Here is a 72,089-nt window from a genome sequence, read left to right as displayed (position 1 = left end):
ACAGTAGCAACCCTAAAGGGCTCCGTGGACCCGAAATCAACTCGAGATGAGAGCTTAGTCCCTGGCTTCGACTCAAGAGGAATACCAACTTTCCACAAGCAACTCAAGAGGAGGCTTTTCTCAGCTACAGGTATGGGAGAGGGACCCTGAGTTTGTGGCCTCAAGTGGAATGGACACCGAGATGCTCTGACTCAAAGTAAGGCCGGATATACCTGCAGTGAATTGAATGCAGGATCGTCTTGCATCTCCCAAGACTAAGGGATGTCTGAATCCCCTGTGTAGACCACAGAGAAAGACCTAATTCTCCGCCTCATCGCGACCGGAGGCCTCACTTCCTTTGAAAACTCGAGAGGACCGCGGAGATCCCTGCTTCCAAAGGAGACGATGCCTGACTCCTGTTGAAAATGGATATGAATACCAGGATCCCTGTGGCACGTGGAAAGGGACACTTGGTCTCCCGCCTCACGTGGAGACGCGTCCCAATTGCCATGCCAAGGCTCGAGGAGAATCCGGAGGTGTCCCTCGCACCTAAGCAGGAGTCCTGATGTCGCTGAACATACACGTGTCTGGAAGGGCCCTCCCCGTCGTAACTCGGGAATATACCACAGGTTCCGGTCGCAACTCGAGAAAAACCATGAGACTTCCCCCTCGCAGCGAGATGAGGCCCGATTCCCCCGAACTGCGTGCAGAGCAATTCCGTGTTCCACATCAAACGTGAAAGGAGCCTTGATTTCCTTGATGGCACTCCAGAGAAAACCCAAGATCACTGGCTCAAGTCTAGAGGGATCCTGAGGTCACTGTAGCAACACGAAAGGGCTCCGTGGACCCCAAATCAACTCGAGATGAGAGCTTAGTCCCTGGCTTCGAATAAAGAGGAATAACAACTTTTCGCAAGCACCTCAAGAGGAGGCTTCTCTCAGCTACAGGTATGTGAGAGGGACCCTGAGTTTGTGGCCTCAAGTGGAATGGACACCGAGATGCTCTGACTCGAAGTAAGGCCGGATATCCCTGCAGTGAATTGAATGCAGGCTCGTCTTGCATCTCCCAAGACGAAGGGATGTCTGAATCCCCTGTGGAGACCACAGAGAAAGACCTAGTTCTCCGCCTCATCGCGACCGGAAGCCTCACATACTTTGAAAACTCGAGAGGTCCGCGGAGATCAATGCTTCCAAAGGAGACGATTCCTGACTCCTCTTGAAAATGGATAGGAGTCCCAGGAACCCTGTGGCACGTGGAATAGGACCCTGGGTCTCCCGCCTCACATGGAAACAGGTCACAATTGCCATGCCAAGACTCGAGGAGAATCCCGAGGTGTCCCTCAAACCTAGGCAGGAGTCCTGACGTCGCTGAACAAACACGTGTCTGGAAGGGCCCTCCGCGTCGTAACTCGAGAATATACCCCAGGTTCCAGCAGCAACTCGAGAAAAACCATGAGACTTCCCCCACGCCGCGAGATGAGGCCCTATTCCCCTGCACTGCGTGCAGAGCAATTCCGTGTTCCACATATAAAGTGAAAGGAGCCTTGATTTCCTTGATGGCACTCCAGAGAAAACCCAAGATCACTGTCTCAAGTCTAGAGGGACCCTGAGGTCACTATATTGTCACGAAAGGGCTCCGTGGACCCCAAATCAACTCGAGATGAGAGCTTAGTCCCTGGCTTCGACTCAAGAGGAATACCAACTTTCCACAAGCACCTCAAGAGGAGGCTTCTCCCAGCTACAGGTATGTGAGAGGGACCCTGATTTTGTGGCATCAAGTGGAATGGACACCGAGATGCTCTGACTCGAATTCAGGCTGGATAGCCCTGCAGTGAATTGAATGCAGGCTCGTCTTGCATCTCCCAAGAAGAAGGGATGTCTGAATCCGCTGTGGTGACCACAGAGAAAGACCTAGTTCTCCGCCTCATCGCGACCGGAGGCCTCACATCCTTTGAAAACTCGAGAGGTCGGCGGAGATCAATGCTTCCAAAGAAGACGATGCCTGACTCCTCCTGAAAATGAATAAGAGTCCCAGGATCACTGTGGCACGCGGAAAGGGACCCTGGGTCTCCCCCCTCACGTGGAGACGCGTTCCAATTGCCATGCCAAGATTGGAGGAGAATCCCGATGTGTCCCTCGCACCTAGGCAGGAGTCCTGACTTCGCTGAACAAACACGTGTCTGTAAGGGCCCTCCCGGTTGTATCTCGAGAATATACCCCAGGTTCCGGCCGCAACTCGAGAAAAACCATGAGACTTCCCCCTCGCTGTGAGATGAGGCCCGATTGCGTGTTCGACATCAAACGTGAAAGGAGCCTTGATTTCCTTGATGGCACTCCAGAAAAAACCCAAGATCACTGTCTCAAATCTAGAGGGATCCTAAGGTCACTGTAGCAACACGAAAGGGCTCTGTGGACCCCAAATCAACTCGAGATGAGAGCTTAGTCCCTGGCTTCGACTCAAGAGGAATACCAACTTTCCACAAGCACCTCAAGAGGAGGCTTCTCTCAGCTACAGGTATGTGAGAGGGACCCTGAGTATGTGGCCTCAAGTGGAATGGACACCGAGATGCTCTGACTCGAATTAAGGCTGGGTAGCCCTGCAGTGAATTGAATGCAGGCTCGTCTTCCATCTCCCAAGACGAAGGGATGTCTGAATCCGCTGTGGAGACAACAGAGAAAGACCTAGTTCTCCGCCTCATCGCGACCGGAGGCCTCACATCCTTTGAAAACTCGAGAGGTCCGCGGAGATCAATGCTTAAAAGGAGACGATGCCTGACTCCTCTTGAAAATGGATAGGAGTCCCAGGATCCCTGTGGCACGTGGAAAGGGACCCTGGGTCTCCTGCCTCACGTGGAGACGCGTCCCAATTGCAATGCCAAGACTCGAGGAGAATTCCGAGGTGTCCCTCGCACCTAGGCAGGAGTCCGGACGTCGCTGAACAAACACGTGTCTGGAAGGGCCCTCCCCATCGTAACTCGAGAATATACCCCAGGTTCCGGCCGCAAATCGAGAAAAACCATGAGACTTCCCTCTCGCCGCGAGATGAGGCCCAATTCCCCTGCACTGGGTGCAGAGCAATTCCGTGTTCCACATCAAGCTTGAAAGGAGCCTTGGTTTCCTTGATGGCACTCCAGAGAAAACCCAAGATCAGTGTCTCAAGTCTAGAGGGATCCTGAGGTCACTGTAGCAACACGAAAGGGTTCTGTGGACCCCAAATCAACTCGAGATGAGAGCTTAATCCCTGGCTTCGACTCAAGAGGAATACCAACTTTCCACAACCACCTCAAGAGGAGGCTTCTCTCAGCTACAGGTATGTGAGAGGGACCCTGATTTTGTGGCATCAAGTGGAATGGACACCGAGATGCTCTGACTCGAATTCAGGCTGGATAGCCCTGCAGTGAATTGAATGCAGGCTCGTCTTGCATCTCCCAAGAAGAAGGGATGTCTGAATCCGCTGTGGTGACCACAGAGAAAGACCTAGTTCTCCGCCTCATCGCGACCGGAGGCCTCACATCCTTTGAAAACTCGAGAGGTCGGCGGAGATCAATGCTTCCAAAGAGGCGATGCCTGACTCCTCTTGAAAATGAATAGGAGTCCCAGGATCACTGTGGCCCGCGAAAAGGGACCCTGGGTCTCCCGCCTCACGTGGAGACGCGTTCCAATTGCCATGCCAAGATTGGAGGAGAATCCCGATGTGTCCCTCGCACCTAGGCAGGAGTCCTGACGACGCACAACAAACACGTGTCTGGAAGGGCCCTCCCCGTCGTAACTCGAGAATATACCCCAGGTTCCGGCCGCAACTCGAGAAAAACCATGAGACTTCCCCCTCGCCGCGAGACGAGGCCCGATTCCCCTGCATTGCGTGCAGAGCAATTCCGTGTTCCACATTAAACTTGACAGGAGCCTTGATTTCCTTGATGGCACTCCAGAGAAAACCCAAGATCACTGTCTCAAGTCTAGAGGGATCCTGAGGTCACTGTAGCAACATGAAAGGGCTCCGTGGAACCGACATCAACTCGAGATGAGAGCTTAGTCCCTGGCGTCGACTCAAGAGGAATACGAACTTTCCACAAGCACCTCAAGAGGAGGCTTCTCTCAGCTACAGATATGTGAGAGGGACCCTGAGTTTTTGGCCTCTAGTGGAATGGACACCGAGATGCTCTGACTCGAAGTAAGGCCGGATATCCCTGCAGTGAATTGAATGCAGGCTCGTCTTGCATCTCCCAAGCGAAGGGATGTCTGAATGCCCTGTGGGGACCACAGAGAAAGACTTAGTTCTCCGCCTCATCGCAACCGGAGGCCTCACATCCTTTGAAAACTCGAGAAGTCTGCGGAGATCAATGCTTCCAAAGGAGACGATGCCTGACTCCTCTTGAAAATGGATAGGAGACCCAGGATCCTTGTGGCACGTGGAAAGGGACCCTGCTTCTCCTCCCTCACGTGGAGACGCGTCCCAATCGCCATGCCAAGATTCTAGGAAAATCCCAAGGGGTCCCTCACACCTAGGCAGGAGTCCTAACGTTGCTGAACAAACACGTGTCTGGAAGGGCCCTCCCCTTCGTAACTCGAGAATATACCCCAGGTTCCGGCCGTAACTCGAGAAAAACCATGAGAATTCCCCCTCGCCGCGAGATGAGGCCCAATTCCCCTGCACTGGGTGCAGAGCAAATCCGTGTTCCACATCAAACTTGAAAGGAGCCTTGGTTTCTTGATGGCACTCCAGAGAAAACCCAAGATCACTGTCTCAAGTCTAGAGGGATCCTGAGGTCACTGTAGCAACACGAAAGGGCTCTGTGGACCCCAAATCAACTCGAGATGAGAGCTTAGTCCCTGGCTTTGACTCAAGAGGAATACCAACTTTCCACAACCACCTCAAGAGGAGGCTTTTTTCAGCTACAGGTATGTGAGAGGGACCCTGAGATTGTGGCCTCAAGTGGAATGGACACCGAGATGCTCTGACTCGAAGTAAGGCCGGATATCCCTGCAGTGAATTGAATGCAGGCTCGTCTTGCATCTCCCAAGACGAAGGGATGTCTGAATCCCCTGTGTAGACCACAAAGACCTAGTTCTCCGCCTCATCGCGAACGGAGTCCTCACTTCCTTTGAAAACTCGAGAGGTCCGCGGAGATCAATGCTTCCAAAGGAGAAGATGCCTGACTCCTCTTGAAAATGGATAGGAGTCCCAGGATCCCTGTGGCACGTGGAAAGGGACCCTGGGTCTCCCGCCTCACGTGGAGACGCGTCCCCATTGCCATGCCAAGACTCGAGGAGAATCCAGAGGTGTCCCTCGCACCTAGGCAGGAGTCCTGAGGACGCTGAACAAACACGTGTCTGGAAGGGCCCTCCCCATCGTAACTTGAGAATATACCACAGGTTCCGGCCGCAACGCGAGAAAAACCATGAGACTTCCCCCTCGCCGCGAGATGAGGCCCGATTCCTCTGCACTGCGAGCGGAGGAATTCCGTGTTCCACATCAAACGTGAAAAGAGCCTTGATTTCCTTGATGGCACTCCAGAGAAAACCCAAGATCACTGTCTCAAGTCTAGAGGGATCCTGAGGTCACTGTAGCAACACGAAAGGGCTCTGTGGACCCCAAATCAACTCGACATGAGAGCTTAGTCCCTGGCTTAGACTAAAGAGGAATACCAACTTTCCACAAGCACCTCAAGAAGAGCCTTCTCTCAGCTACCGGTATGTGAGAAGGACCCTGAGTTTGTGGCCTCAAGTGGAATGGACACCGAGATGCTCTGACTCGAAGTAAGGCCGGATATCCCTGCAGTGAATTGAATGCAGGCTTGTATTGCATCTCCCAAGACGAAGGGATGTCTGAATTCCCTGTGGAGACCACAGAGAAAGACCTAGTTCTCCCCCTCATCGCGACCTGAGGTCTCACATCCTTTGAAAACTCAGGAGGTCCGCGGAGATCAATGCTTCCAAAGGAGACGATGCCTGACTCCTCTTGAAAATGGATAGGAGTCCCAGGATCCCTGTGGCACGTGGAAAGGGACCCTGGGTCTCCCCCCTCACGTGGAGACGCGTCCCAATTGCCATGCAAAGACTCGAGGAGAATCCCGAGGTGTCCCTCGCACCTAGGTAGGAGTCCTGACGTCTCAGAACAAACACGTGTCTGGAAGGTCCCTCCCCATCGTAACTCGAGAATATACCCCAGGTTCCGGCGCAGCTCGAGAAAAACCATGAGACTTCCTCCTCGCCGCGAGATGAGGCCCGATTCCCCTGCACTGGGAGCGGAGGAATTCCGTGTTCCACATCAAACGTGAAAGGAGCCTTGATTTCCTTGATGGCACTCCAGAGAAAACCCAAGATCACTGTCTCAATTCTAGAGGGATCCTGAGGTCACTGAAGCAACAAGAAAGGGCTCCGTGGACCGCAAATCAACTCGAGATGAGAGCTCAGTCCCTGGCTTAGACTAAAGAGGAATACCAATTTTTCACAAGCACCTCAAGAGGAGGCTTCTCTCAGCTACAGGTATGTGAGAGGGACCCTGAGTTTGTGGCCTCAAGTGGAATGGACACCGAGATGCTCTGACTCGAAGTAAGGCCGGATATCCCTGCAGTGAATTGAATGCAGGCTCGTCTTGCCTCTCCCAAGACGAAGGGATGTCTGAATCCCCTGTGGAGACCACAGAGAAAGACCTAGTCCTCCGCCTCATCGCGACCGGAGGCCTCACTTCCTTTGAAAACTCGAAAGGTCCGCGGAGATCAATGCTTCCAAAGGAGACGATGCCTGACTCCTCTTGAAAATGGATAAGAGTCCCAGGATCCCTTTGGCACGTGGAAAGGGACCCTGGGTCTCCCGCCTCACGTGGAGATAAGTCCCAATTGCCATGCCAAGACTCGAGGAGAATCCCGAGTTGTCCCTCGCACGTAGGCAGGAGTCCTGACGCCGCTGAACAAACACGTGTCTGGAAGGGCCCTCCCCGTCGTAACTCGAGAATATACCACAGATTCCGGCCGCAACTCGAGAAAAACCATGAGACTTCCCCCTCGCCGCGAGATTAGGCCCGATTCCCCTGCACTGCGAGCGGAGGAATTCCGTGTTCCACATCAAACGTGAAAGGAGCCTTGATTTCCTTGATGGCACTCCAGAGAAAACCCAAGATCACTGTCTCAAGTCTAGAGGGATCCTGAGGTCACTGTAGCAACACGAAAGGGCTCCGTGGACCCCAAAGCAACTCGACATGAGAGCTTAGTCCCTGGCTTCGACTCAAGAGGAATACCAACTTTCCACAAGCACCTCAAGAGGAGGCTTCTCTCAGCTACAGGTATTTGAGTGGGACCCTGAGTTTGTGGCCTCAAGTGGAATGGACACCGAGATGCTCTGACTCGAAGTAAGGCCGGATAGCCCTGCAGTGAATTGAATGCAGGCTCGTATTGCATCTCCCAAGAGGAAGGGATGTCTGAATCCCCTGTGGAGACCACAGAGAAAGACCTAGTTCTCCGCCTCATCGCGACCGGAGGCCTCATTTCCTTTGAAAACTTGAGAGGTCCGCTGAGATCAATGCTTCCAAAGGAGACGATGCATGACTCCTCTTGAAAATGGATAGGAGTCCCAGGATCCCTGTTGCACGCAGGTAGGGACACTGGGTCTTCCGCTTCACGTGGAGACGCGTCCCAATTGCCATGCCAAGATTCGAGGAGAATCCCGAGGTGTCCCTCGCATCTAGGTAGGAGTCCTGACATCCCTGAACAAACACGTGTCTGGAAGGGCCCTCCATGTCGTAACTCGAGAATATACCCCAGGTTCTGGCCGCAACTCGAGAAAAACCATGAGACTTCCCCCTCGGCACGAGATGAGGCCCGATTCCCCTGCACTGCGAGCGGAGGAATTCCGTGTTCCACATCAAACGTGAAAGGAGCCTTGATTTCCTTGATGGCACTCCAGAGAAAACCCAAGATCACTGTCTCAAGTCTAGAGGGATCCTGAGGTCACTGAAGCAACAAGAAAGGGCTCCGTGGACCCCAAATCAACTCGAGATGAGAGATTAGTCCCTGCCTTAGACTAAAGAGGAATACCAATTTTTCACAAGCACCTCAAGAGGAGGCTTCTCTCAGGTACAGGTATGTGAGAGGGACCCTGAGTTTGTGGCCTCAAGTGGAATGGACACCGAGATGCTCTGACTCGAAGTAAGGCCGGATATCCCTGCAGTGAATTGAATGCAGGCTCGTCTTGCGTCTCCCAAGGTGAAGGGATGTCTGAATCCCCTGTGGAGACCACAGAGAAAGACCTAGTTCTCTGCCTCATCGCGACTGGAGGCCTCACATCCTTTGAAAACTCGAGAGGTCCGTGGAGATCAATGCTTCCAAAGGAGACGAGGCCTGAATCCTCTTGAAAATGGATAGCAGTCCCACGATCCCTGTGGCACGAGGAAAGGGACCCTGGGTCTCCCGCCTCTCGTGGAGACGCATCCCAATTGCCATGCCAAGACTCGAGAAGAATCCTGAGGTGTCCCTCGCACCTAGGCAGGAGTCCTGACGTCGCTGAACAAACACGTGTCTGGAAGGGCCCTCCCCGTCGTAACTCGAGAATATACCCTACGTTCCGGACACAACTCGAGAAAAACCATGAGACTTCCCCCTCGCCGCGAGATGAGGCCCGACTCCCCTGCACTGCATGCAGAGCAATTCCGTGCTCCACATCAAACGTGAAAGGAGCCTTGATTTCCTTGATGGCACTCCAGAGATAAAAGAAGATCACTGTCTCAAGTCTAGAGGGATCCTGAGGTCACTGGAGCAACAAGAAAGTGCTCCGTGGACCCCAAATTAACTTGAGATGAGAGCTTTGTCCCTGGCTTCGACTCAAGAGGAATACCAACTTTCCACAAGCACCTCAAGAGGAGGCTTCTCTCAGCTACAGGTATGTCAGAGGGACCCTGAGTTTGTGGCCTCAGGTGGAATGGACAACGAGATGGTCTGACTCGAAGTAAGGCCGGATATCCCTGCAGTGAATTGAATGCAGGCTCGTCTTGCATCTCCCAAGACGAAGGAATGTCTGAATCCCCTGTGGAGACCACAGAGAAAGACCTAGTCTTCCGCCTCATCGCGACCTAAGGAATCACATCCTTTGAAAACTCGAGAGGTCCGCGGAGATCAATGCTTCCGAAGGAGATGATGCCTGACTCCTGTTGAAAATGGATAGGAGTCCCAGGATCCCTGTGGTACGTGGAAAGGGACCCTGGGTCTCCCGCGTCACGTGGAGACGCATCCCAATTGCCAGGCCAAGACGCGAGGAGAATCCCGAGGTGTCCCTCGCACCTAGGCAGGAGTCCTGACGTCGCTGAACAAATACGTGTCTGGAAGGCCCCTCCCTGTCGTAACTCGAGAATATACCCCACGTTCCGGACACAACTCGAGAAAAACCATGAAACTTCCCCCTCGCCGCGAGATGAGGCCCGATTCATCTGCACTGCATGCAGAGCAATTCCGTGTTCCACATCAAACGTGAAAGGAGCCTTAATTTCCTTGATGGCACTCCAGGGAAAACACAAGATCACTGTCTCAAGTCTAGAGGGATCCTGAGGTAACTGGAGCAACACGAAAGTTCTCCGTGGACCCCAAATCAATTCGAGATGAAAGCTTAGTCCTTGGATTCGACTCAACAGGAATACCAACTTTCCACAAGCACCTCAAGAGGAGGCTTCTCTCAGCTACAGGTATGTGAGAGGAACCCTGAGTTTGTGGCCTCAAGTGGAATGGATACCGAGATGCTCTGCCTCGAAGTAAGGCCGGATATCCCTGCAGTGAATTGTATGGAGGCTCGTCTTGCATCTCCCAAGACCAAGGGATTTCTGAGTCCCCTGTGCAGACCACAGAGAAAGACCTTGTTCTCCGCCTCATCGCGACCGGTGGCCTCACATCCTTTGAAAACTCGAGAGGTCCGCGGAGATCAATGCTTCCAAAGGAGACGATTCCTGACTCCTCTTGAAAATGGATAGGAGTCCCAGGATCCCTGTGGCATGTGGAAAGGGAACCTGGGTCTCCCGCCTCACGTGGAGACGCGTCCCAATTGCCATGACAAGACTCGAGGAGAATCCCGAGGTGTCCCTCGCACCTAGGCAGGAGTCCTGACGTCGTTGAACAAACACGTGTCTGGAAGGGCCCTCCCCGTCGTAACTCGAGAATATACCCCTGATTCCGGCCACAACTTTAGAAAAACCATGAGACTTCCCCCTCGCCGCGAGATGAGGCCTGATTCCCCTGCAATGCGTGCAGAGCAATTCCGTGTTTCACATCAAACGTGAAAAGAGCCTTGATTTCATTGATGGCACTCCAGAGAAAACCCAAGATCACTTTCTCAAGTCTAGAGGGATCCTAAGGTCACTGTAACAACACGAAAGGGCTCTGTGGACCGCAAATCAACTCGAGATGAGAGCTTAGTCCCTGGCTTCGACTCAAGAGGAATACCAACTTTCCACAAGCACCTCAAAAGGAAGCTTCTCTCAGCTACAGGTATGTGAGAGGGACCTTGAGTTTGTGGCATCAAGTGGAATGCACACCGAGATGCCCTGACTCGAAGTAAGGCCGTAGATCCCTGCAGTCAATTGAATGCAGGCTCGTCTTTCATCTCTCAAGACGAAGGGATGTCTGAATCCCCTGTGGAGACCACAGAGAAAGACCTAGTTCTCCGCCTCATCGCGACCGGAGGCCTCACATCCTTTGAAAACTCGAGAGGACTGCGGATCTCAATGCTTCCAAAGGAGACGATGCCTGACTCCTCTTGAAAATGGATAGGAGTCCCAGGATCCCTGTGGCACGTGGAAAGGGAACCTGGGTCTCCCGCCTCAAGTGGTGACGCGACCCAATTGCCATGCCAAGACTCGAGGAGAATCCCGAGGTGTCCCTCGCACCTAGGCAGGAGTCCAGACCTCGCTGAACTAACACGCGTCTGGAAGGGCCCTCCCCGTCGTAACTCGAGAATATACCCCTGGTTCCGGCCGCAACTCGAGAAACACCATGAGAATTCCCCCTCCCCGCGAGATGAGGCTCGATTCCCCGGCACTGCATTCAGAGCAATTCCGTGTTTCACATCAAACGAGAAAGGAGCCTTGATTTCCTTGATGGCACTCCAGAGAAAACCCAATATCACTGTCTCAAGTCTAGAGGGATCCTCAGGTCACTGCAGCAACACGAAAGGGCTCCTTGCACCCCAAATCAACTCGAGATGAGAACTTAGTCCCTGGATTCGACTCAAGAGGAATACCAAATTTCCACAAGCACCTCAAGAGGAGGCTTCTCTCAGCTACAGGTATGTGAGAGGGACCCTGAGTTTGTGGCCTCAAGTGGAATGGACACCGAGAGGCTCTGACTCGAAGTAAGGCCGGATATCCCTGCAGTGAATTGAATGCAGGCTCTCCTTGCATCTCCCAAGACGAAGGGTTGTCTGAATCCCCTGTGGAGACCACAGAGAAAGACCTAGTTCTCCGCCTCATCGCGACCTGAGGAATCACATCATTTGAAAACTCGAGAGGTCCGCGGAGATCAATGCTTCCAAAGGAGACGATGCCTGACTCCTCTTGAAAATAGTTAGGAGTCCCAGGATCCCTGTGGTACGTGGAAAGGGACCCTGGGTCTCCCGCCTCACGTGGAGACGCATCCCAATTGCCATGCCAAGACGCGAGGAGAATCCCGAGGTGTCCCTCGCACCTAGGCAGGAGTCCTGACGTCGCTGAACAAACACGTGTCTGGTAGGGCCCTCCCCGTCGTAACTCGAGAATATACCCCAGGTTCCGGCCGCAACTCGAGAAAAACCATGAGACATCCCCCTCGCTGCGAGATGATGCCCGATTCCCCTGCGCTGTGTGCAGAGCAATTCCGTGTTCCACATCAATTGTGAAAGGAGACTTGATTTCCTTGATGGCACTCCAGAGAAAACCCAAGATGACTGTCTCAAGTCTAGAGGGATCCTGAAGTAACTGGAGCAACACGAAAGTGCTCCGTGGACCCCAAATCTACTCGAGATGAGAGCTTAGTCCCTGGCTTCCACTCAAGAGGAATACCAACTTTCCAAAAGCACCTCAAGAGGAGGCTTCTCTCAGCTACAGGTATGTGAGAGGGACCCTGAGTTTGTGGCCTCAAGTGGAATGGACACCGAGAGGCTCTGACTCGAAGTAAGGCCGGATATCCCTGCAGTGAACTGAATGCAGGCTCGTCTTGCATCTCCCAAGATGAAGGGATGTCTGAATCCCCTGTGGAGACCACAGAGAAAGACCTAGTTTTCCGCCTCATCGCCACCTGAGGAATCACATCCTTTGAAAACTCGAGAGGTCCGCGGAGATCAATGCTTCCAAAGGAGATGATGCCTGACTCCTGTTGAAAATGGATAGGAGTCCCAGGATCCCTGTGGTACGTGGAAAGGGACCCTGGGTCTCCCGCGTAACGTGGAGACGCGTCCCAATTTCCATGCCAAGACTCGAGGAGAATCCCGAGGTGTCCCTCGCACCTAGGCAGGAGTCCTGAGATCGCTGAACAAACACGTGTCTGGAAGGGCCCTCCCCGTTGTAACTCGAAAATATACCCCACGTTCCGGAGACAACTCGAGAAAAACCATGAGACTTCCCCCTCGCCGCGAGATGAGGCCCGATTCCCCTGCACTGCGTGCAGAGCAATTCCGTGTTCCACATCAAACGTGAAAGCAGCCTTGATTTCCTTGATGGCACTCCAGAGAAAACACAAGATCACTGTCTCAAGTCTAGAGGGATCCTGAGGTCACTGGAGCAACACGAAAGTGCTCCGTGGACCCGAAATTAACTTGAGATCAGAGCTTTGTCCCTGGCTTCGACTCAAGAGGAATACCAACTTTCCACAGGCACCTCAAGAGGAGGCTTCTCTCAGCTACAGGTATGTCAGAGGGACCCTGAGTTTGTGGCCTCAAGTGGAATGGACACCGAGATGCTCTGACTCGAAGTAAGGCCAGATATCCATGCAGTGAATTGAATGCAGGCTCGTCTTGCATCTCCCAAGATGAAGGGATGTCTGAATCGCCTGTGGAGACCACAGGGAAAGACCTAGTTCTCCTCCTCATCGCCACCTGAGGAATCACATCCTTTGAAAACTCGAGAGGTCCGCGGAGATCAATGCTTCCAAAGGAGACGAGGCCTGACTCCTGTTGAAAATGGATAGGAGTCCCAGGATCCCTGTGGTACTTGGAAAGGGACCCTGGGTCTCCCGCCTCACGTGGAGACGAGTCCCAATTGCCATGCCAAGATGCGAGGAGAATACCGAGGTGTCCCTCGCACCTAGGCAGGAGTCCTGACTTCGCTGAACAAACACGTGTCTGGAAGGGCCTCCCCCGTCGTAACTCGAGAATATACCCCAGGTTCCGGCCAGAAGTGGAGAAAAACCATGAGACTTCCCCCTCGCCGCGAGATGAGGCCCGATTCCCCTGCACTGCGTGCAGAGCAATTCCGTGTTCCACATCAAACATGAAAGGAGACATGATTTCCTGGATGACACTCCAGAAAAAACCCAAGATCACTGTTTCAAGTCTAGAGTGATCCTGAGGTGACAGTAACAACACGAAAAGTCTCCGTGGACCCCAAATAAACTCGAGATGAGAGCTTAGTCCTTGGATTCGACTCAACAGGAATACCCACTTTCCACAAGCACCTCAAGAGGAGGCTTCTCTCAGCTACAGGTATGTGAGAGGGACCCTGAGTTTGTGGCCTCAAGTGGAATGGACACCGAGAGGCTCTGACTCGAAGTAAGGCCGGATATCCCTGCAGTGAATTGAATGCAGGCTCGCCTTGCATCTCCAAAGACGAAGGGATGTCTGAATCCCCTGTGGAGACCACAGAGAAAGACCTAGTTCTCCGCCTCATCGCGACCGGAGGCCTCACATCCTTTGAAAACTCGAGAGGTCTGCGGAGATCAATGCTTCCAAAGGAGACGATGCCTGACTCCTCTTGAAAATGGATATCAGTCCCAGGATCCCTGTGGCACTTGGAAAGGGACACTGGGTCTCCCGCCTCACGGGGAGACGCGTCCCAATTGCCAGGCCAAGACGCGAGGAGAATCCCGAGGTGTCCCTCGCACCTAGGCAGGAGTCCTGACGTCGCTCAACAAATACGTGTCTGGAAGGGCCCTCCCCGTCGTAACTCGAGAATATACCCTACGTTCCGGACACAACTCGAGAAAAACCATGAGACTTCCCCCTCGCCGCGAGATGAGGCCCGATTCCCCTGCACTGCGTGCAGAGCAATTCCGTGTTCCACATCAAACGTGAAAGGAGCCTTGATTTCCTTGATGGCACTCCAGAGAAAAAACAAGATCACTGTCTCAAGTCTAGAGGGATCCTGAGGTCACTGGAGCAAAAAGAAAGTGCTCCGTGGACCCCAAATTAACTTGAGATGAGAGCTTTGTCCCTGGCTTCGACTCAAGAGGAATACCAACTTTCCACAAGCCCCTCAAGAGGAGGCTTCTCTCAGCTACAGGTATGTCAGAGGGACCCTGAGTTTGTGGCCTCAGGTGGAATGGACAACGAGATGCTCTGACTCGAAGTAAGGCCGGATATCCCTGCAGTGAATTGAATGCAGGCTCGTCTTGCATCTCCCAAGACGAAGGGATGTCTGAATCCCCTGTGGAGACCACAGAGAAAGACCTAGTCTTCCGCCTCATCGCGACCTAAGGAATCACATCCTTTGAAACCTCGAGAGGTCCGCGGAGATCAATGCTTCCGAAGGAGATGATGCCTGACTCCTGTTGAAAATGGATAGGAGTCCCAGGATCCCTGTGGTACGTGGAAAGGGACCCTGGGTCTCCCGCGTCACGTGGAGACGCATCCCAATTGCCAGGCCAAGACGCGAGGAGAATCCCGAGGTGTCCCTCGCACCTAGGCAGGAGTCCTGACGTCGCTGAACAAACACGTGTCTGGAAGGGCCCTCCCCGTCGTAACTCGAGAATATTTCCCACGTTCCGGACACAACTCGAGAAAAACCATGAGACTTCCCCCTCGCCACGAGATGAGGCCCGATTCCCCTGCACTGCATGCAGAGCAATTCCGTGTTCCACATCAAACGTGAAAGGAGCCCTAATTTCCTTGATGGCACTCCAGAGAAAACACAAGATCACTGTCTCAAGTCTAGAGGGATCCTGAGGTAACTGGAGCAACACGAAAGTTATCCGTGGACCCCAAATCAATTCGAGATGAAAGCTTAGTCCTTGGATTCGACTCAACAGGAATACCAACTTTCCACAAGCACCTCAAGAGGAGGCATCTCTCAGCTACAGGTATGTGAGAGGGACCCTGAGTTTGTGGCCTTAAGTGGAATGGATACCAAGATGCTCTGACTCGAAGTAAGGCCGGATATCCCTGCAGTGAATTGTATGGAGGCTCGTCTTGCATCTCCCAAGACCAAGGGATGTCTGAGTCCCCTGTGCATACCACAGAGAAAGACCTAGTTCTCCGCCTCATCGCGACCGGTGGCCTCACATCCTTTGAAACTCGAGAGGTCCGCGGAGATCAATGCTTCCAAAGGAGACGATGCCTGACTCCTCTTGAAAATGGATAGGAGTCCCAGGATCCCTGTGGCACGTGGAAAGGGACCCTGGGTCTCCCGCCTCTCGTGGAAACGCGTCCCAATTGCCATGACAAGACTCGAGGAGAATCCCGAGGTGTCCCTCGCACCTAGGCAGGAGTCCTGACGTCGTTGAACAAACACGTGTCTGGAAGGGCCCTCCCCGTCGTAACTCGAGAATATACCCCTGATTCCGGCCACAACTTTAGAAAAACCATGAGACTTCCCCCTCGCCGCGAGATGAGGCCTGATTCCCCTGCAATGCGTGCAGAGCAATTCCGTGTTTCACATCAAACGTGAAAAGAGCCTTGATTTCATTGATGGCACTCCAGAGAAAACCCAAGATCACTTTCTCAAGTCTAGAGGGATCCTAAGGTCACTGTAACAACACGAAAGGGCTCTGTGGACCCCAAATCAACTCGAGATGAGAGCTTAGTCCCTGGCTTCGACTCAAGAGGAATACCAACTTTCCACAAGCACCTCAAAAGGAAGCTTCTCTCAGCTACAGGTATGTGAGAGGGACCTTGAGTTTGTGGCATCAAGTGGAATGCACACCGAGATGCCCTGACTAGAAGTAAGGCCGTAGATCCCTGCAGTCAATTGAATGCAGGCTCGTCTTTCATCTCTCAAGACGAAGGGATGTCTGAATCCCCTGTGGAGACCACAGAGAAAGACCTAGTTCTCCGCCTCATCGCGACCGGAGGCCTCACATCCTTTGAAAACTCGAGAGGACTGCGGATCTCAATGCTTCCAAAGGAGACGATGCCTGAGTCCTCTTGAAAATGGATAGGAGGCCCAGGATCCCTGTGGCACGTGGAAAGGGAACCTGGGTCTCCCGCCTCAAGTGGTGACGCGACCCAATTGCCATGCCAAGACTCGAGGAGAATCCCGAGGTGTCCCTCGCACCTAGGCAGGAGTCCAGACCTCGCTGAACCAACACGCGTCTGGAAGGGCCCTCCCCGTCGTAACTCGAGAATATACCCCTGGTTCCGGCCGCAACTCGAGAAAAACCATGAGAATTCCCCCTCCCCGCGAGATGAGGCCCGATTCCCCGGCACTGCATTCAGAGCAATTCCGTGTTTCACATCAAACGTGAAAGGAGCCTTGATTTCATTGATGGCACTCCAGAGAAAACCCAATATCACTGTCTCAAGTCTAGAGGGATCCTCAGGTCACTGCAGCAACACGAAAGGGCTCCTTGCACCCCAAGTCAACTCGAGATGAGAACTTAGTCCCTGGATTCGACTCAAGAGGAATACCAACTTTCCACAAGCACCTCAAGAGGAGGCTTCTCTCAGCTACAGGTATGTGAGAGGGACCCTGAGTTTGTGGCCTCAAGTGGAATGGACACCGAGAGGCTCTGACTCGAAGTAAGGCCGGATATCCCTGCAGTGAATTGAATGCAGGCTCTCCTTGCATCTCCCAAGACGAAGGGTTGTCTGAATCCCCTGTGGAGACCACAGAGAAAGACCTAGTTCTCCGCCTCATCGCGACCTGAGGAATCACATCATTTGAAAACTCGAGAGGTCCGCGGAGATCAATGCTTCCAAAGGAGACGATGCCTGACTCCTCTTGAAAATAGTTAGGAGTCCCAGGATCCCTGTGGTACGTGGAAAGGGACCCTGGGTCTCCCGCCTCACGTGGAGACGCATCCCAATTGCCATGCCAAGACGCGAGGAGAATCCCGAGGTGTCCCTTGCACCTAGGCAGGAGTCCTGACGTCGCTGAACAAACACGTGTCTGGTAGGGCCCTCCCCGTCGTAACTCGAGAATATACCCCAGGTTCCGGCCGCAACTCGAGAAAAACCATGAGACATCCCCCTCGCCGCGAGATGATGCCCGATTCCCCTGCGCTGGTGCAGAGCAATTCCGTGTTTCACATCAATTGTGAAAGGAGACTTGATTTCCTTGATGGCACTCCAGAGAAAACCCAAGATGACTGTCTCAAGTCTAGAGGGATCCTGAAGTAACTGGAGCAACACGAAAGTGCTCCGTGGACCCCAAATCTACTCGAGATGAGAGCTTAGTCCCTGGCTTCCACTCAAGAGGAATACCAACTTTCCAAAAGCACCTCAAGAGGAGGATTCTCTCAGCTACACGTATGTGAGAGGGACCCTGAGTTTGTGGCCTCAAGTGGAATGGACACCGAGAGGCTCTGACTCGAAGTAAGGCCGGATATCCCTGCAGTGAACTGAATGCAGGCTCGTCTTGCATCTGCCAAGATGAAGGGATGTCTGAATCCCCTGTGGAGACCACAGAGAAAGACCTAGTTTTCCGCCTCATCGCCACCTGAGGAATCACATCCTTTGAAAACTCGAGAGGTCTGCGGAGATCAATGCTTCCAAAGGAGATGATGCCTGACTCCTGTTGAAAATGGATAGGAGTCCCAGGATCCCTGTGGCACGTGGAAAGGGACACTGGGTCTCCCGCGTAACGTGGAGACGCGTCCCAATTTCCATGCCAAGACTCGAGGAGAATCCCGAGGTGTCCCTCGCACCTAGGCAGGAGTCCTGAGATCGCTGAACAAACACGTGTCTGGAAGGGCCCTCCCCGTTGTAACTCGAAAATATACCCCACGTTCCGGACACAACTCGAGAAAAACCATGAGACTTCCCCCTCGCCGCGAGATGAGGCCCGATTCCCCTACACTGCGTGCAGAGCAATTCCGTGTTCCACATCAAATGTGAAAGGAGCCTTGATTTCCTTGATGGCACTCCAGAGAAAACACAAGATCACTGTCTCAAGTCTAGAGGGATCCTGAGGTCACTGGAGCAACACGAAAGTGCTCCGTGGACCCCAAATTAACTTGAGATCAGAGCTTTGTCCCTGGCTTCGACTCAAGAGGAATACCAACTTTCCACAAGCACCTCAAGAGGAGGCTTCTCTCAGCTACAGGTATGTCAGAGGGACCCTGAGTTTGTGGCCTCAAGTGGAATGGACACCGAGATGCTCTGACTCGAAGTAAGGCCGGATATCCATGCAGTGAATTGAATGCAGGCTCGTCTTGCATCTCCCAAGATGAAGGGATGTCTGAATCGCCTGTGGAGACCACAGGGAAAGACCTAGTTCTCCTCTTCATCGCCACCTGAGGAATCACATCCTTTGAAAACTCGAGAGGTCCGCGGAGATCAATGCTTCCAAAGGAGACGAGGCCTGACTCCTGTTGAAAATGGATAGGAGTCCCAGGATCCCTGTGGTACTTGGAAAGGGACCCTGGGTCTCCCGCCTCACGTGGAGACGAGTCCCAATTGCCATGCCAAGACGCGAGGAGAATCCCGAGGTGTCCCTCGCACCTAGGCAGGAGTCCTGACTTCGCTGAACAAACACGTGTCTGGAAGGGCCTCCCCCGTCGTAACTCGAGAATATACCCCACGTTCCGGCCAGAAGTGCAGAAAAACCATGAGACTTCCCCCTCGCCGCGAGATGAGGCCCGATTCCCCTGCACTGCGTGCAGAGCAATTCCGTGTTCCACATCAAACGTGAAAGGAGCCTTGATTTCCTTGATGGCACTCCAGAGAAAACCCAAGATCACTGTCTCAAGTCTAGAGGGATCCTCTGGTCACTGTAGCAACACAAAAGGGTTCCGTGGACCCCAAATCTACTCGAGATGAGAGCTTAGTTCCTGGCTTCGACTCAAGAGGAATACCAACTTTCCACAAGCACCTCAAGAGGAGGCTTCTCCCAGCTACAGGTATGTGAGAGGGACCCTGAGTGTGTGGCCTCAAGTGGAATGGACACCGAGAGGTTCTGACTCGAAGTAAGGCCGGATATCCCTGCAGTGAATTGAATGCAGGCTCATCTTGCATCTCCCAAGACGAAGGGATGTCTGAATCCCCTGTGGAGACCACAGAGAAAGACCTAATTTTCCGCCTCATCGCGACCGGAGGCCTCACATCCTTTGAAAATTCGAGAGGTCCACGGAGATCAATGCTTCCAAAGAAGACGATGCCTGACTCCTCTTGAAAATGGATAGGAGTCCCAGGATCCCTGTGGCACGTGGAAAGGGAACCTGGGTCTCCCGCCTCACCTTGAGACGCGTCCCAATTGCCATGCCAAGACTCGAGGAGAATCCCGAGGCGTCCCTCGCACCTAGTCAGGCGTCCTGACGTCGCTGAACAAACACGTGTCTGGAAGGGCCCTCCCCGTCGTAACTGGAGAATATACCCCTGATTCCGGCCACAACTTTAGAAAAACCATGAGACTTCCCCCTCGCCGCGAGATGAGGCCTGATTCCCCTGCAATGCGTGCAGAGCAATTCCGTGTTTCACATCAAACGTGAAAAGAGCCTTGATTTCATTGATGGCACTCCAGAGAAAACCCAAGATCACTTTCTCAAGTCTAGAGGGATCGTAAGGTCACTGTAACAACACGAAAGGGCTCTGTGGACCCCAAATCAACTCGAGATGAGAGCTTAGTCCCTGGCTTCGACTCAAGAGGAATACCAACTTTCCACAAGCACCTCAAAAGGAAGCTTCTCTCAGCTACAGGTATGTGAGAGGGACCTTGAGTTTGTGGCATCAAGTGGAATGCACATCGAGATGCCCTGACTCGAAGTAAGGCCGTAGATCCCTGCAGTCAATTGAATGCAGGCTCGTCTTTCATCTCTCAAGACGAAGGGATGTCTGAATCCCCTGTGGAGACCACAGAGAAAGACCTAGTTCTCCGCCTCATCGCGACCGGAGGCCTCACATCCTTTGAAAACTCGAGAGGACTGCGGATCTCAATGCTTCCAAAGGAGACGATGCCTGACTCCTCTTGAAAATGGATAGGAGGCCCAGGATCCCTGTGGCACGTGGAAAGGGAACCTGGGTCTCCCGCCTCAAGTGGTGACGCGACCCAATTGCCATGCCAAGACTCGAGGAGAATCCCGAGGTGTCCCTCGCACCTAGGCAGGAGTCCAGACCTCGTTGAACCAACACGCGCCTGGAAGGGCCCTCCCCGTCGTAACTCGAGAATATACCCCTGGTTCCGGCCGCAACTCGAGAAAAACCATGAGAATTCCCCCTCCCCGCGAGATGAGGCCCGATTCCCCGGCACTGCATTCAGAGCAATTCCGTGTTTCACATCAAACGTGAAAGGAGCCTTGATTTCATTGATGGCACTCCAGAGAAAACCCCATATCACTGTCTCAAGTCTAGAGGGATCCTCAGGTCACTGCAGCAACACGAAAGGGCTCCTTGCACCCCAAGTCAACTCGAGATGAGAACTTAGTCCCTGGATTCGACTCAAGAGGAATACCAACTTTCCACAAGCACCTCAAGAGGAGGCTTCTCTCAGCTACAGGTATGTGAGAGGGACCCTGAGTTTGTGGCCTCAAGTGGAATGGACACCGAGAGGCTCTGACTCGAAGTAAGGCCGGATATCCCTGCAGTGAATTGAATGCAGGCTCTCCTTGCATCTCCCAAGACGAAGGGTTGTCTGAATCCCCTGTGGAGACCACAGAGAAAGACCTAGTTCTCCGCCTCATCGCGACCTGAGGAATCACATCATTTGAAAACTCGAGAGGTCCGCGGAGATCAATGCTTCCAAAGGAGACGATGCCTGACTCCTCTTGAAAATAGTTAGGAGTCCCAGGATCCCTGTGGTACGTGGAAAGGGACCCTGGGTCTCCCGCCTCACGTGGAGACGCATCCCAATTGCCATGCCAAGACGCGAGGAGAATCCCGAGGTGTCCCTCGCACCTAGGCAGGAGTCCTGACGTCGCTGAACAAACACGTGTCTGGTAGGGCCCTCCCCGTCGTAACTCGAGAATATACCCCAGGTTCCGGCCGCAACTCGAGGAAAACCATGAGACATCCCCCTCGCCGCGAGATGATGCCCGATTCCCCTGCGCTGGTGCAGAGCAATTCCGTGTTTCACATAAATTGTGAAAGGAGACTTGATTTCCTTGATGGCACTCCAGAGAAAACCCAAGATGACTGTCTCAAGTCTAGAGGGATCCTGAAGTAACTGGAGCAACACGAAAGTGCTCCGTGGACCCCAAATCTACTCGAGATGAGAGCTTAGTCCCTGGCTTCCACTCAAGAGGAATACCAACTTTCCAAAAGCACCTCAAGAGGAGGATTCTCTCAGCTACACGTATGTGAGAGGGACCCTGAGTTTGTGGCCTCAAGTGGAATGGACACCGAGAGGCTCTGACTCGAAGTAAGGCCGGATATCCCTGCAGTGAACTGAATGCAGGCTCGTCTTGCATCTCCCAAGATGAAGGGATGTCTGAATCCCCTGTGGAGACCACAGAGAAAGACCTAGTTTTCCGCCTCATCGCCACCTGAGGAATCACATCCTTTGAAAACTCGAGAGGTCTGCGGAGATCAATGCTTCCAAAGGAGATGATGCCTGACTCCTGTTGAAAATGGATAGGAGTCCCAGGATCCCTGTGGCACGTGGAAAGGGACCCTGGGTCTCCCGCGTAACGTGGAGACGCGTCCCAATTTCCATGCCAAGACTCGAGGAGAATCCCGAGGTGTCCCTCGCACCTAGGCAGGAGTCCTGAGATCGCTGAACAAACACGTGTCTGGAAGGGCCCTCCCCGTTGTAACTCGAAAATATACCCCACGTTCCGGACACAACTCGAGAAAAACCATGAGACTTCCCCCTCGCCGCGAGATGAGGCCCAATTCCCCTGCACTGCGTGCAGAGCAATTCCGTGTTCCACATCAAATGTGAAAGGAGCCTTGATTTCCTTGATGGCACTCCAGAGAAAACACAAGATCACTGTCTCAAGTCTAGAGGGATCCTGAGGTCACTGGAGCAACACGAAAGTGCTCCGTGGACCCCAAATTAACTTGAGATCAGAGCTTTGTCCCTGGCTTCGACTCAAGAGGAATACCAACTTTCCACAAGCACCTCAAGAGGAGGCTTCTCTCAGCTACAGGTATGTCAGAGGGACCCTGAGTTTGTGGCCTCAAGTGGAATGGACACCGAGATGCTCTGACTCGAAGTAAGGCCGGATATCCATGCAGTGAATTGAATGCAGGCTCGTCTTGCATCTCCCAAGATGAAGGGATGTCTGAATCGCCTGTGGAGACCACAGGGAAAGACCTAGTTCTCCTCCTCATCGCCACCTGAGGAATCACATCCTTTGAAAACTCGAGAGGTCCGCGGAGATCAATGCTTCCAAAGGAGACGAGGCCTGACTCCTGTTGAAAATGGATAGGAGTCCCAGGATCCCTGTGGTACTTGGAAAGGGACCCTGGGTCTCCCGCCTCACGTGGAGACGAGTCCCAATTGCCATGCCAAGACGCGAGGAGAATCCCGAGGTGTCCCTCGCACCTAGGCAGGAGTCCTGACTTCGCTGAACAAACACGTGTCTGGAAGGGCCTCCCCCGTCGTAACTCGAGAATATACCCCAGGTTCCGGCCAGAAGTGGAGAAAAACCATGAGACTTCCCCCTCGCCGCGAGATGAGGCCCGATTCCCCTGCACTGCGTGCAGAGCAATTCCGTGTTCCACATCAAACATGAAAGGAGACATGATTTCCTGGATGACACTCCAGAAAAAACCCAAGATCACTGTTTCAAGTCTAGAGTGATCCTGAGGTGACAGTAACAACACGAAAAGTCTCCGTGGACCCCAAATAAACTCGAGATGAGAGCTTAGTCCTTGGATTCGACTCAACAGGAATACCCACTTTCCACAAGCACCTCAAGAGGAGGCTTCTCTCAGCTACAGGTATGTGAGAGGGACCCTGAGTTTGTGGCCTCAAGTGGAATAGACACCGAGAGGCTCTGACTCGAAGTAAGGCCGGATATCCCTGCAGTGAATTGAATGCAGGCTCGCCTTGCATCTCCAAAGACGAAGGGATGTCTGAATCCCCTGTGGAGACCACAGAGAAAGACCTAGTTCTCCGCCTCATCGCGACCGGAGGCCTCACATCCTTTGAAAACTCGAGAGGTCCACGGAGATCAGTGCTTCCAAAGGAGACGATGCCTGACTCCTCTTGAAAATGGATATCAGTCCCAGGATCCCTGTGGCACTTGGAAAGGGACACTGGGTCTCCCGCCTCACGTGGAGACGCGTCCCAATTGCCAGGCCAAGACGCGAGGAGAATCCCGAGGTGTCCCTCGCACCTAGGCAGGAGTCCTGACGTCGCTGAACAAATACGTGTCTGGAAGGGCCCTCCCCGTCGTAACTCGAGAATATACCCTACGTTCCGGACACAACTCGAGAAAAACCATGAGACTTCCCCCTCGCCGCGAGATGAGGCCCGATTCCCCTGCACTGCATGCAGAGCAATTCCGTGTTCCACATCAAACGTGAAAGGAGCCTTGATTTCCTTGATGGCACTCCAGAGAAAAAACAAGATCACTGTCTCAAGTCTAGAGGGATCCTGAGGTCACTGGAGCAACAAGAAAGTGCTCCGTGGACCCCAAATTAACTTGAGATGAGAGCTTTGTCCCTGGCTTCGACTCAAGAGGAATACCAACTTTCCACAAGCCCCTCAAGAGGAGGCTTCTCTCAGGTACAGGTATGTCAGAGGGACCCTGAGTTTGTGGCCTCAGGTGGAATGGACAACGAGATGCTCTGACTCGAAGTAAGGCCGGATATCCCTGCAGTGAATTGAATGCAGGCTCGTCTTGCATCTCCCAAGACGAAGGAATGTCTGAATCCCCTGTGGAGACCACAGAGAAAGACCTAGTCTTCCGCCTCATCGCGACCTAAGGAATCACATCCTTTGAAAACTCGAGAGGTCCGCGGAGATCAATGCTTCCGAAGGAGATGATGCCTGACTCCTGTTGAAAATGGATAGGAGTCCCAGGATCCCTGTGGTACGTGGAAAGGGACCCTGGGTCTCCCGCGTCACGTGGAGACGCATCCCAATTGCCAGGCCAAGACGCGAGGAGAATCCCGAGGTGTCCCTCGCACCTAGGCAGGACTCCTGACGTCGCTGAACAAATACGTGTCTGGAAGGGCCCACCCCGTCGTAACTCGAGAATATACCCCACGTTCCGGACACAACTCGAGAAAAACCATGAGACTTCCCCCTCGCCACGAGATGAGGCCCGATTCCCCTGCACTGCATGCAGAGCAATTCCGTGTTCCACATCAAACGTGAAAGGAGCCCTAATTTCCTTGATGGCACTCCAGAGAAAACCCAAGATCACTGTCTCAAGTCTAGAGGGATCCTGAGGTAACTGGAGCAACACGAAAGTTCTCCGTGGACCCCAAATCAATTCGAGATGAAAGCTTAGTCCTAGGATTCGACTCAACAGGAATACCAACTTTCCACAAGCACCTCAAGAGGAGGCTTCTCTCAGCTACAGGTATGTGAGAGGGACCCTGAGTTTGTGGCCTCAAGTGGAATGGATACCAAGATGCTCTGACTCGAAGTAAGGCCGGATATCCCTGCAGTGAATTGTATGGAGGCTCGTCTTGCATCTCCCAAGACCAAGGGATGTCTGAGTCCCCTGTGCAGACCACAGAGAAAGACCTAGTTCTCCGCCTCATCGCGACCGGTGGCCTCACATCCTTTGAAAACTCGAGAGGTCCGCGGAGATCAATGCTTCCAAAGGAGACGATGCCTGACTCCTCTTGAAAATGGATAGGAGTCCCAGGATCCCTGTAGCACGTGGAAAGGGACCCGGGGTCTCCCGCCTCACGTGGAGACGCGTCCCAATTGCCATGACAAGACTCGAGGAGAATCCCGAGGTGTCCCTCGCACCTAGGCAGGAGTCCTGACGTCGTTGAACAAACACGTGTCTGGAAGGGCCCTCCCCGTCGTAACTCGAGAATATACCCCAGGTTCCGGCCGCAACTCGAGAAAAACCATGAGACTTCCCCCTCGCCGCGAGATGAGGCTCGATTCCCCTGCACTGCGTGCAGAGGAATTCCGTGTTCCACATCAAACGTGAAAGGAGCCTTGATTTCCTTGATGGCACTCCAGAGAAAACCCAAGATAAGTGTGTCAAGTCTAGAGCGATCCTGAGGTCACTGGAGCAAAGGATAGAGCTCCGTGGACCCCAAATCAACTCGAGATGAGATCTTAGTCCCTGGCTTCGACTCAAGAGGAATACCAACTTTCCACAACCACCTCAAGAGGAGGCTTCTCTCAGCTACAGGTATGTGAGAGGGACCCTGAGTTTGTGGCCTCAAGTGGAATGGACACCGAGAGGCTCTGACTCGAAGTAAGGCCGGATATCCATGCAGTGAATTGAATGCAGGCTCGTCTTGCATCTCCCAAGACCAAGGGATGTCTGAATCCCCTGTGCAGACCACAGAGAAAGACCTAGTTCTCCTCCTCATCGCCACCTGAGGAATCACATCCTTTGAAAACTCGAGAGGTCCGCGGAGATCAATGCTTCCAAAGGAGACGATGCCTGACTCCTCTTGCAAATGGATAGGAGTCCCAGGATCCCTGTGGTACGTGGAAAGGGACCCTGGGTCTCCCGCCTCACGTGGAGACGCGTCCCAATTGCCATGCCAAGACGCGAGGAGAATCCCGAGGTGTCCCTCGCACCTAGGCAGGAGTCCTGACTTCGCTGAATAAACACGTGTCTGGAAGGGCCTCCCCCGTCGTAACTCGAGAATATACCCCAGGTTCCGGCCAGAAGTGGAGAAAAACCATGAGACTTCCCCCTCGCCGCGAGATGAGGCCCGATTCCCCTGCACTGCGTGCAGAGCAATTCCGTGTTCCACATCAAACATGAAAGGAGACATGATTTCCTGGATGACACTCCAGAAAAAACCCAAGATCACTGTTTCAAGTCTAGAGTGATCCTGAGGTGAAAGTAGCAACACGAAAAGTCTCCATGGACACCAAATAAACTCGAGATGAGAGCTTAGTCCTTGGATTCGACTCAACAGGAATACCCACTTTCCACAAGCACCTCGAGAGGAGGCTTCTCTCAGCTACAGGTATGTCAGAGGGACCCTGAGTTTGTGGCCTCAAGTGGAATGGACACCGAGAGGCTCTGACTCGAAGTAAGGCCGGATATCCCTGCAGTGAATTGAATGCAGGCTCGCCTTGCATCTCCAAACAAAGGGATGTCTGAATCCCCTGTGGAGACCACAGAGAAAGACCTAGTTCTCCGCCTCATCGCGACCGGAGGCCTCACATCCTTTGAAAACTCGAGAGGTCTGCGGAGATCAATGCTTCTAAAGGAGACGATGCCTGACTCCTCTTGAAAATGGATAGCAGTCCCAGGATCCCTGTGGCACTTGGAAAGGGACACTGGGTCTCCCGCCTCACGTGGAGACGGATCCCAATTGCCATGCCAAGACGCGAGGAGAATCCCGAGGTGTCCCTCGCACCTAGGCAGGAGTCCTGACGTCGCTGAACAAACACGTGTCTGGAAGGGCCCTCCCCGTCGTAACTCGAGAATATACCCCACGTTCCGGCCACAACACGAGAAAAACCATGAGACTTCCCCCTCGCCGCGAGATGAGACCCGATTCCCCTGCACTGCATGCAGAGCAATTCCGTGTTCCACATCAAACTTGAAAGGAGACTTGATTTCCTTGATGGCACTCCAGAGAAAACACAAGATCACTGTCTCAAGTCTAGAGGGATCCTGAGGTCACTGGAGCAACAAGAAAGTGCTCCGTGGACCCCAAATTAACTTGAGATGAGAGCTTTGTCCCTGGCTTCGACTCAAGAGGATTACCAACTTTCCACAAGCCCCTCAAGAGGAGGCTTCTCTCAGCTACAGGTATGTCAGAGGGACCCTGAGTTTGTGGCCTCAGGTGGAATGGACACCAAGATGCTCTGACTCGAAGTAAGGCCGGATATCCCTGCAGTGAATTGAATGCAGGCTCGTCTTGCATCTCCCAAGACGAAGGGATGTCTGAATCCCCTGTGGAGACCACAGAGAAAGACCTAGTTCTCCGCCTCATCGCGACCTAAGGAATCACATCCTTTGAAAACTCGAGAGGTCCGCGGAGATCAATGCTTCCAAAGGAGACGATGCCTGACTCCTCTTGAAAATGGATAGGAGTCCCAGGATCCCTGTGGTACGTGGAAAGGGACCCTGGGTCTCCCGCCTCACGTGGAGACGCGTCCCAATTTCCATGCCAAGACTCGAGGAGAATCCCGAGGTATCCCTCGCACCTAGGCAGGAGTCCTGAGAACGCTAAACAAACACGTGTCTGGAAGGGCCCTCCCCGTCGTAACTCGAGAATATACCCCACGTTCCGGCCACAACACGAGAAAAACCATGAGACTTCCCCCTCGCCGCGAGATGAGACCTGATTCCCCTGCAATGCGTGCAGAGCAATTCCGTGTTCCACATCAAACGTGAAAGGAGCCTTGATTTCCTTGATGGCACTCCAGAGAAAACCCAAGATCACTGTCTTAAGTCTAGAGGGATCCTCTGGTCACTGTAGCAACACAAAAGGGTTCCGTGGACCCCAAATCTACTCGAGATGAGAGCTTAGTCCCTGGCTTCGACTCAAGAGGAATACCAACTTTCCACAAGCACCTCAAGAGGAGGCTTCTCCCAGCTACAGGTATGTGAGAGGGACCCTGAGTGTGTGGCCTCAAGTGGAATGGACACCGAGAGGTTCTGACTCGAAGTAAGGCCGGATATCCCTGCAGTGAATTGAATGCAGGCTCATCTTGCATCTCCCAAGACGAAGGGATGTCTGAATCCCCTGTGGAGACCACAGAGAAAGACCTAATTTTCCGCCTCATCGCGACCGGAGGCCTCACATCCTTTGAAAATTCGAGAGGTTCGCGGAGATCAATGCTTCCAAAGGAGACGATGCCTGACTCCTCTTGAAAATGGATAGGAGTCCCAGGATCCCTGTGGCACGTGGAAAGGGAACCTGGGTCTCCCGCCTCACGTGGAGACGCGTCCCAATTGCCATGCCAAGACTCGAGGAGAATCCCGAGGTGTCCCTCGCACCTAGTCAGGCGTCCTGACGTCGCTGAACAAACACGTGTCTGGAAGGGCCCTCCCCGTCGTAACTCGAGAATATACCCAAGGTTCCGACCGCAACTCGAGAAAAACCATGAGACTTCCCCCTGGCCTCGAGATGAGGCCCGATTCACCTGTACTGCGTGCAGAGCAATTCCGTTTTCCACATCAAACGTGAAAGGAGCCTTGATTTCCTTGATGGCACTCCAGAGAAAACCCAAGATCACTGTCTCAAGTCTAGAGGGATCCTGAGGACACTGGAGCAACACGAAAGGGCTCCGTGGACCCCAAATCAACTCAAGATGGGAGCTTAGTCCCTGGCTTCGACTCAAGAGGAATACCAACTTTCCACGAGCACCTCAAGAGGAGGCTTCTCTCAGCTACAGGTATGTGAGAGGGACCCTGAGTTTGTGGCCTCAAGTGGAATGGACACCGAGATGCTCTGACTGGAACTAAGGCCGGATATCCTTGCAGTGAATTGAATGCAGGCTTGTCTTGCATCTCCCAAGACGAAGGGATGTCTGAATCCCCTGTGGAGACCACAGAGAAAGACCTAGTCCTCCGCCTCAACGCGACCGGAGGCCTCACATCCTTTGAAAACTCGAGAGGCCGTCGGAGATCAATGCTTCCAAAGGAGACGATGCCTGACTCCTCTTGAAAATGGATAGGAGTTCAAGGATCCCTGTGGCACGTGGAAAGGGACCCTGGGTCTCCTGCCTCACGTGGAGACGCGTCCCAATTGCCATGCCAAGACTCGAGGAGAATCCCGAGGTGTCCCTCGCACCTAGGGAGGAGTCCTGACGTCGCTGAACAAACACGTGTCTGGAAGGGCCCTCCCCGTCGTAACTCGAGAATATACCCCAGGTTCCGGCCGCAACTCGAGAAAAACCATGAGACTTGCCCCTCGCCGCGAGATGAGGCCCGATTCCCCTGCACTCCGTGCAGAGTAATTCCGTGTTCCATATCAAAGGTGAAAGTAGCCTTGATTTCCTTGATGGCACTCCAGAGAAAACCCAAGATCACTGTCTCAAGTCTAGAGGGATCCTGAGGTCACTGGAGCAACACGAAAGGGCTCCGTGGACCCCAAATCAACTCGAGATGAGAGCTTAGTCCCTGGCTTCGACTCAAGAGGAATACCAACTTTCCACAAGCCCCTCAAGAGGAGGCTTCTCTCAGCTACAGGTATGTGAGAGGGACCCTGAGTTTGTGGCCTCAAGTGGAATGGACACCGAGATGCTCTGACTCGAAGTAAGGCCGGATATCCCTGCAGTGAATTGAATGCAGGCTCGCCTTGCATCTCCCAAGACGAAGGGTTGTCTGAATCCCCTGTGGAGACCACAGAGAATGACCTAGTTCTCCGCCTCATCGCGACCTGACGCCTCACATCCTTTGAAAACTCGAGAGGTCCGCGGAGATCAATGCTTCCAAAGGAGACGATGCCTGACTCCTCTTGAAAATGGATAGGAGTCCCAGGATCCCTGTGGCACGTGGAAAGGGACCCTGGGTCTCCCGCCTCACGTGGAGACGCGTCCCAATTGCCATGCCAAGACTCGAGGAGAATCCCGAGGTGTCCCTCGCACCTAGTCAGGCGTCCTGACGTCGCTGAACAAACACGTGTCTGGAAGGGCCCTCCCCGTCGTAACTCGAGAATATACCCAAGGTTCCGACCGCAACTCGAGAAAAACGATGAGACTTCCTCCTCGCCGCGAGATGAGGCCCGATTCCGTGCACTGCGTGCAGAGCAATTCCATGTTCCACATCAAACGTAAAAGGAGCCTTGATTTCCTTGATGGCACTTCAGAGAAAACCCAAGATCACTGTCTCAAGTCTAGAGGGATCCTGAGGTCACTGGAGCAACACGAAAATTCTCCGTGGACCCCCAAATCAATTCGAGATGAAAGCTTAGTCCTTGGATTCGACTCAACAGGAATACCAACTTTCCACAAGCACCTAGCGGAGGCTTCTCTCAGCTACAGGTATGTGAGAGGGACCCTGAGTTTGTGGCCTCAAGTGGAATGGATACCGAGATGCTCTGACTCGAAGTAAGGCCGGATATCCCTGCAGTGAATTGTATGGAGGCTCGTCTTGCATCTCCCAAGACCAAGGGATGTCTGAATCCCCTGTGCAGACCACATGGAAAGACCTAGTTCTCCTCCTCATCGCCACCTGAGGAATCACATCCTTTGAAAACTCGAGAGGTCCGCGGAGATCAATGCTTCCAAAGGAGACGATGCCTGACTCCTCTTGAAAATGGATGGGAGTCCCAGGATCCCTGTGGTACGTGGAAAGGGACCCTGGGTCTCCCGCCTCACGTGGAGACGCGTCCCAATTGCCATGCCAAGACGCGAGGAGAATCCCGAGGTGTCCCTCGCACCTAGGCAGGAGTCCTGACTTCGCTGAACAAACACGTGTCTGGAAGGGCCTCCCCCGTGGTAACTCGAGAATATACCCCAGGTTCCGGCCAGAAGTGGAGAAAAACCATGAGACTTCCCCCTCGCCGCGAGATGAGGCCCGATTCCCCTGCACTGCGTGCAGAGCAATTCCGTGTTCCACATCAAACATGAAAGGAGACATGATTTCCTGGATGACACTCCAGAAAAAACCCAAGATCACTGTTTCAAGTCTAGAGTGATCCTGAGGTGACAGTAGCAACACGAAAAGTCTCCCTGGACCCCAAATAAACTCGAGATGAGAGCTTAGTCCTTGGATTCGACTCAACAGGAATACCAACTTTCCACAAGCACCTCAAGAGGAGGCTTCTCTCAGCTACAGGTATGTCAGAGGGACCCTGAGTTTGTGGCCTCAAGTGGAATGGACACCGAGAGGCTCTGACTCGAAGTAAGGCCGGATATCCCTGCAGTGAATTGAATGCAGGCTCGCCTTGCATCTCCAAAGACAAAGGGATGTCTGAATCCCCTGTGGAGACCACAGAGAAAGACCTAGTTCTCCGCCTCATCGCGACCGGAGGCCTCACATCCTTTGAAACTCGAGAGGTCTGCGGAGATCAATGCTTCCAAAGGAGACGATGCCTGACTCCTCTTGAAAATGGATAGCAGTCCCAGGATCCCTGTGGCACTTGGAAAGGGACACTGGGTCTCCCGCCTCACGTGGAGACGCATCCCAATTGCCATGCCAAGACGCGAGGAGAATCCCGAGGTGTCCCTCGCACCTAGGCAGGAGTCCTGACGTCGCTGAACAAATACGTGTCTGGAAGGGCCCTCCCCGTCGTAACTCGAGAATATACCCCACGTTCTGGACACAACTCGAGAAAAACCTTGAGACTTCCCCCTCGCCGCGAGATGAGGCCCAATTCCCCTGCACTGCATGCAGAGCAATTCCGTGTTCCACATCAAACGTGAAAGGAGCCTTGATTTCCTTGATGGCACTCCAGAGAAAACACAAGATCACTGTCTCAAGTCTAGAGGGATCCTGAGGTCACTGGAGCAACAAGAAAGTGCTCCGTGGACCCCAAATTAACTTGAGATGAGAGCTTTGTCCCTGGCTTCGACTCAAGAGGATTACCAACTTTCCACAAGCACCTCAAGAGGAGGCGTCTCTTAGCTACAGGTATGTGAGAGGGACCCTGAGTTTGTGGCCTCAGGTGGAATGGACACCAAGATGCTCTGACTCGAAGTAAGGCTGGATATCCCTGCAGTGAATTGAATGCAGGCTCGTCTTGCATCTCCCAAGACGAAGGGATGTCTGAATCCCCTGTGGGGACACAGAGAAAGACCTAGTACTCCGCCTCATCGCGACCGGAGGCCTCACATCCTTTGAAAACTCGAGAGGTCCGCGGAGATCAATGCTTCCAAAGGAGACGATGCCTGACTCCTCTTGAAAATGGATAGGAGTCCCAGGATCCCTGTGGCACGTGGAAAGGGACCCTGGGTCTCCCGCCTCACGTGGAGACGCGTCTCAATTGCCATGCCAAGACTCGAGGAGAATCCCGAGGTGTCCCTCGCACCTAGGCAGGAGTCCTGAGGTCGCTGAACAAACACGTGTCTGGAAGGGCCCTCCCCATCGTAAATCGAGAATATACCCAAGGTTCCGGCCGCAACTCGAGAAAAACCATGAGATTTCCCCCTCGCCGCGAGTTGAGGCCCGATTCCCCTGCAATGCATGCAGAGCAATTCCGTGTTCCACATCAAACGTGAAAGGAGCCTTGATTTCCTTGATGGCACTCCAGAGAAAACCCAAGATGACTGTCTCAAGTCTAGAGGGATCCTGAGGTCACTGGAGCAATACAAAAGGGCTCCGTGGACCCCAAATCAACTTGAGATGAGAGCTTTGTGCCTGGCTTCGACTCAAGAGGAATACCAACTTTCCACAAGCACCTCAAGAGGAGGCTTCTCTCAGCTACAGGTATGTGAGAGGGACCCTGAGTTTGTGGCCTCAAGTGGAATGGACACCGAGATGCTCTGACTCGACGTCAGGCCGGATATGCCTGCAGTGAATTGAATGCAGGCTCGTCTTGCATCTCCCAAGAAGAAGGGATGTCTGAATCTCCTGTGGAGACCACAGAGAAAGACCTAGTTGTCCGCCTCATCGCGACCGGAGGCCTCACATCCTTTGAAAACTCGAGAGGTCCGCGGAGATCAATGCTTCCAAAGGAGACGATGCCTGACTCCTCTTGAAAATGGATAGGAGTCCCAGGATCCCTGTGGCACGTGGAAAGGGACTCTGGGTCTCCCGCCTCACGTGGAGATTCGTCCCAAATGCCATGCCAAGATTCGAAGAGAATCCCGAGGTGTCCCTTGCACCGAGGCAGCAGTCCTGAGGTCGCTGAACAAACACGTGTCTGGAGGGGCCCTCCCCGTCGTAACTCGAGAATATACCCCAGGTTCCGTCCGCAACTCGAGAAAAACCATGAGACTTCCCCCTCGCCGCGAGATGAGGCCCGATTCCCCTGCACTGCGTGCAGAGCAATTCCGTGTTACACATCAAACGTGAAAGGAGCCTTGATTTCCTTGATGGCACCCCAGAGAAAACCGAAGATCACTGTCTCAAGTCTAGAGGGATCCTGAGGTCACTGGAGCCACATGAAAGGGCTCCGTGGAACCCAAATCAACTCGAGATGAGAGCTTCGTCCCTGGCTTCGACTCAAGAGGAATACCAACTTTCCACAAGCACCTCAAGAGGAGGCTACTCTCAGCTACAAGTATGTGAGAGGGACACTGAGTTTGTGGCCTCAAGTGGAATGGACACCGAGACGCTCTGACTCGACGTCAGGCCGGATATCCCTGAAGTGAATTGAATGCAGGCTTGTCTTGCATCTCCCAAGAAGAAGGGATGTCTGAATCTCCTGTGGAGACCACAGAGAAAGACCTAGTTGTCCGCCTCATCGCGACCGGAGGCCTCACATCCTTTGAAAACTCGAGAGGTCCGCGGAGATCAATGCTTCCAAAGGAGACGATGCCTAACTCCTCTTGAAAATGGATAGGAGACCCAGGATCCCTGTGGCACGTGGAAAGGGACCCTGGGTCTACCGCCTCACGTGGAGACGCGTCCCAATTGCCATGCCAAGACTCGAGGAGAATTCCGAGGTGTCCCTCGCACCTAGGCAGGAGTCCTGACGTCGCTGAACAAACATGTGTCTGGAAGGGCCCTCCCCGTCGTAACTCGAGAATATAAACCAGGTTCCGGCCGCAACTCGAGAAAAACCATGAAACTTCACCCTCGCCGCGAGATGAGGCCCGATTCCCCTGCACTGCGTGCAGAGCAATTCCGTGTTCCACATCAAACGTGAAAGGAGCCTTGATTTCCATGATGGCACTCCAAAGAAACCCAAGATCACTGTCTCACGTATAGAGGGATCCTGAGGTCACTGGAGCAACCCAAAAGGGCTCCGTGGACCCCAAATCAACTTGAAATGAGAGCTTTGTCCCTGGCTTCGACACAAGAGGAATACCAACTTTCCACAAGCACCTCAAGAGGAGGCTTCTCTCAGCAACAGGTATGTGAGAGGGACCCTGAGTTTGTGGCCTCAAGTGGAAAGGACAACGAGATGCTCTGACTCGAAGAAAGTCCGGATATCCCTGCAGTGAATTGAATGCAGGCTTGTCTTGCATCTCCCCAGACGAAGGGATGTCTTAATCCCCTGTGGAAACCACAGAGAAAGACCTAGTCCTCCGCCTCATCCCGACCGGAGGCCTAACATCCTTTGAAAACTCGAGAGGTCCACGGAGATCAATGCTTCCAAAGGAGACGATGCCTGACTCCTCTTGAAAATGGATAGGAGGCCCAGGATCCCTGTGGCACGTGGAAAGGGACCCTGGGTCTCCCGCCTCACGTGGAGATGCGTCCCAAATGCCATGCCAAGATTCGAGGAGAATCCCGAGGTGTCCCTCGCACCTAGGCAGGAGTCCTGACGTCGCTGAACAAACACGTGGCTGGAGGGGCCCTCCACGTCGTAACTCGAGAATATGCCCAGGTTCCGGCCGCAACTCGAGAGAAACCATGAGACATCCCCCTCACCGCGAAATGAGGACCGATACCCTAGCACTGCATGCAGAGCAATTCCGTGTTCCACATCAAACGTGAAAGGAGCCTTGATTTCCTTGATGGCACTCCAGAGAAAACCAAAGATCACTGTCTCAAGTCTAGAGGAATCCTGAGGTCACTGGAGCAACACGAAAGGGCTCCGTGGACCTCAAATCAACTCGAGATGAGAGCTTAGTCCCTGGCTTCGACTCAAGAGGAATACCAACTTTCCACAAGCACCTCAAGAGGAGGCTTCTCTCAGCTACCGGTATGTGAGAGGGACCGTGAGTTTGTGGCCTCAAGTGGAATGGACACCGAGATGCTCTGACTCGAAGTCAGGCCGGATATCCCTGCAGTGAATTGAATGCAGGCTCGTCTTGCATCTCCCAAGACGAAGGGATGTCTGAATCCCCTGTGGAGACCACAGAGAAAGACCTAGTCTTCCGCCTCATCGCGACCGGAGGCCTCACATCCTTTGAAAATTCGAGAGGTACGCGGAGATCAATGCTTCCAAAGGAGACGATGCCTGACGCCTCTTGAAAATGGATAGGAGTCCCAGGATCCCTGTGACACGTGGAAAGGGACCCTGGATCTCCCGCCTCAGGTGGAGACGCGTCCCAATTGCCATGCCAAGACTCGAGGAGAATCCCGAAGTGTCCCTCGCACCTAGGCAGAGGTCCTGACTTCACTGAACAAACATGTGTCTGGAAGGGCCCTCCCCGTCGTAACTCGAGAATATACCCAAAGTTCCGGCCGCAACTCGAGAAAAACAAACAGACTTCCCCCTCGCCGCGAGATGAGGCCCGATTCCCCTGCACTGCGTGCAGAGCAATTCCGTGTTCCACATCAAACGTGAAAGGAGACTTGATTTCCTTGATGGTACTCCAGAGAAAACCCAAGATCACTGTCTCAAGTCTAGAGGGATCCTGAGGTCACTGCAGCAACAAGAAAGGGTTCCCTGGACCCCAAATCAACTCGAGATGAGAGCTTAGTCCCTGGCTTCGACTCAAGAGGAATACCAACTTTCCACAAGCACCTCAAGAGGAGGCTTCTCTCAGGTACAGGTATGTGAGAGGGACCCTGAGTTTGTGGCCTCAAGTGGAATGGACACCGAGATGCTCTGACTCGAAGTAAGGCTGGATATCCCTGCAGTGAATTGAATGCAGGCTCGTCTTGCATCTCCCAAGACGAAGGGGTGTCTGAATCCCCTGTGGAGACCACAGAGAAAGACCTAGTCTTCCGCCTCATCGCGACCGGAGGCCTCACATCCTTTGAAAACTCGAGAGGTCCGCGAGTTCAATGATTCCAAAGGAGACGATGCCTGACTCCTCTTGAAAATGGATAGGAGTCCCAGGATCCCTGTGGCACGTGGAAAGGGACCCTGGGTCTCCCGCCTCACGTGGAGACGCGTCCCAATTGCCATGCCAAGATTCGAGGAGAATCCCGAGGTGTCCCTCGCACCTAGGCAGGAGTCCTGATGTCGCTGAACAAACACGTGTCTGGAGGGGCCCTCCCCGTCGTAACTCGAGAATATACCCCAGGATCCGGCCGCAACTCGAGAAAAACCATGAGACTTCCCCCTCGCCGCGAGATGAGGCCCGATACTCTAGCACTGCATGCAGAGCAATTCCGTGTTCCAAATCAAACGTGAAAGGAGCCTTGATTTCCTTGATGGCACTCCAGAGAAAACCCAAGATCACTGTCTCAAGTCTAGAGGGATCCTGAGTTCACTGGAGCAAAGGAAAGGGCTCCGTGGACCCCAAGTCAACTCGAGATGAGAGCTTAGTCCCTGGCTTCGACTCAAGAGGAATACCAACTTTCCACAAGCACCTCAAGAGGAGGCTTCTCTCAGCTACCGTTATGTGAGAGGGATCGTGAGTTTGTGGCCTCAAGTGGAATGGACAACGAGATGCTCTGACTCGAAGTCAGGCCGGATATCCCTGCAGTGAATTGAATGCAGGCTCGTCTTGCATCTCCTAAGACGAAGGGATGTCTGAATCCCCTGTGGAGACCACAGAGAAAGACCTAGTTCTCCGCCTCATCGCGACCGGAGGCCTCACATCCTTTGAAAACTCGAGAGGTCCGCAGAGATCAATGCTTCCAAAGGAAACGACGCCTGACTCCTCTTGAAAATGGATAGGAGTCCCAGGATCCCTGTGGCACATGGAAAGGGACACTGGGTCTCCCGCCTCACGTGGAGACGCGTCCCAATTGCCATGCCAAGACTCGAGGAGAATCCCAAGGTGTCCCTCGCACCTAGGCAGGAGTCCTGAGGTCGCTGAACAAACACGTGTCTGGAGGGGCCCTCCCCGTCGTAACTCGAGAATATACCCCAGGTTCCGGCCGCAACTCGAGAAAAACCATGAGACTTCCCCCTCGCCGCGAGATGAGGCCCGATTCCCCTGCACTGCGTGCAGAGAAATTCCGTGTTCCACATCAAACGTGAAAGGAGCCCTAATTTCCTTGATGGCACTCCAGAGAAAACCCAAGATCACTGTCTCAAGTCTAGAGGGATCCTGAGGTAACTGGAGCAACACGAAAGTTCTCCGTGGACCCCAAATCAATTCGAGATGAAAGCTTAGTCCTAGGATTCGACTCAACAGGAATACCAACTTTCCACAAGCACCTCAAGAGGAGGCTTCTCTCAGCTACAGGTATGTGAGAGGGACCCTGAGTTTGTGGCCTCAAGTGGAATGGATACCAAGATGCTCTGACTCGAAGTAAGGCCTGATATCCCTGCAGTGAATTGTATGGAGGCTCGTCTTGCATCTCCCAAGACCAAGGGATGTCTGAGTCCCCTGTGCAGACCACAGAGAAAGACCTAGTTCTCCGCCTCATCGCGACCGGTGGCCTCACATCCTTTGAAAACTCGAGAGGTCCGCGGAGATCAATGCTTCCAAAGGAGACGATGCCTGACTCCTCTTGAAAATGGATAGGAGTCCCAGGATCCCTGTAGCACGTGGAAAGGGACCCGGGGTCTCCCGCCTCACGTGGAGACGCGTCCCAATTGCCATGACAAGACTCGAGGAGAATCCCGAGGTGTCCCTCGCACCTAGGCAGGAGTCCTGACGTCGTTGAACAAACACGTGTCTGGAAGGGCCCTCCCCGTCGTAACTCGAGAATATACCCCAGGTTCCGGCCGCAACTCGAGAAAAACCATGAGACTTCCCCCTCGCCGCGAGATGAGGCTCGATTCCCCTGCACTGCGTGCAGAGGAATTCCGTGTTCCACATCAAACGTGAAAGGAGCCTTGATTTCCTTGATGGCACTCCAGAGAAAACCCAAGATAAGTGTGTCAAGTCTAGAGCGATCCTGAGGTCACTGGAGCAAAGGATAGAGCTCCGTGGACCCCAAATCAACTCGAGATGAGATCTTAGTCCCTGGCTTCGACTCAAGAGGAATACCAACTTTCCACAACCACCTCAAGAGGAGGCTTCTCTCAGCTACAGGTATGTGAGAGGGACCCTGAGTTTGTGGCCTCAAGTGGAATGGACACCGAGAGGCTCTGACTCGAAGTAAGGCCGGATATCCATGCAGTGAATTGAATGCAGGCTCGTCTTGCATCTCCCAAGACCAAGGGATGTCTGAATCCCCTGTGCAGACCACAGAGAAAGACCTAGTTCTCCTCCTCATCGCCACCTGAGGAATCACATCCTTTGAAAACTCGAGAGGTCCGCGGAGATCAATGCTTCCAAAGGAGACGATGCCTGACTCCTCTTGCAAATGGATAGGAGTCCCAGGATCCCTGTGGTACGTGGAAAGGGACCCTGGGTCTCCCGCCTCACGTGGAGACGCGTCCCAATTGCCATGCCAAGACGCGAGGAGAATCCCGAGGTGTCCCTCGCACCTAGGCAGGAGTCCTGACTTCGCTGAATAAACACGTGTCTGGAAGGGCCTCCCCCGTCGTAACTCGAGAATATACCCCAGGTTCCGGCCAGAAGTGGAGAAAAACCATGAGACTTCCCCCTCGCCGCGAGATGAGGCCCGATTCCCCTGCACTGCGTGCAGAGCAATTCCGTGTTCCACATCAAACATGAAAGGAGACATGATTTCCTGGATGACACTCCAGAAAAAACCCAAGATCACTGTTTCAAGTCTAGAGTGATCCTGAGGTGAAAGTAGCAACACGAAAAGTCTCCATGGACACCAAATAAACTCGAGATGAGAGCTTAGTCCTTGGATTCGACTCAACAGGAATACCCACTTTCCACAAGCACCTCGAGAGGAGGCTTCTCTCAGCTACAGGTATGTCAGAGGGACCCTGAGTTTGTGGCCTCAAGTGGAATGGACACCGAGAGGCTCTGACTCGAAGTAAGGCCGGATATCCCTGCAGTGAATTGAATGCAGGCTCGCCTTGCATCTCCAAACAAAGGGATGTCTGAATCCCCTGTGGAGACCACAGAGAAAGACCTAGTTCTCCGCCTCATCGCGACCGGAGGCCTCACATCCTTTGAAAACTCGAGAGGTCTGCGGAGATCAATGCTTCTAAAGGAGACGATGCCTGACTCCTCTTGAAAATGGATAGCAGTCCCAGGATCCCTGTGGCACTTGGAAAGGGACACTGGGTCTCCCGCCTCACGTGGAGACGGATCCCAATTGCCATGCCAAGACGCGAGGAGAATCCCGAGGTGTCCCTCGCACCTAGGCAGGAGTCCTGACGTCGCTGAACAAACACGTGTCTGGAAGGGCCCTCCCCGTCGTAACTCGAGAATATACCCCACGTTCCGGCCACAACACGAGAAAAACCATGAGACTTCCCCCTCGCCGCGAGATGAGACCCGATTCCCCTGCACTGCATGCAGAGCAATTCCGTGTTCCACATCAAACGTGAAAGGAGACTTGATTTCCTTGATGGCACTCCAGAGAAAACACAAGATCACTGTCTCAAGTCTAGAGGGATCCTGAGGTCACTGGAGCAACAAGAAAGTGCTCCGTGGACCCCAAATTAACTTGAGATGAGAGCTTTGTCCCTGGCTTCGACTCAAGAGGATTACCAACTTTCCACAAGCCCCTCAAGAGGAGGCTTCTCTCAGCTACAGGTATGTCAGAGGGACCCTGAGTTTGTGGCCTCAGGTGGAATGGACACCAAGATGCTCTGACTCGAAGTAAGGCCGGATATCCCTGCAGTGAATTGAATGCAGGCTCGTCTTGCATCTCCCAAGACGAAGGGATGTCTGAATCCCCTGTGGAGACCACAGAGAAAGACCTAGTTCTCCGCCTCATCGCGACCTAAGGAATCACATCCTTTGAAAACTCGAGAGGTCCGCGGAGATCAATGCTTCCAAAGGAGACGATGCCTGACTCCTCTTGAAAATAGATAGGAGTCCCAGGATCCCTGTGGTACGTGGAAAGGGACCCTGGGTCTCCCGCCTCACGTGGAGACGCGTCCCAATTTCCATGCCAAGACTCGAGGAGAATCCCGAGGTATCCCTCGCACCTAGGCAGGAGTCCTGAGAACGCTAAACAAACACGTGTCTGGAAGGGCCCTCCCCGTCGTAACTCGAGAATATACCCCACGTTCCGGCCACAACACGAGAAAAACCATGAGACTTCCCCCTCGCCGCGAGATGAGACCTGATTCCCCTGCAATGCGTGCAGAGCAATTCCGTGTTCCACATCAAACGTGAAAGGAGCCTTGATTTCCTTGATGGCACTCCAGAGAAAACCCAAGATCACTGTCTTAAGTCTAGAGGGATCCTCTGGTCACTGTAGCAACACAAAAGGGTTCCGTGGACCCCAAATCTACTCGAGATGAGAGCTTAGTCCCTGGCTTCGACTCAAGAGGAATACCAACTTTCCACAAGCACCTCAAGAGGAGGCTTCTCCCAGCTACAGGTATGTGAGAGGGACCCTGAGTGTGTGGCCTCAAGTGGAATGGACACCGAGAGGTTCTGACTCGAAGTAAGGCCGGATATCCCTGCAGTGAATTGAATGCAGGCTCATCTTGCATCTCCCAAGACGAAGGGATGTCTGAATCCCCTGTGGAGACCACAGAGAAAGACCTAATTTTCCGCCTCATCGCGACCGGAGGCCTCACATCCTTTGAAAATTCGAGAGGTTCGCGGAGATCAATGCTTCCAAAGGAGACGATGCCTGACTCCTCTTGAAAATGGATAGGAGTCCCAGGATCCCTGTGGCACGTGGAAAGGGAACCTGGGTCTCCCGCCTCACGTGGAGACGCGTCCCAATTGCCATGCCAAGACTCGAGGAGAATCCCGAGGTGTCCCTCGCACCTAGTCAGGCGTCCTGACGTCGCTGAACAAACACCTGTCTGGAAGGGCCCTCCCCGTCGTAACTCGAGAATATACCCAAGGTTCCGACCGCAACTCGAGAAAAACCATGAGACTTCCCCCTGGCCTCGAGATGAGGCCCGATTCACCTGTACTGCGTGCAGAGCAATTCCGTTTTCCACATCAAACGTGAAAGGAGCCTTGATTTCCTTGATGGCACTCCAGAGAAAACCCAAGATCACTGTCTCAAGTCTAGAGGGATCCTGAGGACACTGGAGCAACACGAAAGGGCTCCGTGGACCCCAAATCAACTCAAGATGGGAGCTTAGTCCCTGGCTTCGACTCAAGAGGAATACCAACTTTCCACGAGCACCTCAAGAGGAGGCTTCTCTCAGCTACAGGTATGTGAGAGGGACCCTGAGTTTGTGGCCTCAAGTGGAATGGACACCGAGATGCTCTGACTGGAACTAAGGCCGGATATCCTTGCAGTGAATTGAATGCAGGCTTGTCTTGCATCTCCCAAGACGAAGGGATGTCTGAATCCCCTGTGGAGACCACAGAGAAAGACCTAGTCCTCCGCCTCAACGCGACCGGAGGCCTCACATCCTTTGAAAACTCGAGAGGCCGTCGGAGATCAATGCTTCCAAAGGAGACGATGCCTGACTCCTCTTGAAAATGGATAGGAGTTCAAGGATCCCTGTGGCACGTGGAAAGGGACCCTGGGTCTCCTGCCTCACGTGGAGACGCGTCCCAATTGCCATGCCAAGACTCGAGGAGAATCCCGAGGTGTCCCTCGCACCTAGGGAGGAGTCCTGACGTCGCTGAACAAACACGTGTCTGGAAGGGCCCTCCCCGTCGTAACTCGAGAATATACCCCAGGTTCCGGCCGCAACTCGAGAAAAACCATGAGACTTGCCCCTCGCCGCGAGATGAGGCCCGATTCCCCTGCACTCCGTGCAGAGTAATTCCGTGTTCCATATCAAAGGTGAAAGTAGCCTTGATTTCCTTGATGGCACTCCAGAGAAAACCCAAGATCACTGTCTCAAGTCTAGAGGGATCCTGAGGTCACTGGAGCAACACGAAAGGGCTCCGTGGACCCCAAATCAACTCGAGATGAGAGCTTAGTCCCTGGCTTCGACTCAAGAGGAATACCAACTTTCCACAAGCCCCTCAAGAGGAGGCTTCTCTCAGCTACAGGTATGTGAGAGGGACCCTGAGTTTGTGGCCTCAAGTGGAATGGACACCGAGATGCTCTGACTCGAAGTAAGGCCGGATATCCCTGCAGTGAATTGAATGCAGGCTCGCCTTGCATCTCCCAAGACGAAGGGTTGTCTGAATCCCCTGTGGAGACCACAGAGAATGACCTAGTTCTCCGCCTCATCGCGACCTGACGCCTCACATCCTTTGAAAACTCGAGAGGTCCGCGGAGATCAATGCTTCCAAAGGAGACGATGCCTGACTCCTCTTGAAAATGGATAGGAGTCCCAGGATCCCTGTGGCACGTGGAAAGGGACCCTGGGTCTCCCGCCTCACGTGGAGACGCGTCCCAATTGCCATGCCAAGACTCGAGGAGAATCCCGAGGTGTCCCTCGCACCTAGTCAGGCGTCCTGACGTCGCTGAACAAACACGTGTCTGGAAGGGCCCTCCCCGTCGTAACTCGAGAATATACCCAAGGTTCCGACCGCAACTCGAGAAAAACCATGAGACTTCCTCCTCGCCGCGAGATGAGGCCCGATTCCGTGCACTGCGTGCAGAGCAATTCCATGTTCCACATCAAACGTAAAAGGAGCCTTGATTTCCTTGATGGCACTTCAGAGAAAACCCAAGATCACTGTCTCAAGTCTAGAGGGATCCTGAGGTCACTGGAGCAACACGAAAATTCTCCGTGGACCCCCAAATCAATTCGAGATGAAAGCTTAGTCCTTGGATTCGACTCAACAGGAATACCAACTTTCCACAAGCACCTAGCGGAGGCTTCTCTCAGCTACAGGTATGTGAGAGGGACCCTGAGTTTGTGGCCTCAAGTGGAATGGATACCGAGATGCTCTGACTCGAAGTAAGGCCGGATATCCCTGCAGTGAATTGTATGGAGGCTCGTCTTGCATCTCCCAAGACCAAGGGATGTCTGAATCCCCTGTGCAGACCACATGGAAAGACCTAGTTCTCCTCCTCATCGCCACCTGAGGAATCACATCCTTTGAAAACTCGAGAGGTCCGCGGAGATCAATGCTTCCAAAGGAGACGATGCCTGACTCCTCTTGAAAATGGATGGGAGTCCCAGGATCCCTGTGGTACGTGGAAAGGGACCCTGGGTCTCCCGCCTCACGTGGAGACGCGTCCCAATTGCCATGCCAAGACGCGAGGAGAATCCCGAGGTGTCCCTCGCACCTAGGCAGGAGTCCTGACTTCGCTGAACAAACACGTGTCTGGAAGGGCCTCCCCCGTGGTAACTCGAGAATATACCCCAGGTTCCGGCCAGAAGTGGAGAAAAACCATGAGACTTCCCCCTCGCCGCGAGATGAGGCCCGATTCCCCTGCACTGCGTGCAGAGCAATTCCGTGTTCCACATCAAACATGAAAGGAGACATGATTTCCTGGATGACACTCCAGAAAAAACCCAAGATCACTGTTTCAAGTCTAGAGTGATCCTGAGGTGACAGTAGCAACACGAAAAGTCTCCCTGGACCCCAAATAAACTCGAGATGAGAGCTTAGTCCTTGGATTCGACTCAACAGGAATACCAACTTTCCACAAGCACCTCAAGAGGAGGCTTCTCTCAGCTACAGGTATGTCAGAGGGACCCTGAGTTTGTGGCCTCAAGTGGAATGGACACCGAGAGGCTCTGACTCGAAGTAAGGCCGGATATCCCTGCAGTGAATTGAATGCAGGCTCGCCTTGCATCTCCAAAGACAAAGGGATGTCTGAATCCCCTGTGGAGACCACAGAGAAAGACCTAGTTCTCCGCCTCATCGCGACCGGAGGCCTCACATCCTTTGAAACTCGAGAGGTCTGCGGAGATCAATGCTTCCAAAGGAGACGATGCCTGACTCCTCTTGAAAATGGATAGCAGTCCCAGGATCCCTGTGGCACTTGGAAAGGGACACTGGGTCTCCCGCCTCACGTGGAGACGCATCCCAATTGCCATGCCAAGACGCGAGGAGAATCCCGAGGTGTCCCTCGCACCTAGGCAGGAGTCCTGACGTCGCTGAACAAATACGTGTCTGGAAGGGCCCTCCCCGTCGTAACTCGAGAATATACCCCACGTTCTGGACACAACTCGAGAAAAACCTTGAGACTTCCCCCTCGCCGCGAGATGAGGCCCAATTCCCCTGCACTGCATGCAGAGCAATTCCGTGTTCCACATCAAACGTGAAAGGAGCCTTGATTTCCTTGATGGCACTCCAGAGAAAACACAAGATCACTGTCTCAAGTCTAGAGGGATCCTGAGGTCACTGGAGCAACAAGAAAGTGCTCCGTGGACCCCAAATTAACTTGAGATGAGAGCTTTGTCCCTGGCTTCGACTCAAGAGGATTACCAACTTTCCACAAGCACCTCAAGAGGAGGCGTCTCTTAGCTACAGGTATGTGAGAGGGACCCTGAGTTTGTGGCCTCAGGTGGAATGGACACCAAGATGCTCTGACTCGAAGTAAGGCTGGATATCCCTGCAGTGAATTGAATGCAGGCTCGTCTTGCATCTCCCAAGACGAAGGGATGTCTGAATCCCCTGTGGGGACACAGAGAAAGACCTAGTACTCCGCCTCATCGCGACCGGAGGCCTCACATCCTTTGAAAACTCGAGAGGTCCGCGGAGATCAATGCTTCCAAAGGAGACGATGCCTGACTCCTCTTGAAAATGGATAGGAGTCCCAGGATCCCTGTGGCACGTGGAAAGGGACCCTGGGTCTCCCGCCTCACGTGGAGACGCGTCTCAATTGCCATGCCAAGACTCGAGGAGAATCCCGAGGTGTCCCTCGCACCTAGGCAGGAGTCCTGAGGTCGCTGAACAAACACGTGTCTGGAAGGGCCCTCCCCATCGTAAATCGAGAATATACCCAAGGTTCCGGCCGCAACTCGAGAAAAACCATGAGATTTCCCCCTCGCCGCGAGTTGAGGCCCGATTCCCCTGCAATGCATGCAGAGCAATTCCGTGTTCCACATCAAACGTGAAAGGAGCCTTGATTTCCTTGATGGCACTCCAGAGAAAACCCAAGATGACTGTCTCAAGTCTAGAGGGATCCTGAGGTCACTGGAGCAATACAAAAGGGCTCCGTGGACCCCAAATCAACTTGAGATGAGAGCTTTGTGCCTGGCTTCGACTCAAGAGGAATACCAACTTTCCACAAGCACCTCAAGAGGAGGCTTCTCTCAGCTACAGGTATGTGAGAGGGACCCTGAGTTTGTGGCCTCAAGTGGAATGGACACCGAGATGCTCTGACTCGACGTCAGGCCGGATATGCCTGCAGTGAATTGAATGCAGGCTCGTCTTGCATCTCCCAAGAAGAAGGGATGTCTGAATCTCCTGTGGAGACCACAGAGAAAGACCTAGTTGTCCGCCTCATCGCGACCGGAGGCCTCACATCCTTTGAAAACTCGAGAGGTCCGCGGAGATCAATGCTTCCAAAGGAGACGATGCCTGACTCCTCTTGAAAATGGATAGGAGTCCCAGGATCCCTGTGGCACGTGGAAAGGGACTCTGGGTCTCCCGCCTCACGTGGAGATTCGTCCCAAATGCCATGCCAAGATTCGAAGAGAATCCCGAGGTGTCCCTTGCACCGAGGCAGCAGTCCTGAGGTCGCTGAACAAACACGTGTCTGGAGGGGCCCTCCCCGTCGTAACTCGAGAATATACCCCAGGTTCCGTCCGCAACTCGAGAAAAACCATGAGACTTCCCCCTCGCCGCGAGATGAGGCCCGATTCCCCTGCACTGCGTGCAGAGCAATTCCGTGTTACACATCAAACGTGAAAGGAGCCTTGATTTCCTTGATGGCACCCCAGAGAAAACCGAAGATCACTGTCTCAAGTCTAGAGGGATCCTGAGGTCACTGGAGCCACATGAAAGGGCTCCGTGGAACCCAAATCAACTCGAGATGAGAGCTTCGTCCCTGGCTTCGACTCAAGAGGAATACCAACTTTCCACAAGCACCTCAAGAGGAGGCTACTCTCAGCTACAAGTATGTGAGAGGGACACTGAGTTTGTGGCCTCAAGTGGAATGGACACCGAGACGCTCTGACTCGACGTCAGGCCGGATATCCCTGAAGTGAATTGAATGCAGGCTTGTCTTGCATCTCCCAAGAAGAAGGGATGTCTGAATCTCCTGTGGAGACCACAGAGAAAGACCTAGTTGTCCGCCTCATCGCGACCGGAGGCCTCACATCCTTTGAAAACTCGAGAGGTCCGCGGAGATCAATGCTTCCAAAGGAGACGATGCCTAACTCCTCTTGAAAATGGATAGGAGACCCAGGATCCCTGTGGCACGTGGAAAGGGACCCTGGGTCTACCGCCTCACGTGGAGACGCGTCCCAATTGCCATGCCAAGACTCGAGGAGAATTCCGAGGTGTCCCTCGCACCTAGGCAGGAGTCCTGACGTCGCTGAACAAACATGTGTCTGGAAGGGCCCTCCCCGTCGTAACTCGAGAATATAAACCAGGTTCCGGCCGCAACTCGAGAAAAACCATGAAACTTCACCCTCGCCGCGAGATGAGGCCCGATTCCCCTGCACTGCGTGCAGAGCAATTCCGTGTTCCACATCAAACGTGAAAGGAGCCTTGATTTCCTTGATGGCACTCCAAAGAAACCCAAGATCACTGTCTCACGTATAGAGGGATCCTGAGGTCACTGGAGCAACCCAAAAGGGCTCCGTGGACCCCAAATCAACTTGAAATGAGAGCTTTGTCCCTGGCTTCGACACAAGAGGAATACCAACTTTCCACAAGCACCTCAAGAGGAGGCTTCTCTCAGCAACAGGTATGTGAGAGGGACCCTGAGTTTGTGGCCTCAAGTGGAAAGGACAACGAGATGCTCTGACTCGAAGAAAGTCCGGATATCCCTGCAGTGAATTGAATGCAGGCTTGTCTTGCATCTCCCCAGACGAAGGGATGTCTTAATCCCCTGTGGAAACCACAGAGAAAGACCTAGTCCTCCGCCTCATCCCGACCGGAGGCCTAACATCCTTTGAAAACTCGAGAGGTCCACGGAGATCAATGCTTCCAAAGGAGACGATGCCTGACTCCTCTTGAAAATGGATAGGAGGCCCAGGATCCCTGTGGCACGTGGAAAGGGACCCTGGGTCTCCCGCCTCACGTGGAGATGCGTCCCAAATGCCATGCCAAGATTCGAGGAGAATCCCGAGGTGTCCCTCGCACCTAGGCAGGAGTCCTGACGTCGCTGAACAAACACGTGGCTGGAGGGGCCCTCCACGTCGTAACTCGAGAATATGCCCAGGTTCCGGCCGCAACTCGAGAGAAACCATGAGACATCCCCCTCACCGCGAAATGAGGACCGATACCCTAGCACTGCATGCAGAGCAATTCCGTGTTCCACATCAAACGTGAAAGGAGCCTTGATTTCCTTGATGGCACTCCAGAGAAAACCAAAGATCACTGTCTCAAGTCTAGAGGAATCCTGAGGTCACTGGAGCAACACGAAAGGGCTCCGTGGACCTCAAATCAACTCGAGATGAGAGCTTAGTCCCTGGCTTCGACTCAAGAGGAATACCAACTTTCCACAAGCACCTCAAGAGGAGGCTTCTCTCAGCTACCGGTATGTGAGAGGGACCGTGAGTTTGTGGCCTCAAGTGGAATGGACACCGAGATGCTCTGACTCGAAGTCAGGCCGGATATCCCTGCAGTGAATTGAATGCAGGCTCGTCTTGCATCTCCCAAGACGAAGGGATGTCTGAATCCCCTGTGGAGACCACAGAGAAAGACCTAGTCTTCCGCCTCATCGCGACCGGAGGCCTCACATCCTTTGAAAATTCGAGAGGTACGCGGAGATCAATGCTTCCAAAGGAGACGATGCCTGACGCCTCTTGAAAATGGATAGGAGTCCCAGGATCCCTGTGACACGTGGAAAGGGACCCTGGATCTCCCGCCTCAGGTGGAGACGCGTCCCAATTGCCATGCCAAGACTCGAGGAGAATCCCGAAGTGTCCCTCGCACCTAGGCAGAGGTCCTGACTTCACTGAACAAACATGTGTCTGGAAGGGCCCTCCCCGTCGTAACTCGAGAATATACCCAAAGTTCCGGCCGCAACTCGAGAAAAACAAACAGACTTCCCCCTCGCCGCGAGATGAGGCCCGATTCCCCTGCACTGCGTGCAGAGCAATTCCGTGTTCCACATCAAACGTGAAAGGAGACTTGATTTCCTTGATGGTACTCCAGAGAAAACCCAAGATCACTGTCTCAAGTCTAGAGGGATCCTGAGGTCACTGCAGCAACAAGAAAGGGTTCCCTGGACCCCAAATCAACTCGAGATGAGAGCTTAGTCCCTGGCTTCGACTCAAGAGGAATACCAACTTTCCACAAGCACCTCAAGAGGAGGCTTCTCTCAGGTACAGGTATGTGAGAGGGACCCTGAGTTTGTGGCCTCAAGTGGAATGGACACCGAGATGCTCTGACTCGAAGTAAGGCTGGATATCCCTGCAGTGAATTGAATGCAGGCTCGTCTTGCATCTCCCAAACGAAGGGGTGTCTGAATCCCCTGTGGAGACCACAGAGAAAGACCTAGTCTTCCGCCTCATCGCGACCGGAGGCCTCACATCCTTTGAAAACTCGAGAGGTCCGCGAGTTCAATGATTCCAAAGGAGACGATGCCTGACTCCTCTTGAAAATGGATAGGAGTCCCAGGATCCCTGTGGCACGTGGAAAGGGACCCTGGGTCTCCCGCCTCACGTGGAGACGCGTCCCAATTGCCATGCCAAGATTCGAGGAGAATCCCGAGGTGTCCCTCGCACCTAGGCAGGAGTCCTGATGTCGCTGAACAAACACGTGTCTGGAGGGGCCCTCCCCGTCGTAACTCGAGAATATACCCCAGGATCCGGCCGCAACTCGAGAAAAACCATGAGACTTCCCCCTCGCCGCGAGATGAGGCCCGATACTCTAGCACTGCATGCAGAGCAATTCCGTGTTCCAAATCAAACGTGAAAGGAGCCTTGATTTCCTTGATGGCACTCCAGAGAAAACCCAAGATCACTGTCTCAAGTCTAGAGGGATCCTGAGTTCACTGGAGCAAAGGAAAGGGCTCCGTGGACCCCAAGTCAACTCGAGATGAGAGCTTAGTCCCTGGCTTCGACTCAAGAGGAATACCAACTTTCCACAAGCACCTCAAGAGGAGGCTTCTCTCAGCTACCGTTATGTGAGAGGGACCGTGAGTTTGTGGCCTCAAGTGGAATGGACAACGAGATGCTCTGACTCGAAGTCAGGCCGGATATCCCTGCAGTGAATTGAATGCAGGCTCGTCTTGCATCTCCTAAGACGAAGGGATGTCTGAATCCCCTGTGGAGACCACAGAGAAAGACCTAGTTCTCCGCCTCATCGCGACCGGAGGCCTCACATCCTTTGAAAACTCGAGAGGTCCGCAGAGATCAATGCTTCCAAAGGAAACGACGCCTGACTCCTCTTGAAAATGGATAGGAGTCCCAGGATCCCTGTGGCACATGGAAAGGGACACTGGGTCTCCCGCCTCACGTGGAGACGCGTCCCAATTGCCATGCCAAGACTCGAGGAGAATCCCAAGGTGTCCCTCGCACCTAGGCAGGAGTCCTGAGGTCGCTGAACAAACACGTGTCTGGAGGGGCCCTCCCCGTCGTAACTCGAGAATATACCCCAGGTTCCGGCCGCAACTCGAGAAAAACCATGAGACTTCCCCCTCGCCGCGAGATGAGGCCCGATTCCCCTGCACTGCGTGCAGAGAAATTCCGTGTTCCACATCAAACGTGAAAGGAGCCTTGATTTCCTTGATGGCACCCCAGAGAAAACCCAAGATCACTGTCTCAAGTCTAGAGGGATCCTGAGGTCACTGGAGCAACACGAAAGGCTCCGTGGACCCCAAATCAACTCGAGATGAGAGCTTAGTCCCTGGCTTCGACTCAAGAGGAATACCAACTTTCCACAAGCACCTCAAGAGGAGGCTTCTCTCAGCTACCGGTATGTGAGAGGGACCCTGAGTTTGTGGCCTCAAGTGGAATGGACACCGAGATGCTCTGACTCGAAGTCAGGCCAGATATCCCTCCAGTGAATTGAATGCAGGCTCGTCTTGCATCTCCCAAGACGAAGGGATGTCTGAGTCCCCTGTGGAGACGACAGAGAAAGACCTAGTCCCCCGCCTCATTGCGACCGGAGGCCTCACATCCTTTGAAAACTCGAGAGGTCCGCGTAGATCAGTGCTTCCAAAGGAGACGATGCCTGACTCCTCTTGAAAATGGATAGGAGTCCCAGGATCCCTGTGACACGTGGAAAGGGACCCTGGCTATCCCGCCTCAGGTGGAGACGCGTACCAATTGCCATGCCAAGACTCGAGGAGAATCCCGAAGTGTCCCTCGCACCTAGGCAGGAGTCCTGACGTCGCCGAACAAACACGTGTCTGGAAGGGCCCTCCCCGTCGTAACTCGAGAATATACACCAGGTTCCGGCCGCAACTCGAGAAAAACCAAGAGACTTCCCCCTCGCCACGAGATGAGGCCCGATACCCCTGCACTGCGTGCAGAGCAATTCCGTGTTCCACATCAAACGTGAAAGGAGCCTTGATTTCCTTGATGGCACTCCAGAGAAAACCCAAGATCACTGTCTCAAGTCTAGAGGGATCCTGAGTTCACTGGAGCAAAGGAAAGGGCTCCGTGGACCCCAAATCAACTAGAGATGAGAGCTTAGTCCCTGGCTTCGACTCAAGAGGAATACCAACTTTCTACAAGCACCTCAAGAGGAGGCTTCTCTCAGCTACAGGTATGTGAGAGAGACCCTGAGTTTGTGGCCTCAAGTGGAATGGACACCGAGATGCTCTGACTCGAAGTAAGGCCGGAAATCCCTGCAGTGAATTGAATGCAGGCTCGTCTTGCAACTCCCAAGACGAAGGGTTGTGTGAATCCCCTGTGGAGACCACAGAGAAAGACCTAGTCCTTTGCCTTAACGCGACCGGAGGCCTCGCATCCTTGGAAAACTCGAGAGGTCCGCGAAGATCAATGCTTCCAAAGGAGACGATGCCTGACTCCTTTTGAAAATGGATAGGAGTCCCAGGATCCCTGTGGCACGTCGAAAGGGAACCTGGGTCTCTCGCCTCACGTGGAGACGCGTCCCAATTGTCATGCCAAGACTCGAGGAGAATCCCGAGGTGTCCCTCGCACCTAGGCAGGAGTCCTGAGGTCGCTGAACAAACACGTGTCTCAAGGGCCCTCCCCGTCGTAACTCGAGATTATACCCCAGGTTCCGGCCGCAACTCGAGAAAAACCATGAGACTTCCCCCTCGCTGCGAGATGAGGCCCGATTCCCCTGCAATGCGTGCAGAGCAATTCCTTGTTCCACATCAAACGTGAAAGGAGCCTTGATTTCCTTGATGGCACTCCAGAGAAAACCAAAGATCACTGTCTCAAGTCTAGAGGGATCCTGAGGTCACAGGAGCAACACGAAAGGGCTCCATGGACACCAAATCAACTCGAGATGAGAGCTTAGTCCCTGGCTTCGACTCAAGAGGAATACCAACTTTCCACAAGCACCTCAAGAGGAGGCTTCTCTCAGCTACAGGTATGAGAGAGGGACCCTGAGTTTGTGGCCTCAAGTGGAATGGACACCGAGATGCTCTGACTAGAAGTAAGGCCGGATATCCCTGCAGTGAATTGAAAGCAGGCTCGTCTTGCATCTCCCAAGACGAAGGGATGTCTGAATCCCCTGTGGAGACCACAGAGAAAGACCTAGTTCTCCGCCACATCGCGACCGGAGGCCTCACATCCTTTGAAAACTCGAGAGATCTGCAGAGATCAATGCTTCCAAAGGAGACGATGCCTGACTTCCTTGAAAATGGATAGGAGTCCCAGGATCACTGTGGCACGTGGAAAGGGACACTGGGTCTCCCGCCTCATGTGGAGACGCGTCCCAATTGCCATGCCAAGACTCGAGGAGAATCCCGAGGTGTCCCTCGCACCTAGGCCGGTGTCCTGACGTCGCTGAACAAACACGTGTCTGGAAGGGCCCTCCCCATCGTAACTCGAGAATATACCCCAGGTTCCGGCCGCAACTCGAGAAAAACCATGAGACTTCCCCCTCGCCGCGACATCAGGCCCGATTCCCCTGCGATGCGTGCAGAGCAATTCCGTGTTCCACATCAAACGTGAAAGGAGCCTTGATTTCCTTGATGGCACTCCAGAGAAAACCCAAGATCACTGTCTTAAGTCTAGAGGGATCTTGAGGTCACTGGAGCAACACGAAAGGGCTCCGTGGACCTCAAATCAACTCGAGATGAGAGCTTCGTCCCTGGCTTCGACTCAAGAGGAATACCAACTTTCCAAGAGCACCTCAAGAGGAGGCTTCTCTCAGCTACCGGTATGTGAGAGGGACCCTGAGTTTGTGGCCTCAAGTGGAATGGACACAGAGATGCTCTGACTCGAAGTCAGGCCGGATATCCCTGCAGTGAATTGAATGCAGGCTCGTCTTGCATCTCCCAAGACGAAGGGATGTCTGAATCCCCTGTGGAGACGACAGAGAAAGACCTAGTCCTCCGCCTCATTGCGACCGGAGGCCTCACATCCTTTGAAAACTCGAGAGGTCCGCGGAGATCAATGCTTCCAAAGGAGACGATGCCTGACTCCTATTGAAAATGGATAGGAGTCCCAGGATCCGTTTGGCACGTGGAAAGGGAACCTGGGTCTCCCGCCTCACGTGGAGACGCGTCCCAATTGCCATGCCAAGACTCGAGGAGAATTCCGAGGTGTCCCTCGAACCTAGGCAGGAGTCCTGACGTCGCTGAACAAACACGTGTCTGGAAGGGCCCTCCCCGTCCTAACTGGAGAATATATCCAAGGTTCCGGCCGCAACTCGAGAAAAACCATGAGATTTCCCCCTCGCCGCGAGTTGAGGCCCGATTCCCCTGCAATGCATGCAGAGCAATTCCGTGTTCCACATCAAACGTGAAAGGAGCCTTGATTTCCTTGATGGCACTCCAGAGAATACCCAAGATCACTGTCTCAAGTCTAAAGGGATCCTGAGTTCACTGGAGCAAAGGAAAGGGCTCCGTGGACCCCAAATCAACTCGAGATGAGAGCTTAGTCCCTGGATTCGGCTCAAGAGGAATACCAAGTTTCCACAAGCACCTCAAGAGGAGGCTTCTCTCAGCTACCGGTATGTGAGAGGGACCCTGAGTTTGTGGCCTCAAGTGGAATGGACACCGAGATGCTCTGACTCGAAGTCAGGCCGGATATCCCTGCAGTGAATTGAATGCAGGCTCGTCTTGCATCTCCCAAGACGAAGGGATGTCTGAATCCCCTGTGGAGACGACAGAGAAAGACCTAGTCCTCCGCCTCATCGCGACCGGAGGCCTCACATCCTTTGAAAACTCGAGAGGTCCGCGGAGATCAATGCTTCCAAAGGAGACGATGCCTGACTCCTCTTGAAAATGGATAGGAGTCCCAGATTCCCTGTGGCACGTGGAAAGGCACTCTGGGTCTCCCGCCTCACGTGGAGACGCGTCCCAATTGCCATGCCAAGACTCGAGCAGAATCCCGAGGTGTCCCTCGCACCTAGGCAGGAGTCCTGCTGTCGCTGAACAAACACGTGTCTGGAAGTGCCCTCCCCGTCGTAACTCGAGAATATACCCCAGGTTACGGCCGCAACTCGAGAAAACCATGAGACTTACCCCTCGCCGCGAGTTGAGGCCCGATTCCCCTGCACTGCGTGCAGAGCAATTCCGTGTTCCACATCAAACTTGAAAGGAGCCTTGATTTCCTTGATGGCACTCCACAGAAAACCCAAGATCACTGTCTCAAGTCTAGAGGGATCCTGAGGTCACTGGAGCAACACGAAAGGGCTCTGTGGACCCCAAATCAACTCGAGATGAGAGCTTTGTCCCTGGCTTCGACTCAAGAGGAATACCAACTTTCCACAAGCTCCTCAAGAGGAGGCTTCTCTCAGCTACAGGTATGTGAGAGGGACCCTGAGATTATGGCCTCAAGTGGAATGGACACCGAGATGCTCTGACTCGAAGTAAGGCCGGATATCCCTGCAGTGAATTGAATGCAGGCTCGCCTTGCATCTCCCAAGAAGAAGGGATGTCTGAATCCCCTGTGGAGACCACAGAGAAAGACCTAGTTCTCCGCCTCATCACGACCGGAGGCCTCACATACTTTGAAAATTCGAGAGGTCAGCGAGTTCAATGATTCCAAAGGAGACGATGCCTGACTCCTCTTGAAAATGGATAGGAGTCCCAGGATCCCTGTTTTACGTGGAAAGGGACCCTGGGTCTCCCGCCTCACGTGGAGACGCGTCCCAATTGCCATGCCAAGATTCGAGGAGAATCCCGAGGTGTCCCTCGCACCTAGGCAGGAGTCCTGATGTCGCTGAACAAACACGTGTCTGGAGGGGCCCTCCCCGTCGTAACACGAGAATATACCCCAGGTTCCGGCCGCAACTCGAGAAAAACCATGAGACTTCCCCCTCGCCGCGAGATGAGGCCCGATACTCTAGCACTGCATGCAGAGCAATTCCGTGTTCCAAATCAAACGTGAAAGGAGCCTTGATTTCCTTGATGGCACTCCAGAGAAAACCCAAGATCACTGTCTCAAGTCTAGAGGGATCCTGAGTTCACTGGAGCAAAGGAAAGGGCTCCGTGGACGCCAAGTCAACTCGAGATGAGAGCTTAGTCCCTGGCTTCAACTCAAGAGGAATACCAACTTTCCACAAGCACCTCAAGAGGAGGCTTCTCTCAGCTACCGTTATGTGAGAGGGACCGTGAGTTTGTGGCCTCAAGTGGAATGGACAACGAGATGCTCTGACTCGAAGTCAGGCCGGATATCCCTGCAGTGAATTGAATGCAGGCTCGTCTTGCATCTCCCAAGACGAAGGGATGTCTGAATCCCCTGTGGAGACCACAGAGAAAGACCTAGTTCTCCGCCTCATCGCGACCGGAGGCCTCACATCCTTTGAAAACTCGAGAGGTCCGCAGAGATCAATGCTTCCAAAGGAGACGACGCCTGACTCCTCTTGAAAATGGATAGGAGTCCCAGGATCCCTGTGGCACATGGAAAGGGACACTGGGTCTCCCGCCTCACGTGGAGACGCGTCCCAATTGCCATGCCAAGACTCGAGGAGAATCCCAAGGTGTCCCTCGCACCTAGGCAGGAGTCCTGAGGTCGCTGAACAAACACGTGTCTGGAGGGGCCCTCCCCGTCGTAACTCGAGAATATACCCCAGGTTCCGGCCGCAACTCGAGAAAAACCATGAGACTTCCCCCTCGCCGCGAGATGAGGCCCAATTCCCCTGCACTGCGTGCAGAGCAATTCCGTGTTCCACATCAAACGTGAAAGGAGCCTTGATTTCCTTGATGGCACCCCAGAGAAAACCCAAGATCACTGTCTCAAGTCTAGAGGGATCCTGAGGTCACTGGAGGAACACGAAAGGCTCCGTGGACCCCAAATCAACTCGAGATGAGAGCTTAGTCCCTGGCTTCGACTCAAGAGGAATACCAACTTTCCACAAGCACCTCAAGAGGAGGCTTCTCTCAGCTACCGGTATGTGAGAGGGACCCTGAGTTTGTGGCCTCAAGTGGAATGGACACAGAGATGCTCTGACTCGAAGTCAGGCCAGATATCCCTGCAGTGAATTGAATGCAGGCTCGTCTTGCATCTCCCAAGACGAAGGGATGTCTGAGTCCCCTGTGGAGACGACAGAGAAAGACCTAGTCCTCCGCCTCATTGCGACCGGAGGCCTCACATCCTTTGAAAACTCGAGAGGTCCGCGTAGATCAGTGCTTCCAAAGGAGACGATGCCTGACTCCTCTTGAAAATGGATAGGAGTCCCAGGATCCCTTTGGCACGTGGAAAGGGACCCTGGGTCTCCGGCCTCACGTGGAGACGCGTCCCAATTGCCATGCCAAGACTCGAGGAGAATTCCGAGGTGTCCCTCGCACCTAGGCAGGAGTCCTGACGTCGCTGAACAAACACGTGTCTGGAAGGGCCCTCCCCGTCGTAACTCGAGAATATATCCAAGGTTCCGGTCGCAACTCGAGAAAAACCATGAGATTTCCCCCTCGCCGCGAGTTGAGGCCCGATTCCCCTGCAATGCATGCAGAGCAATTTCGTGTTCCACATCAAACGTGAAAGGAGGCTTGATTTCCTTGATGGCACTTTAGAGAAAACACAAGATCACTGTCTCAAGTCTAGAGGGATCCTGAGGTCACAGGAGCAACACGAAAGGGCTCCATGGACACCAAATCAACTCGAGATGAGAGATTAGTCCCTGGCTTCGACTCAAGAGGAATACCGACTTCCCACAAGCACCTCAAGAGGAGGCTTCTCTCAGCTACAGGTATGTGAGAGGGACCCTGAGTTTGTGGCCTCAAGTGGAATGGACACCGAGATGCTCTGACTCGAAGTAAGGCCGGGTATCCCTGCAGTGAATTGAATGCAGGCTCGTCTTGCATCTCCCAAGACGAAGGGATGTCTGAATCCCCTGTGGAGACCACAGAGAAAGACCTAGTTCTCCGCCTCATCGAGACTGGATGCCTCACATCCTTTGAAAACTCGAGAGGTCCTCGGAGATCAATGCTTCCAAAGGAGACGATGCCTGACTCCTCTTGAAAATGGATAGGAGTCCCAGGATCCCTGTGGCACGTGGAAAGGGACCCAGGGTCTCCCGCCTCACGTGGATACGCGTCCCAATTGCCATGCCAAGACTCGAGGAGAATCTCGAGGTGTCCCTCGCACCTAGGCAGGAGTCCTGACGTCGCTGAACAAACACGTGTCTGGAAGGGCCCTCCCCGTCGTAACTCGAGAATATACCCCAGGTTCCGGGCACAACTCGAGAAAAACCATGAGATTTCCCCCTCGCCGCGAGATGAGGACCGATTCCGCTGCACTGCGTGCAGAGCAATTCCCTGTTCCACATCAAACGTGAAAGGAGCCTTGATTTCCTTGATGGCACTCGAGAGAAAACCCAAGATCACTGTATCAAGTCTAGAGGGATCCTGAGGTCACTGGAGCAACACGAAAGGGCTCCGTGGACCACAAATCAACTCGAGATAAGAGCTTAGTCCCTGGCTTTGACTCAAGAGGAATACCAACTTTCCACAAGCACCTCAAGAGGAGGCTTTTCTCAGCTACAGGTATGTGAGAGGGACCCTGAATTTGTGGCCTCAAGTGGAATGGACACCGAGATGCTCTGACTTGAAGTAAGGCCGGATATCCCTGCAGTGAATTGAATGCAGGCTCGTCCTGCATCTCCCAAGACGAAGGGATGTCTGAATCCCCTGTGGAGACCACAGAGAAAGACCTAGTCCTCAACCTCAAGGCGACCGGAGGCCTCACATCCTTTGAAAACTCGAGATGTCTGCGGAGATCAATGCTTCCAAAGGAGACGATGCCTGACTCCTCTTGAAAATGGATAGGAGTCCCAGGATCCCTGTGACACGTGGAAAGGGACCCTGGATATCCCGCCTCATGTGGAGACGCGTACCAATTGCCATGCCAAGACTCGAGGAGAATCCCGAAGTGTCCCTCGCACCTAGGCAGGAGTCCTGACGTCGCCGAACAAACACGTGTCTGGAGGGGCCCTCCCCGTCGTAACTCGAGAATATACACCAGGTTCCGGCCGCAACTCGAGAAAAACCAAGAGACTTCCCCCTCGCCACGAGATGAGGCCCGATACCCCTGCACTGCGTGCAGAGCAATTCCTTGTTCCACATCAAACGTGAAAGGAGCCTTGATTTCCTTGATGGCACTCCAGAGAAAACCCAAGATCACGGTCTCAAGTCTAGAGGGATCCTGAGGTCACTGGAGCAACACGAAAGGGCTCCATGGACCCCAAATCAACTCGAGATGAGAGCTTAGTCCCTGGCTTCGACTCAAGAGGAATACCAACTTTCTACAAGCACCTCAAGAGGAGGCTTCTCTCAGCTACAGGTATGTGAGAGAGACCCTGAGTTTGTGGCCTCAAGTGGAATGGACACCGAGATGCTCTGACCCGAAGTAAGGCCGGAAATCCCTGCAGTGAATTGAATGCAGGCTCGTCTTGCAACTCCCAAGACGAAGGGTTGTGTGAATCCCCTGTGGAGACCACAGAGAAAGACCTAGTCCTTTGCCTTAACGCGACCGGAGGCCTCACATCCTTGGAAAACTCGAGAGGTCCCCGAAGATCAATGCTTCCAAAGGAGACGATGCCTGACTCCTCTTGAAAATGGATAGGAGTCCCAGGATCCCTGTGGCACGTCGAAAGGGAACCTGGGTCTCTCGCCTCACGTGGAGACGCGTCCCAATTGTCATGCCAAGACTCGAGGAGAATCCTGAGGTGTCCCTCGCACCTAGGCAGGAGTCCTGAGGTCGCTGAACAAACACGTGTCTCAAGGGCCCTCCCCGTCGTAACTCGAGATTATACCCCAGGTTCCGGCCGCAACTCGAGAAAAACCATGAGGCTTCCCCCTCGCTGCGAGATGAGGCCCGATTCCCCTGCACTGCGTGCAGAGCAATTCCTTGTTCCACATCAAACGTGAAAGGAGCCTTGATTTCCTTGATGGCACTCCAGAGAATACCCAAGATCACTGTCTCAAGTCTAAAGGGATCCTGAGTTCACTGGAGCAAAGGAAAGGGCTCCGTGGACCCCAAATCAACTCGAGATGAGAGCTTAGTCCCTGGATTCGGCTCAAGAGGAATACCAAGTTTCCACAAGCACCTCAAGAGGAGGCTTCTCTCAGCTACCGGTATGTGAGAGGGACCCTGAGTTTGTGGCCTCAAGTGGAATGGACACCGAGATGCTCTGACTCGAAGTCAGGCCGGATATCCCTGCAGTGAATTGAATGCAGGCTCGTCTTGCATCTCCCAAGACGAAGGGATGTCTGAATCCCCTGTGGAGACGACAGAGAAAGACCTAGTCCTCCGCCTCATCGCGACCGGAGGCCTCACATCCTTGGAAAACTCGAGAGGTCCGCGGAGATCAATGCTTCCAAAGGAGACGATGCCTGACTCCTCTTGAAAATCGATAGGAGTCCCAGGATCCCTGTGGCACATGGAAAGGGACCCTGCGTCTCCCGCCTCACGTGGAGACGCGTCCCAATTGCCATGCCAAGACTCGAGGAGAATCCCGAGGTGTCCCTCGCACCTAGGCAGGAGTCCTGAGGTCGCTGAACAAACACGTGTCTGGAGGGGCCCTCCCCGTCGTAACTCGAGAATATACCCCAGGTTCCGGCCGCAACTCGAGAAAAACCATGAGACTTACCCCTCGCCGCGAGATGAGGCCCGATTCCCCTGCACTGCGTGCAGAGCAATTCCGTGTTCCACATCAAACGTGAAAGGAGCCTTGATTTCCTTGATGGCACCCCAGAGAAAACCCAAGATCACTGTCTCAAGTCTAGAGGGATCCTGAGGTCACTGGAGCAACACGAAATGGCTCCGTGGACCCCAAATCAACTCGAGATGAGAGCTTAGTTCCTGGCTTCGGCTCAAGAGGAATAACAACTTTCCACAAGCACCTCAAGATGAGGCTTCTCTCAGCTACAGGTATGTGAGAGGGACCCTGAGTTTGTGGCCTCAAGTGGAATGGACACCGAGATGCTCTGACTCGAAGTAAGGCCGGATAGCCCTGCAGTGAATTGAATGCAGGCTCGTCTTGCATCTCCCAAGACGAAAGGATGTCTGAATCCCCTGTGGAGACCACAGAGAAAGACCTAGATCTCCGCCTCATCGCGACCGGAGGCCTCACATCCTTTGAAAACTCGAGAGGTCTGCGGAGATCAATGCTTCCAAAGGAGACGATGCCTGACTCCTCTTGAAAATGGATAGGAGTCACAGGATCCCTGTGGCACGTGGAAAGGGACCCTGGGTCTCCTGCCTCACGTGGAGTCGCGTCCCAATTGCCATGTCAAGACTCGAGGAGAATCCCGAAGTGTCCCTCGCACCTAGGCAGGAGTCCTGACGTCGCTCAACAAACACTTGACTGGAAGGGCTCTCCCCATCGTAAGTCGAGAATATACTCCAGGCTGCGGCCGCAACTCGAGAAAAACCATGAGACTTCCCCCTCGCTGCGAGATGAGGCCCGATTCCCCTGCACTGCGTGCAGAGCAATTCCGTGTTCCACATCAAACGTGAAAGGAGCCTTGATTTCCTTGATGGCACTCCAGAGAAAACCCAAGATCACTGTCTCAAGTCTAGTGGGATCCTGAGGTCACTGTAGCAAAACGAAAGGGCTCTGTGGACGCCATATCAACTCGAGATGAGAGCTTAGTTGCTGGCTTCGACTCAAGAGGAATACCAACTTTCCACAAGCACCTCAAGAGGAGGCTTCTCTCAGCTACAGGTATGTGAGAGGGACCCTGAGTTTGTGTCCTCAAGTGAAATGGACACCGAGATGCTCTGACTCGAAGTAAGGCCGAATATCCCTGCAGTGAATTAAATGCAGGCTCGTCTGGCATCTCCCAAGACGAAGGGATGTCTGAATCCCCTGTGGAGACCACAGAGAAAGACCTAGTTCTCCACCTCATCGCGACCGGAGGCCTCACATCCTTTGAAAACTCGAGAGGTCCGCGGAGATCAATGCTTCCAAAGGAGACGATGCCTGACTCCTCTTGAAAATGGATAGGAGTCCCAGATTCCCTGTGGCACGTGGAAAGGGACCCTGGGTCTCCTGCCTCACGTGGAGACGCGTCCCAATGGCATGCCAAGACTCGCGGAAAATCCCGAGGTGTCCTTGGCACCTAGGCAGGAGTCTTGACGTCGCTGAATAAACACGTGTCTGGAAGGGCCCTCCCCTCGTAACTCGAGAATATACCCCAGGTTCCAGCCGCAACTCGAGAAAAACCATGAGACTTCGCACTCGCTGCGAGATGAGGCCCGATTCCCCTGAACTGCGTGCAGAGCAATTCCGTGTTCCACATCAAACGAGAAAAAAGCCTTGATTTCCTTGATGGCACTCCAGAGAAAACCCAAGATCACTGTCTCAAGTCTAGAGGGATCCTGAGGTCACTGGAGCAACACAAAAGGGCTCCGTGGACCCCAAATCAACTTGAGATGAGAGCTTTGTCCCTGGCTTCGACTCAAGAGGAATACCAACTTTCCACAAGCACCTCAAGAGGAGGCTTCTCTCAGCTACAGGTATGTGAGAGGGACCCTGAGTGTGTGGCCTCAAGTGGAATGGACACCGAGATGCTCTGACTCGAAGTAAGGCCGGATATCCCTGCAGTGAATTGAATGCAGGCTCGTCTTGCATCTCCTAAGACGAAGGGATGTCTGAATCCCCTGTGGAGACCACAGAGAAAGACCTAGTTCTCCGCCTCATCGCGACCGGAGGCCTCACATCCTTTGAAAACTCGAGAGGTCCGCGGAGATCAATGCTTCCAAAGGAGACGATGCCTGACTCCTCTTGAAAATGGATAGGAGTCCCAGGATCCCTGTGGCACATGGAAAGGGACCCTGGGTCTCCCGCCTCACGTGGAGACGCGACCCAAATGCCATGCCAAGACTCGAGGAGAATCCCGAGGTGTCCCTCGCACCTAGGCAGGAGTCCTGAGGTCGCTGAACAAACATGTGTCTGGAGGGGCCCTCCCCGTCGTAACTCGAGAATATACCCCAGGTTCCGGCCGCAACTCGAGAAAAACCATTGGACTTCCCCCTCGCCGCGAGATGAGGCCCGATTCCCTGCACTGCATGCAGAGCAATTCCGTGTTCCACATCAAACGTGAAAGGAGCCTTGATTTCCTTGATATCACTTGAGAGAAAACCCAAGATCAGTGTCTCAAGTCTAGAGGGATCCTGAGGTCACTGGAGCAACACGAAAGGGCTCTGTGGACCCCAAATCAACTCGAGATAAGAGCTTAGTCCCTGGCTTCGACTCAAGAGGAATACCAACTTTCCACAAGCACCTCAAGAGGAGGCTTTTCTCAGCTACAGGTATGTGAGAGGGACCCTGAGTTTGTGGACTCAAGTGGAATGGACACCGAGATGCTCTGACTTGAAGTAAGGCCGGTTATCCCTGCAGTGAATTGAATGCAGGCTCGTCTTGCATCTCCCAAGACGAAGGGATGTCTGAATCCCCTGTGGAGACCACAGAGAAAGACCTAGTCCTCAACCTCAACGCGACCGGAGGCCTCACATCCTTTGAAAACTCGAGATGTCTGCGGAGATCAATGCTTCCAAAGGAGACGATGCCTGACTCCTCTTGAAAATGGATAGGAGTCCCAGGATCCCTGTGGCACGTGGAAAGGGACCCTGGGTCTCCCGCCTCACGTGGAGATGCGTCCCAAATGCCATGCCAAGATTCGAGGAGAATCCCGAGGTGTCCCTCGCACCTAGGCAGGAGTCCTGACGTCGCTGAACAAACACGTGTCTGGAGGGGCCCTCCACGTCGTAACTCGAGATTATGCCCCAGGTTCCGGCCGCAACTCGAGAAAAACCATGAGACTTCCCCCTCGCCGCGAGATGAGGCCCGATTCCCTGCACTGCGTGCAGAGCAATTCCGTCTTCCACATCAAACGTGAAAGGAGCCTTGATTTCCTTGATGGCACTCCAGAGAAAACCCAAGATCACTGTCTCAAGTGTAGAGGGATCCTGAGGTCACTGGAGCAACAGGAAAGGGCTCCGTGGACCCCAAATCAACTCGAGATGAGAGTTTAGTCCCTGGCTTCGACTCAAGAGGAATATCAAGTTTCCACAAGCACCTCAAGAGGAGGCTTCTCTCAGCTACAGGTATGTGAGAGTACGCTGAGTTTGTGGCCTCAAGTGGAATGGACACCGAGATGCTCTGACTCGAAGTAAGGCCGGATATCCCTGCAGTGAATTGAATGCAGGCTCGTCTTGCATCTCCCAAGACGAAGGGATGTCTGAATCCCCTGTGCAGACCATACAGAAAGACCTAGTTCTCCGCCTCATCGCGACCGGAGGCCTCACATCCTTTGAAAACTCGAGAGGTCCGCGGAGATCAATGCTTCCAAAGGAGACGATGCCTGACTCCTCTTGAAAATGGATAGGAGTCCCAGGATCACTGTAGCACGTGGAAAGGGACCCTGGGTCTCCCGCCTCTCGTGGAGACGCGTCCCAATTGCCATGCCGAGACTCGAGGAGAATCCCGAGGTGTCCCTCGCACCTAGGCAGGAGTCCTGACGTCACTGAACAAACACGTGTCTGGAAGGGCCCTCCCCGTCGTAACTCGAAAATATATCCGAGGTTTCGGCCGCAACTCGAGAAAAAATAAGAGACTTGCCCCTCGCCGCGAGATGAGGCCCGATTCCCCTGCACTGCGTGCAGAGCAATTCCGTGTTCCACATCAAACGTGAAAGGAGCCTTGATTTCCTTGATGGCACCCCAGAGAAAACCCAAGATCACTGTCTCAAGTCTAGAGGGATCCTGAGGTCACTGGAGCAACACGAAATGGCTCCGTGGACCCCAAATCAACTCGAGATGAGAGCTTAGTTCCTGGCTTCGGCTCAAGAGGAATAACAACTTTCCACAAGCACCTCAAGATGAGGCTTCTCTCAGCTACAGGTATGTGAGAGGGACCCTGAGTTTGTGGCCTCAAGTGGAATGGACACCGAGATGCTCTGACTCGAAGTAAGGCTGGATATCCCTGCAGTGAATTGAATGCAGGCTCGTCTTGCATCTCCCAAGACGAAGGGGTGTCTGAATCCCCTGTGGAGACCACAGAGAAAGACCTAGTCTTCCGCCTCATCGCGACCGGAGGCCACACATCCTTTGAAAACTCGAGATGTCCGCGGAGATCAATGCTTCCAAAGGAGATGATGCCTGACTACTCTTGAAAATGGATAGGAGTCCCAGGATCCCTGTGGCACGTGGACAGGGACTCTGGGTCTCCCGCCTCACGTGGAGACGCGTCCCAATTGCCATGCCAAGACTCGAGCAGAATCCCGAGGTGTCCCTCGCACCTAGGCAGGAGTCCTGCTGTCGCTGAACAAACACGTGTCTGGAAGGGCCCTCCCCGTCGTAACTCGAGAATATACCCCAGGTTACGGCCGCAACTCGAGAAAACCATGAGACTTACCCCTCGCCGCGAGATGAGGCCCGATTCCCCTGCACTGCGTGCAGAGCAATTCCGTGTTCCACATCAAACTTGAAAGGAGCCTTGATTTCCTTGATGGCACTCCACAGAAAACCCAAGATCACTGTCTCAAGTCTAGAGGGATCCTGAGGTCACTGGAGCAACACGAAAGGGCTCTGTGGACCCCAAATCAACTCGAGATGAGAGCTTTGTCCCTGGCTTCGACTCAAGAGGAATACCAACTTTCCACAAGCTCCTCAAGAGGAGGCTTCTCTCAGCTACAGGTATGTGAGAGGGACCCTGAGATTATGGCCTCAAGTGGAATGGACACCGAGATGCTCTGACTCGAAGTAAGGCCGGATATCCCTGCAGTGAATTGAATGCAGGCTCGCCTTGCATCTCCCAAGAAGAAGGGATGTCTGAATCCCCTGTGGAGACCACAGAGAAAGACCTAGTTCTCCGCCTCATCGAGACTGGATGCCTCACATCCTTTGAAAACTCGAGAGGTCCGCGGAGATCAATGCTTCCAAAGGAGACGATGCCTGACTCCTCTTGAAAATGGATAGGAGTCCCAGGATCCCTGTGGCACGTGGAAAGGGACCCAGGGTCTCCCGCCTCACGTGGATACGCGTCCCAATTGCCATGCCAAGACTCGAGGAGAATCTCGAGGTGTCCCTCGCACCTAGGCAGGAGTCCTGACGTCGCTGAACAAACACGTGTCTGGAAGGGCCCTCCCCGTCGTAACTCGAGAATATACCCCAGGTTCCGGGCACAACTCGAGAAAAACCATGAGATTTCCCCCTCGCCGCGAGATGAGGACCGATTCCGCTGCACTGCGTGCAGAGCAATTCCCTGTTCCACATCAAACGTGAAAGGAGCCTTGATTTCCTTGATGGCACTCGAGAGAAAACCCAAGATCACTGTATCAAGTCTAGAGGGATCCTGAGGTCACTGGAGCAACACGAAAGGGCTCCGTGGACCCCAAATCAACTCGAGATAAGAGCTTAGTCCCTGGCTTTGACTCAAGAGGAATACCAACTTTCCACAAGCACCTCAAGAGGAGGCTTTTCTCAGCTACAGGTATGTGAGAGGGACCCTGAATTTGTGGCCTCAAGTGGAATGGACACCGAGATGCTCTGACTTGAAGTAAGGCCGGATATCCCTGCAGTGAATTGAATGCAGGCTCGTCCTGCATCTCCCAAGACGAAGGGATGTCTGAATCCCCTGTGGAGACCACAGAGAAAGACCTAGTCCTCAACCTCAAGGCGACCGGAGGCCTCACATCCTTTGAAAACTCGAGATGTCTGCGGAGATCAATGCTTCCAAAGGAGACGATGCCTGACTCCTCTTGAAAATGGATAGGAGTCCCAGGATCCCTGTGACACGTGGAAAGGGACCCTGGATATCCCGCCTCAGGTGGAAACGCGTACCAATTGCCATGCCAAGACTCGAGGAGAATCCCGAAGTGTCCCTCGCACCTAGGCAGGAGTCCTGACGTCGCCGAACAAACACGTGTCTGGAAGGGCCCTCCCCGTCGTAACTCGAGAATATACACCAGGTTCCGGCCGCAACTCGAGAAAAACCAAGAGACTTCCCCCTCGCCACGAGATGAGGCCCGATACCCCTGCACTGTGTGCAGAGCAATTCCTTGTTCCACATCAAACGTGAAAGGAGCCTTGATTTCCTTGATGGCACTCCAGAGAAAACCCAAGATCACGGTCTCAAGTCTAGAGGGATCCTGAGGTCACTGGAGCAACACGAAAGGGCTCCATGGACCCCAAATCAACTCGAGATGAGAGCTTAGTCCCTGGCTTCGACTCAAGAGGAATACCAACTTTCTACAAGCACCTCAAGAGGAGGCTTCTCTCAGCTACAGGTATGTGAGAGAGACCCTGAGTTTGTGGCCTCAAGTGGAATGGACACCGAGATGCTCTGACTCGAAGTAAGGCCGGAAATCCCTGCAGTGAATTGAATGCAGGCTCGTCTTGCAACTCCCAAGACGAAGGGTTGTGTGAATCCCCTGTGGAGACCACAGAGAAAGACCTAGTCCTTTGCCTTAACGCGACCGGAGGCCTCACATCCTTGGAAAACTCGAGAGGTCCCCGAAGATCAATGCTTCCAAAGGAGACGATGCCTGACTCCTCTTGAAAATGGATAGGAGTCCCAGGATCCCTGTGGCACGTCGAAAGGGAACCTGGGTCTCTCGCCTCACGTGGAGACGCGTCCCAATTGTCATGCCAAGACTCGAGGAGAATCCTGAGGTGTCCCTCGCACCTAGGCAGGAGTCCTGAGATCGCTGAACAAACACGTGTCTCAAGGGCCCTCCCCGTCGTAACTCGAGATTATACCCCAGGTTCCGGCCGCAACTCGAGAAAAACCATGAGGCTTCCCCCTCGCTGCGAGATTAGGCCCGATTCCCCTGCACTGCGTGCAGAGCAATTCCTTGTTCCACATCAAACGTGAAAGGAGCTTTGATTTCCTTGATGGCACTCCAGAGAAAACCAAAGATCACTGTCTCAAGTCTAGAGGGATCCTGAGGTCACAGGAGCAACACGAAAGGGCTCCATGGACACCAAATCAACTCGAGATGAGAGCTTAGTCCCTGGCTTCGACTCAAGAGGAATACCAACTTTCCACAAGCACCTCAAGAGGAGGCTTCTCTCAGCTACAGGTATGTGAGAGGGACCCTGAGTTTGTGGCCTCAAGTGGAATGGACACCGAGATGCTCTGACTCGAAGTCAGGCCGGATATCCCTGCAGTGAATTGAATGCAGGCTCGTCTTGCATCTCCCAAGACAAAGGGTTGTCTGAATCCCCTGTGGAGACGACAGAGAAAGACCTAGTCCTCCGCCTCATCGCGTTCGGAGGCCTCACATCCTTGGAAAACTCGAGAGGTCCGCGGAGATCAATGCTTCCAAAGGAGACGATGCCTGACTCCTCTTGAAAATAGTAAGGACTCCCAGGATCCATGTGGCACGTGGAAAGGGACCATGGGTCTCCCGCCTAACGTGGAGACGCATCCCAATTGTCATGCCAAGACTCAAGGAGAATCCCGAGGTGTCCCTCGCACCTAGGCAGGAGTCCTGACGTCGCTGAACAAACACGTGTCTGGAAGGGCCCTCCCCGTCGTAACTCGAGAGTATACCCCAGGTTCCGGCCGCAACTCGAGAAAAACCATGAGACTTCCCCCTCGCTGCGAGATGAGGCCCGATTCCCCTGCACTGCGTGCAGAGCAATTCCGTGTTCCACATCAAACCTGAAAGGAGCCTTGATTTCCTTGATGCCCCTCCAGAGAAAACCCAAGATCACTGTCTCAAGTCTAGAGGGATCCTGAGGTCACAGGAGCAACACGAAAGGGCTCCATGGACACCAAATCAACTCGAGATGAGAGCTTAGTCCCTGGCTTCGACTCAAGAGGAATACCAACTTTCCACAAGCACCTCAAGAGGAGGCTTCTCTCAGCTACAGGTATGAGAGAGGGACCCTGAGTTTGTGGCCTCAAGTGGAATGGACACCGAGATGCTCTGACTAGAAGTAAGGCCGGATATCCCTGCAGTGAATTGAAAGCAGGCTCGTCTTGCATCTCCCAAGACGAAGGGATGTCTGAATCCCCTGTGGAGACCACAGAGAAAGACCTAGTTCTCCGCCACATCGCGACCGGAGGCCTCACATCCTTTGAAAACTCGAGAGATCTGCAGAGATCAATGCTTCCAAAGGAGACGATGCCTGACTTCTCTTGAAAATGGATAGGAGTCCCAGGATCACTGTGGCACGTGGAAAGGGACACTGTGTCTCCCGCCTCACGTGGAGACGCGTCCCAATTGCCATGCCAAGACTCGAGGAGAATCCTGAGGTGTCCCTCGCACCTAGGCCGGTGTCCTGACGTCGCTGAACAAACACGTGTCTGGAAGGGCCCTCCCCGTCCTAACTGGAGTATATACCCCAGGTTCCGGCCGCAACTCGAGAAAAACCATGAGATTTCCCCCTCGCCGCGAGTTGAGGCCCGATTCCCCTGCAATGCATGCAGAGCAATTCCGTGTTCCACATCAAACGTGAAAGGAGCCTTGATTTCCTTGATGGCACTCCAGAGAATACCCAAGATCACTGTCTCAAGTCTAAAGGGATCCTGAGTTCACTGGAGCAAAGGAAAGGGCTCCGTGGACCCCAAATCAACTCGAGATGAGAGCTTAGTCCCTGGATTCGGCTCAAGAGGAATACCAAGTTTCCACAAGCACCTCAAGAGGAGGCTTCTCTCAGCTACCGGTATGTGAGAGGGACCCTGAGTTTGTGGCCTCAAGTGGAATGGACACCGAGATGCTCTGACTCGAAGTCAGGCCGGATATCCCTGCAGTGAATTGAATGCAGGCTCGTCTTGCATCTCCCAAGACGAAGGGATGTCTGAATCCCCTGTGGAGACGACAGAGAAAGACCTAGTCCTCCACCTCATCGCGACCGGAGGCCTCACATCCTTGGAAAACTCGAGAGGTCCGCGGAGATCAATGCTTCCAAAGGAGACGATGCCTGACTCCTCTTGAAAATGGATAGGAGTCCCAGGATCCCTGTGGCACATGGAAAGGGACCCTGCGTCTCCCGCCTCACGTGGAGACGCGTCCCAATTGCCATGCCAAGACTCGAGGAGAATCCCGAGGTGTCCCTCGCACCTAGGCAGGAGTCCTGAGGTCGCTGAACAAACACGTGTCTGGAGGGGCCCTCCCCGTCGTAACTCGAGAATATACCCCAGGTTCCGGCCGCAACTCGAGAAAAACCATGAGACTTACCCCTCGCCGCGAGATGAGGCCCGATTCCCCTGCACAGCGTGCAAAGCAATTCCGTGTTCCACATCAAACGTGAAAGGAGCCTTGATTTCCTTGATGGCACCCCAGAGAAAACCCAAGATCACTGTCTCAAGTCTAGAGGGATCCTGAGGTCACTGGAGCAACACGAAATGGCTCCGTGGACCCCAAATCAACTCGAGATGAGAGCTTAGTTCCTGGCTTCGGCTCAAGAGGAATAACAACTTTCCACAAGCACCTCAAGATGAGGCTTCTCTCAGCTACAGGTATGTGAGAGGGACCCTGAGTTTGTGGCCTCAAGTGGAATGGACACCGAGATGCTCTGACTCGAAGTAAGGCCGGATATCCCTGCAGTGAATTGAATGCAGGCTCGTCTTGCATCTCCCAAGACGAAAGGATGTCTGAATCCCCTGTGGAGACCACAGAGAAAGACCTAGATCTCCGCCTCATCGCGACCGGAGGCCTCACATCCTTTGAAAACTCGAGAGGTCTGCGGAGATCAATGCTTCCAAAGGAGACGATGCCTGACTCCTCTTGAAAATGGATAGGAGTCACAGGATCCCTGTGGCACGTGGAAAGGGACCCTGGGTCTCCTGCCTCACGTGGAGTCGCGTCCCAATTGCCATGTCAAGACTCGAGGAGAATCCCGAAGTGTCCCTCGCACCTAGGCAGGAGTCCTGACGTCGCTCAACAAACACTTGACTGGAAGGGCTCTCCCCATCGTAAGTCGAGAATATACTCCAGGCTGCGGCCGCAACTCGAGAAAAACCATGAGACTTCCCCCTCGCTGCGAGATGAGGCCCGATTCCCCTGCCCTGCGTGCAGAGCAATTCCGTGTTCCACATCAAACGTGAAAGGAGCCTTGATTTCCTTGATGGCACTCCAGAGAAAACCCAAGATCACTGTCTCAAGTCTAGTGGGATCCTGAGGTCACTGTAGCAAAACGAAAGGGCTCTGTGGACGCCATATCAACTCGAGATGAGAGCTTAGTTGCTGGCTTCGACTCAAGAGGAATACCAACTTTCCACAAGCACCTCAAGAGGAGGCTTCTCTCAGCTACAGGTATGTGAGAGGGACCCTGAGTTTGTGTCCTCAAGTGAAATGGACACGGAGATGCTCTGACTCGAAGTAAGGCCGAATATCCCTGCAGTGAATTAAATGCAGGCTCGTCTGGCATCTCCCAAGACGAAGGGATGTCTGAATCCCCTGTGGAGACCACAGAGAAAGACCTAGTTCTCCACCTCATCGCGACCGGAGGCCTCACATCCTTTGAAAACTCGAGAGGTCCGCGGAGATCAATGCTTCCAAAGGAGACGATGCCTGACTCCTCTTGAAAATGGATAGGAGTCCCAGATTCCCTGTGGCACGTGGAAAGGGACCCTGGGTTTCCTGCCTCACGTGGAGACGCGTCCCAATGGCATGCCAAGACTCGCGGAAAATCCCGAGGTGTCCTTGGCACCTAGGCAGGAGTCTTGACGTCGCTGAATAAACACGTGTCTGGAAGGGCCCTCCGCTCGTAACTCGAGAATATACCCCAGGTTCCAGCCGCAACTCGAGAAAAACCATGAGACTTCGCCCTCGCTGCGAGATGAGGCCCGATTCCCCTGAACTGCGTGCAGAGCAATTCCGTGTTCCACATCAAACGAGAAAAAAGCCTTGATTTCCTTGATGGCACTCCAGAGAAAACCCAAGATCACTGTCTCAAGTCTAGAGGGATCCTGAGGTCACTGGAGCAACACAAAAGGGCTCCGTGGACCCCAAATCAACTCGAGATGAGAGCTTAGTCCCTGGCTTCGACTCAAGAGGAATAGCAACTTTCCACAAGCACCGCAAAGGAGGCTTCTCTCAGCTACAGGTATGTGAGAGGGACCCTGAGTTTGTGGCCTCAAGTGGAATGGACACCGAGATGCTCTGACTCGAAGTAAGGCCGGATATCCCTGCAGTGAATTGAATGCAGGCTTGTCTTGCATCTCCCAAGACGAAGGGTTTTCTGAATCCCCTGTGGAGACTACAGAGAAAGACCTAGTCCTCCGCCTCATCGCGCCCTGAGGCCTCACATCCTTTGAAAATTCGAGAGGTTCCCGGAGATCAATGCTTCCAAAGGAGACGATGCCTGACTCCTCTTGAAAATGGATAGGAGTCCCAGGATCCCTGTGGCACGTGGAAAGGGACCCTGGGTCTCCCGCCTCACATGGAGACGCGTCCCAATTGCCATGCCAAGACTCGAGGAGAATCCCGAGGTGTCCCTCGAACCTAGGCAGGAGTCCTGACGTCACTGAACAAACACGTGTCTGGAAGGGCCCTCCCCATCGTAACTCGAGAATATACCCCAGGTTCCGGCCGCAACTCGAGAAAAACCAAGAGACTTCCCCTCGCCGCGAGATGAGGCCCGATTCCACTGCACTGCGTGCAGAGCAATTGCGTGTTCCACGTCAAACGTGAAAGGAGCCTTGATTTCCTTGATGACACTCCAGAGAAAACCCAGGATCACTGTCTCAAGTCTAGAGGGAACCTGAGGTCACTGGAGCAACACGAAAGGGATCCGTGGACCCCAAATCAACTCGAGATGACAGCTTAGTCCCTGGCTTCGACTCAGGAGGAATACCAACTTTCCACAAGCACCTCATGAGGAGGCTTCTCTCAGCTACAGGTATGTGAGAGGGACCATGAGTTTGTGGCCTCAAGTGGAATGGACACCGAGATGTTGTCACTCGAAGTAAGGCCAGATATCCCTGCAGTGAAGTGAATGCAGGCTCGTCTTGCATCTCCCAAGGTGAAGGGATGTCTGAATCCCATGTGGAGACCACATAGAAAGACCTACTTCTCCGCCTCATCGCGACCGGAGGCCTCACATCCTTTGAAAGCTCGAGAGGTCCGCTGAGATCAATGCTTCCAAAGGAGACGAAGCCTGACTCCTCTTGAAAATGGATATGAGTCCCAGGATCCCTGTGGCTCGTCGAAAGGGACACTGGGTCTCCCGCTTCACGTGGAGACGCGTCCCAATTGCCATGCCAAGACTCGAGGAGAATCCCGACGTGTCCTTCGCACCTAG

This window comes from Dama dama, chromosome 27 (genome assembly GCF_033118175.1).
Source record: "Dama dama isolate Ldn47 chromosome 27, ASM3311817v1, whole genome shotgun sequence".
NCBI lineage: Eukaryota > Metazoa > Chordata > Mammalia > Artiodactyla > Cervidae > Dama > Dama dama.
The sequence above is the reverse complement of the archived record's forward strand: the minus strand, read 5'-3'. Positions refer to the sequence as shown.